The 72,089-nt window shown below is 43.0% G+C and overlaps 2 protein-coding genes across 2 annotated transcripts; both read left to right on the top strand.

Moving 5' to 3' along the window:
* The first annotated feature begins 24,703 nt into the window (after nt 1-24,703).
* cnksr3 (cnksr family member 3) lies at nt 24,704-59,220 on the top strand. Its single transcript, XM_084151346.1, has 13 exons — nt 24,704-24,904; nt 33,024-33,187; nt 44,359-44,561; nt 45,295-45,382; nt 46,373-46,414; nt 50,514-50,633; nt 53,463-53,522; nt 53,654-53,722; nt 54,584-54,730; nt 55,476-55,600; nt 56,035-56,234; nt 56,374-56,460; nt 57,069-59,220. The coding sequence occupies exons 1-13, from the start codon at nt 24,853-24,855 to the stop codon at nt 57,392-57,394; spliced, it is 1,683 nt and encodes a 560-aa protein (XP_084007472.1). The 5' UTR covers nt 24,704-24,852; the 3' UTR covers nt 57,395-59,220.
* Nucleotides 59,221-62,669: 3,449 nt separating this feature from the next.
* Nucleotides 62,670-68,559, top strand: ipcef1 (interaction protein for cytohesin exchange factors 1). Its single transcript, XM_084150763.1, has 6 exons — nt 62,670-62,895; nt 63,204-63,397; nt 64,176-64,298; nt 66,962-67,172; nt 67,387-67,556; nt 67,842-68,559. The coding sequence occupies exons 2-6, from the start codon at nt 63,239-63,241 to the stop codon at nt 68,046-68,048; spliced, it is 870 nt and encodes a 289-aa protein (XP_084006889.1). The 5' UTR covers nt 62,670-62,895; nt 63,204-63,238; the 3' UTR covers nt 68,049-68,559.
* Nucleotides 68,560-72,089: the final 3,530 nt, after the last annotated feature.

Genomic DNA, 72,089 nt, shown 5'->3' with positions numbered 1-72,089 from the left:
GAACACACAAACACACAATGCCTCAGTGATTCACAGAAGTATATCACAGATCACAGAACTATATCAGGGTGTCATTTCTCAGGCAGAAATGTAGATAAAAATAATGAAATCCTGTTCCCCAAACAAGTGCAAGAACCACAGAGTCAAGAATAGGTTAAATATACAAATAAAATAAAATCAATTAAAAACAATAGCACATCAACATAAAAACATATAAACATAAAGCTGGAGCCTGAGGACAGTGTCCAAAAGCACAACATCACTATTAATCATAAAACACCTCAAGTTATTTGAAAGTTCTGAGGACAAAGAACACACAAACACACAATGCCTCAGTGATTCACAGAAGTATATCACAGATCACAGAACTATATCAGGGTGTCATTTCTCAGGCAGAAATGTAGATAAAAATAATGAAATCCTGTTCCCCAAACAAGTGCAAGAACCACAGAGTCAAGAATAGGTTAAATATACAAATAAAATAAAAACAATTAAAAACAATAGCACATCAACATAAAAACATATAAATAATAATAATATGCCATTTAGCAGACGCTTTTATCCAAAGCGACTTACAGTCATGCGTGCATACATTATTTATTTTTTGTGTATGGGTGGTCCCGGGGATCAAACCCACTACCTTGGCGTTACAAGCGCCGTGCTCTACCAGCTGAGCTACAGAGGACCACATAAACATAAAGCTGGAGCCTGAGGACAGTGTCCAAAAGCACAACATCACTATTAATCATAAAACACCTCAAGTTATTTGACAGTTCTGAGGACAAAGAACACACAAACACACAATGCCTCAGTGATTCACAGAAGTATATCACAGATCACAGAACTATATCAGGGTGTCCTTTCTCAGGCAGAAATGTAGATAAAAATAATGAAATCCTGTTCCCCAAACAAGTGCAAGAACCACAGAGTCAAGAATAGGTTAAATATACAAATAAAATAAAATCAATTAAAAACAATAGCACATCAACATAAAAACATATAAACATAAATCTGAAAGCGTTGCTCAAACTCCCGTAACAGTCCCGTTATTTTATCTTTGAACCGCTTCATGTCTGCCACATGTTGGGTCGCGCACACATTTTTCAGACAGGGGAAGTGAGCTGCATCACCACCGGCAAGTTGCGTCTCCCACAATGACAGCTTCAACTTGAAAGAACGTATGCTGTCATAATACTGCGTGACAACTTTGTTGCGCCCTTGCAGCTGTTTGTTCAAGTTATTCAGGTGCTCTGTAACATCCACCATAAATGCAAGGTCCTGCATCCATTCTGCGGAATGAAATTCTAACACTGGTTTGCCCTTTTCTTCCATGAACTGTTCAATTTCTTCTCGTAAATCAAAGAAACGCCTCAGCACAGCACCTCGGCTTAACCATCTTACCTCAGTGTGGTATGGCAGGCCATAGAAAGTCTTTCTCTCTGAGAAGGCTGTCAAACTGACGGTGATTCAGGCTTCTGGATCGGATGAAATTAACAGTTTGGATGACCACCTTCATGACGTTATCCATCTTTAATGACTTGCAACACAAAGCCTCCTGGTGCAAAATACAGTGAAAAGTCAAAAAATCACGTCCTCCATTTGCAGATTGCACTTTCTCTCTGAACTTTGTCACAACGCCTGCTTTTTTCCCGATCATTGAGGGCGCACCATCTGTAGCCAGGCTGACAGCGCGGGACCAGTCCACTCCGACCCTGTCCAGCGCGCCGACGAGTGCGGTAAAAATATCAGCTGCTGTCGTTGTATCTGTCATCGGCACCAACTCCACGAACTCCTCGGTGACGGTCAATGTGTCATCAACTCTGCGGATGAAAATGGCCAGTTGTGCAACATCTGTAATGTCCGTGCTTTCATCAATTGCAACCGAAAACGCAATAAATGACTTTACTTTTTGCTTCAACTGGCTGTCCAAATCCACTGAAAGATCGGAAATCCTGTCTGCAACTGTGTTTCTTGTCAGGCTGATATTTGCAAAAGCCTGCCGCTTTTCAGGGCACACAATCTCCGCTGCCTTCATCATGCATGTTTTTACAAATTCACCCTCACTAAATGGTTTTGAAGCCACTGCGATTTCATTAGCAATGAGGTAGCTAGCTTTCACTGCAGCGTCACTGATGTCTCGGCTGTGAGTAAACACAGACTGCTGTTTCTTCAGACCCGCCAACAGTTCATTCACCTTCTCTCATCTCCGCTGTCCTTGAAAGTTGTCATATTTGTCGGCATGAAGACTCACATAGTGGCGACGAAGTTTATATTCTTTCAGCACTGCAACATGCTCTGAACACACCAAACATACAGCTTTCCCATTCAATTCCGTGAATAAATAGGATGACCATTTTTCTTGGAACACTCTGCACTCTGCGTCCACTTTTCTCTTTTTTGACAGAGACATATTGGGGCACTGAGGGTGCCAAAGCACATAATGTTAAAAGTAGAAGCCGTAATAAATATCGCGGGCAAAACAAAGTAGCTCATTGGCTGCACGTCCTTGACCTACTTGCTCTGCCCCGGTATAAACAGTTTGCTTGCTTAACACAATTGCTATTGCGCCATCCAGTGGACGCAATTGGAACAGCAGTTTATTTTATTGAAAAATTGCAGCACATTTTTATACTTTACAAATTTTTTTAAATATTTTTTTTATATATTTTTTTCAAAATCATCTCGCGGGCCGGATTAAACCCGTTTGCGGGCCTGATCCGGCCCGCGGGCCGGACGTTTGACACCCCTGGGTTAGACCAAGATTCATTTTCAATTCATACAAGGTGTCGGGTGCCTAGTTAAATAAAGGTTAAATAAAAATAAATAAATAACACTTGTCAAATAGATCATTCGTCCTAAAAGCAGGATCAATTTGTTCAATTGATAATACCCACCAGAGAGCGGAATATTCTTGAACATTTTTGGCAGCAATCAGGAATAAAAGATAACCTCAACATACGCTTTAAGGAGCGGTAAATCAGTGGCTGGTGATGGTTGCAATTGAGATCAGCTGTGCGGCTGATTTTTGCGCGTATTTATGTTTTTTAACCAGAGATGACCTTGAGTTAGTACGCTGGCCAATGTTCGTTGCAATAGGCTCCATATGTTTAAATTGAGGAATACAAAATAGAAAAGAGCTGATGTTGCACTATGATTCACACATAGCATACAGAATGTTACACCCCTTTTCTTTGGAAAAATCTAACACGGACAGTAAAAACATGCATCTATATTGTGCCATTGCTGTTGCGTCAGTCACCCATCATCATAACAAAATGTATTTTTTCTACCTTTACTCAATAACCATACAAGAAAAAACATGTTATACATTGCTCTGTGTATTTGTCATACAAAGAGAAACTGGGAGTGGTATATGTGATAAAGCCATATAGCTTACAAGAGCAAGTGAATATGTTGTTGAGTAATGTAGTCTACTCTGGGAAACATGTTTTCTGTGATATCCAGCCTACCACAGTATTTCAATGTTTTGCAAAGTAGGATGGAGAAACTGTCACCTCTCAGCTAAACAACCACTGGGGCATCTATTGTGTGCAAAAAACAGGTGTAACATTCATAAGCAGAAACCTAAACAGATTATTACACCTGTGAAAACTACAACTATATATCTGCCCTGTTTTGATTTGATTTCTCTCAAATGCAACCTTTTGGGTTTTTTCTCACACTGATGCCCACTTGACAATATAACGCCTCACTTCATGGTTTAATATTAATAACTACAAAAGACTGTCAAAATTTGAGTTTTCAAACTCTTAGAAACCAACAAGATCTTTAAAATGTGATGTTTAAAATATGTCATCTGTAACAGCCTAAAGAATGTATCCTACAAATAAATAAAGTGTATTACAATTTGCTATACAGACCACTAAAGGAGATTGTGTGTCATATTAAATGAATCCCAATACAATATGATGAATATAGCAAGTCACAGACAACTGTAAAATGATTTAGTGTATAGTTTTTGTTCAGGTGTTGATAAGATCTGATGTCTCCATGCATGCCCATCATGAGGACTATATGGCCAATAAATTATTTGTCTTTAGGGTTAGGGTTAGGGCCTGGGCAAAGGTTAGGGTTACTGCTGTAAGTATATTGTCATAACTAATAATTATAATATTTGTTACACTGTAATTACATTGTAGTTACACAGTAATAACCAGTTAGCCTTGAGCTAGCCTCGAGCCAGGCCCATCTCCCAGCTATCTACCTCTCTGTCAACCGGACGGGACCTCCTAGTGTCAACACGGAGCCCCGCCGATCCATCACGACTGATCTGACGACGTAATCGTCTGATGTGGTTTCAACAGGCTTCCCGTTGCGACGACCACAAAGATCCATCTGCTAGCCCCGGCCCGCTAGCACACGCAATCAACAGCCGTGCCTCCTGCTCGCCTGTGCTGTAGCAGCCTACGAACTGCTCCCGGACTTACCTATTGCTGTTCACTGGACCTTATAATCACTCAGCTACACAGCTAATGCCTGCTGGACTGTTCCTTTACACGGTACCGCATCCTGTTTATGTTTAGCCTCAGCCCAAACTCTGTCGCCATTACCAGCTGTTGTCTTAGCTCTCTCGAATAACACCTGTGATTGCTTTATGCCTCTCTCCCATGTCAATATGCCTTGCTTATTGCTGTTTCGGTTATTTCTTATTGTACTATTTCACTGTAGAGCCCCCAGTCCAGCTCAACCTGCCTTAGATAGCTCCTTTGTCCCACCCCCCATACACACGGAAACCGACTCAATTGGTGCCTCCAGTGATGCTATCTCTTTCATCGTTACCCAACGCTTAGGTTTCCATCCACTGTACTCATATCCTTCCATATCCTTGTCTGTACATAATGCCCTGAATCTATTCTACAACGCCCGGGAAATCTGCCCCTTTTTTTCTCTGTACCCAACGCACCAGAAGACCAGTTCTTAAAGCCTTTAGCTGTATCCTTATTCTACTCCTCCTCTGTTCCTCTGGTGATGTAGAGGTTAACCCAGGCCCTGTAGCCCCCAGTATCACTCCTACTCCCCAGGCGTTATCATTTGTTGACTTCTGTAACCGTAAAAGCCTTGGTTTCTTGCACGTTAACATCAGAAGCCTCCTCCCTAAGTTTGAGTTATTCACTGCGTTAGCACACTCCGCCAACCCTGATGTTCTAGCAGTGTCTGAATCCTGGCTTAGGAAGGCCACCAAAAATGCAGAAATGTCCATCCCCAACTACAACATTTTCTGTCTCGATAGAACTGCCAATGGGGGTGGGGTTGCAATCTACTGTAGAGCTCTATCATACTATCCAGGTCTGTGCCCAAACAGTTTGAGCTTCTACTTCTAAAAATCCACCTTTCCAGAAATAAGTCTCTCACTGTTGCTGCTTGCTACAGACCCCCCTCTGCCCCGAGCTGTGCCCTGGACACCATATGTGAACTGATTGCCCCCCATCTATCCTCAGAGTTCGTACTGCTTGGTGACCTAAACTGGGATATGCTTAACAACCCGGCCAACCTACAATCTAAACTAGATGCCCTCAATCTCACACAAATTATCAACGAACCTACCAGGTACAACCCTAAATCTGTAAACATGAAGGGCCAGATGTATACATGAAGGGGAGCCTGCTGGCTCCCCTTCCTCTGCGGAAGCATAGCTCCCGCTCAGCCCAGTCAAAACTGTTCGCTGCTCTGGCACCCCAATGGTGGAACAAGCTCCCTCACGACGCCAGGACAGCGGAGTCACTCACCACCTTCCGGAGACATTTGAAACCCCACCTCTTTAAGGAATACCTGGGATAGGATAAAGTATTCCTTCTAACCCCCCCCCCCCCCCCCCCAAATTGTAAAGTGGTTATCCCACTGGCTATAGGGTGAACGCACCAATTTGTGAGTCGCTCTGGCTAAGAGCGTCTGCTAAATGACGTTAATGTGCCCTTGAGCAAGGCACTTAACCCTAATTGCTCCTGTAAGTCGCTCTGGTTAAGAGCGTCTGCTAAATGACTAAAATGTAAATGTAAATGTATATCATCCTGACAAATGTACCCTCTAAATACACCTCCGCTGTCTTCAACCAGGATCTCAGCGATCACTGCCTTATTGCCTGCGTCCGTAATGGGTCCGCGGTCAAACGACCACCCCTCATCACTGTCAAATGCTCCCTAAAACACTTTAGCGAGTAGGCCTTTCTAATTGACCTGGCCCGGGTATCCTGGATGGATATTGACCTCAGTAGAGGATGCCTGGTTGTTCTTTAAAAGTGCTTTCCTCTCAATCTTAAATAAGCATGCCCCATTCAAAAAAATCAGAACTAAGAACAGATATAGCCCCTTGTTCTCCTCAGACTTGACTGCCCTTGACCAGCACATAAACATGCTGTGGCGTACTGCATTAGCATCGAAAAGCCCCCACGATATGCAACTTTTCAGGGAAGTCAGGAACCAATATACACAATCAGTTAGGAAAGCAAAGGCTAGCTTTTTCAAACAGAAATGTGCATCCTGTAGCACTAACTCCAAAAAGTTTTGGGACACTGTAAAGTCCATGGAGAATAAGAGCACCTCCTCCCAACTGCCCACTGCACTGAGGCTAGGAAACACTGTCACCACCGATAAATCTACAATAATCGAGAATTTCAACAAGCATTTTGCTACGGCTGGCCATGCTTTCCACCTGGCTACCACTACCCCGGCCACCAGCTCTGCACTCTCCGCTGCAACACCATTTTGTATACATCTGGCCCTTCATTGGACACTGTGTTAACAAACCTCCAAACAAGCTTCAACGCCATACAACACTCCTTCCGTAGCCTCCAACTGCTCTTAAACACTAGTAAAACTAAATGCATGCTCTTCAACCGAACGCTGCTTGCACCCGCCCACCCGACTAGAATCACTACTCTCGGCGGGTCTGACCTAGAGTATGTGGACAACTACGAATACCTAGGTGTCTGGTTAGACTGTAAACTCTCCTTCCAGACTCACATTAAGCATCTCCAATCAAAAGTTAGATCTAGAATCGGCTTCCTATTTCGCAAACAAAGCCTCCTTCACTCATGCTGCCAAACATGCCCTCGTAAAACTGACTATCCTACCGATCCTTGACTTCGGCGATGTCATTTACAAAATAGCTTCCAACACTCTACTCAGCAAATTGGATGTAGTCTATCACAGTGCCATCCGTTTTGTCACCAAAGCCCCATATACTACGCTCTTGTTGGCTGGCCCTCACTACATATTCGTCGCCAAACCCACTGGCTCCAGGTCATCTATAAATCACTGCTAGGCAAATCCCTGTCTTATCTTAGCTCACTGGTCACCATTGCAACACCCACCCATAGTCTGTGCTCCAGCAGGTATATCTCACTGGTCATCCCCAAAGCCAACACCTCCTTTGGCCACCATTCCTTCCAGTTCTCTGCTGCCAATGACTGGAACAAACTGCAAAAATCTCTGAAGCTGGAGACTCTTATCTCCCTCACTAACTTTAAGCATCAGTTGTCAGAGCAGCTTACCGATCACTGCACCTGTACACAGCCATTCTGAAATTAGCCCACCCAACTACCTCATCCCCATATTGTTATTTACATTGTTATTTATTTTGCTAATTTGCACCCCAGTATCTCTATTTGCACATCATATTTTGCACATCTATCATTCCAGTGTTAATACGAAATTGTAACTATTTTGCACTATGGCCTATTTATTGCCTTACCTTCCATAACTTACTACATTCGCACACACTGTATATATATTTTCTGTTGTATTTTTGACTTTATGTTTTGTTTACCCCATATGTAACTCTGTGTTGTTTTTATCGCACTGCTTTGCTTTATCTTGGCCAGGTCGCAGTTGTAAATGAGAACTTGTTCTCAACTGGCTTACCTGGTTAAATAAAGGTGAAATAAATAAATACATTTTAAAAAATAACAGCACTGTGATGTAAAGTGTTACCTTACCTTCTGGTCCACTATTGAACATACGAGCTCCTTCACCGCAGATAGCCCGGACAGATCGCTGGCGTCCAGGTTCACCGTTTCCCTGGTGAGTCCGATCTGGAGAAGAAAAGACACTCCGTGGAAAGAGCACCCGGAGTTGGTGGGGCTCGGGGCGCTGAGACTCCCATTTGACAGCCGACTGTAGAGTGTTGCCGGCGGGCTTGGAGATGGCGAAGGAGTCGGTGGGGCCACTGGATTCGGAGCCACAGAGAGGGCGCACAGTCTGGGTAAGGGTGGAGGGGAAGAACTGCTGCAGGCAGACATTGGCTGTCTTATGTCTTCTTGACGAGGTAAAGAGGCAAAGTTGACCGACATTGAACGTATTATTTCGAATAGCAGCTCTCAAGTTCTATTCAACAACATCGGGTATATTGAAGCATCTTGGTTATTTGTTTAGAATATCCAGTTGGTTGAATAAGTTATAGATCATTCGGGGAAAAAACGAATTATAGCAGCACCGTTTAGCCTACTTTTACAAATAAGACATCTTTGATGTAATACTGAACATGAACTCTATAAAAAATAAACAATTACTCTGAAGTGTAAATTGTGCCCATTCCTCTTCGACAGCTCACACGAGGTACATAACAATAAATAATGTTTCAATGAAAACCTGTTGATTCTTCCTCCATTCTCAGCTCTACACCACTCTGATGACAAAGTGCTTCTGCAAAAAGCCCCCAACCATTGGAGAATGTTAAGCCCCAGCGCAGCAAAAGCCAGTTCTTATGGTGAGTAGAAGAAACAGCCACAGCGCAGCTCTCCTCAGTTGCAACTCCATGTAGTAGAACGTTTCTCATTCCCCGTAAATCATCTGGTAACAAAAAAAACTATAGATGAGAGTAGGTAATGGAGAACATTTATGAGGGGGGAAAACACTCCTGTCGGATCAATGAGTCAGATTATTGATTGATTTGCCAACAATTACTGTAAATGAATAGGCTGGAAAACAGCTTGTATTGTATTCAATCATTTAATATAACCCTTTAACGGGGATTAATAATAACAACAATAGAATAACAGTATTATTATTATCATCACTTGTTGTGCCTTTGCATAATGAATTTCAACTTGCCTAACACATCTGAAACCAAGACACATCTGGATATGTGCTCTCATTTTAGTGGGAGAGGTCAAACATGTAGTAGGACTAGCTGTACATAGCCTATGCTTGATCTATTACACTTATAAATGCCCCCACAAAGCCTGTAGACGTGTATTTTGATAAGGACTCTTTGAAATACATTTACCTTTTTGAAAAGGGCGGTTTTCACTCTCTGGAGATGAAAAATGTGTGTGTTAATTCTAATCTTCCAAGAAGTTCGAACGCTTGAACTGTGAAATCACGATGGTCGGGTGTGAGTGTTTAGATTTGGCTCCAAACTCCCTATTTTGGCCTGAATGCAAAGCCTGAGTATTTTGCCAACTGTACTACTTTCCTTTCCAAACTTTCTTCATGTAGCCAGATAGCAACCAGTTCATCAGTATCCTATTATCGCACTGTAATATGCCGCGTTCATTTACATGTCGGAACTAGGAAACTCAGAAATGTCCGACTTCCTAACTGGTTGAACGCGGAACGTGCATATCTACAAGTCGTAAATGTCCGTGTTTACTAGTTCCGACTAGTGAGTGAGCGCCGCATTAACCCTCCCGTCCCCACTCATTCGGTAACAACACAGCACAGGGCTTTCTGGTACTGGAAGTTCTAGTCTTTGATCCGCGCGCCATCAGTTGATGGTGCGGATGGACAAGAAGAACGACATTACCCGCGAGGCTTTGGGTGTGTGACGCTCTTGAATTATAGGCTATTTTCTCAGCTATTTATCCCAGTTATTCTCAAAGCTCTATGATGGCTGTAGTATCTGCGACCTCTAACGGCGCAGATGAAAACCCCGTTGCGATAAAAGAGGACAAGAAAGGATGGTTATCCAAGCGCACTCATTTTACACACCGGTGGAGACGCGCATGGTTTCAGTTGAAAGAAAGTCTACTGTTGTATGGTGAAAATGAAGAGGTAAGAAGACAACACCTATGCAACATGTCACGCAAGCTAAGACTAAATTGTCCTTTAGGAGACAGCATTTTTGCCCCTATGTTTATGACAAAGTAGCCTATAATATAGCTATGCGACCAAGCGTTACATTGTAACTTTCAGCGCTGTCAGTGCAACATGTTCACCTACTTCCTACTGTGTTGTCCTGTTACCATAGCAGCGGGCCGTTTACTGACGTCTACAGTAGCAAAGTGGCAAGGTATCGCTTAGCTGGGTGTTTTGAACACTGTTAAAGGAATACAAAGTCAATAAAAAGTAGGGTATTGTTAATTAGTCTACATGTATCCTTGGCATGTCGAGACAGTAGGCTATATTGCATTTACTTTGGCATTTTATTACAAGGCAGCAACCTATAGGCCTAGTTCATACAGTGAGGGAAAAAAGTATTTGATCCCCTGCTGATTTTGTACATTTGCCCACTGACAAAGAAATGATCAGTCTATAATTTTAATGGTAGGTTTATTTGAACAGTGAGAGACAGAATAACAACAAAAAAATGTTATAAATTGATTTGCATTTTAATGAGGGAAATAAGTATTTGACCCCCTCTCAATCAGAAAGATTTCTGGCTCCCAGGTCTCTTTTATACAGGTAACGAGCTGAGATTAGGAGCACACTCTTAAAGGGAGTGCTCCTAATCTCAGTTTGTTACCTGTATAAAAGACACCTGTCCACAGAAGCAATCAATCAATCAGATTCCAAACTCTCCACCATGGCCAAGACCAAAGAGCTCTCCAAGGATGTCAGGGACAAGATTGTAGACCTACACAAGGCTGGAATGGGCTACAAGACCATCGCCAAGCAGCTAGGTGAGAAGGTGACAACAGTTGGTGCGATTATTCGCAAATGGAAGAAACATGAAAGACCTGTCAATCTCCCTCGGCCTGGGGCTCCATGCAAGATCTCACCTCGTGGAGTTGCAATGATCATGAGAACGGTGAGGAATCAGCCCAGAACTACACGGGAGGACCTTGTCAATAATCGCAAGGCAGCTGGGACCATAGTCACCAAGAAAACAATTGGTAACACACTACGCCGTGAAGGACTGAAATCCAGCAGCGCCCGCAAGGTCCCCCTGCTCAAGAAAGCACATATACAGGGCCGTCTGAAGTTTGCCAATGAACATCTGAATGATTCAGAGGAGAACTGGGCGAAAGTGTTGTGGTCAGATGAGACCAAAATTGAGCTCTTTGGCATCAACTCAACTCGCCGTGTTTAGAGGAGGAATACTGCCTATGACCCCAAGAACACCATCCCCACCGTCAAACATGGAGGTGGAAACATTTTGCTTTGGGGGTGTTTTTCTGCTAAGGAGACAGGAGAACTTCACCGCATCAAAGGGATGATGGACGGGGCCATGTACCGTCAAATCTTGGGTGAGAACTTCCTTCCCTCAGCCAGGGCATTGAAAATGGGTCGTGGATGGGTATTCCAGCATGACAATGACCCAAAACACACGGCCAAGGCAACAAAGGACTGGCTCATGAAGAAGCACATTAAGGTCCTGGAGTGGCCTAGCCAGTCTTCAGACCTTAATCCCATAGAAAATCTGTGGAGGGAGCTGAAGGTTCGAGTTGCCAAACGTCAGCCTCGAAACCTTAATGACTTGGAGAAGATCTGCAAAGAGGAGTGGAACAAAATCCCTCCTGAGATGTGTGCAAACCTGGTGGCCAACTACAAGAAACGTCTGACCTCTGTGATTGCCAACAAGGGTTTTTCCACCAAGTATTAAGTCATGTTTTGTAGAGGGGTCAAATACTTATTTCCCTCATTAATATGCAAATCAATTCATAACATTTTTGACATGCATCTTTTTGGATTTTGTTGTTGTTATTCTGTCTCTCACTGTTCAAATAAACCTACCATTAAAATTATAGACTGATCATGTCTTTGTCAGTGGGAAAACGTACAAAATCAGCAGGGGATCAAATACTTTTTTCTCTCACTGTATATGCGTTACAAATTGCACCCTATTCCCTTTGTAGTGTACTACTTTTGACCAGGGCCCATAGGATGTAGACTTTATTTGTATTACATTTTTATTTAACCTTTATTTAGCCAGGGAATCATGCTAAGACCAAGGTCTCTTTTGCAGATGAGCCCTGCATGAACACATCAATGAACAACAATTACACTATACACATCTATATACACATCAATTACGCTATACATACTGTATCGATATACACATAAATTACATAATACATGAAAAGCAAACACAAAACATGAAAAGCAAAACACAATCAAATGAAACATACACGTTCTTCAGTGAAAAGGCCCTCTAACATCCGCCTGAATTGCCCTAGAGGCACCAACTCCACCAACTTTAAGGACTTTTGGAGATCATTCAACATGAGAGGCGCAAAAAAACAAAAAGCAGATGTACTCGGTGGAGATTGAAGGGATCTCCAGGGTTATCCATCCCTGAGTCCGTGTCTTATAACTTATATGTCTGAAGGTTAACAATGAGGTAAGGTATGGCGGAGGTTTATGCAAGAGGGCTTTATAGACAAAAAGAGTACAATGCATCGATCTACAAGGCTTCAAAGAGAGCTAGCCTACTTCCTGATACAAAATGCAATGATGTTCACTGAACCTATCCCCCGTAATAAAGCGCAATGCGCTATGATAAACAATTGCTTCAATACAGTGTCAGCTGCATTCATATAGACAATATCGCCATAGTCAATAACCGGAATGAATGTTGACTGAATGATTTGTTTTCTGCTATTTAACGAAAGACAGGACCTGTTCCTATAGAAGAAGCCTATTTTAATTCTTAATTTCTTAACTAACTCATCAACATGCTTTTTTAAAGATAGCTTTTCGTCAATCCAGATGCCCAGATATTTATAAGCGGGGACATGGTCAATGAGGGCACCATCCAAAGTACGCATGAATAAATCATCAGATACATTTTACATGATTTGGAAAATAACATATACTTGGTTTTACCTGCATGAAGTACCATTTCAGTTCAACAAAGGCTTTCTGCAGGCCAATATAGGGAATATGGTGCCATTTGGGATGCACAATATATAGGGAATAGGGTGCCAATTGGGAAGCACAACATATCTGCCATCTAAATAAAACAACATCACTTCTCCTTCATCCAGAAGCTTCTGAAGACCATCAACCTGGTTGGGGCAGTGGTAGACGTTGTTGAAGGAGGAGACGGATCATTCGAATGGACTATTACTCCTAAGGACAGGAAGCGGACCTTCTTCCTCCGAGCTGGCACCATAGCAGAACAGCAGGGGTGGATGGAGGCTATATGTGAAGCACAGCTGAGCTCCAGGGACCATGCTACTAATGCATGTGTGGTGCAATAGATGATAACCTATTGGATTTTACATACACTGAACAAAAATATAAAAGCAACATGTAAAGTGTTGGTCCCATGTTTCATGAGCTGAAATAAAAGATCCCAGAAATGTTCCATACGCACAAAAAGCTTATTTCTCTCAAATGTTGTGCATAAATTTGTTTACATCCCTGTTAGTGAGAATGTCTCCTTTGCCAAGATAATCCATCCACCTGACAGGTGTGGCATATCAAGAAGCTGATTAAACAGCATGATCATTACACAGGTGCACCTTGTGCTGGGGACAATAAAAGGCCACTAAAATGTGCAGTTTTGTCACACAACACAATGCCACAGATGTCTGAAGTTTTTAGGGAGCGTGCAATTGGCATGCTGAATGTCCACCAGAGCTGTTGCCAGAGAATGTAATGTTAATTTCTCAACCATAAGCCATCTCCAACGTAGTTTTAGAGTATTTGGCAGTACGTCCAACTGGCCTCACAACTGCAGACCACGTGTAACCACGCCAGCCCAGGACTCCACATCCAGCTTCTTCACCTTCGGGATCGTCTGAGACCATCCACCCGGACAGCTGATGAAACTGTGGGTTTGGACAACCGAAGAATTTCTGCACAAACTGTCAGAAACCGTCTCAGGGAAGCTAATCTGCATGCTCGTCAACCTCACCAGGGTCTTGACCTGACTGCAGTTCAGCATCGTAACCGACTTCAGTGGGCAAATGCTCACCTTCGATGGCTACTGGCACGCTGGAGAAGTGTGCTCTCCACAAATGAATACCGGTTTCAACTGTACCGGGCAGATGGCAGACAGTGTGTATGGCATCGTGTGGGCGAGCGGTTTGCTGATGTCAACGTTGTGAACAGAGTGCCCCATGGTGGCACTGGGGTTATGATATGGGCAGGCATGCTGCTGACAATGAACACAATTGCATTTTATCGATGGCAATTTGAATGCACAGAGATACCATGACGAGAGTCTGAGGCCCATTGTCATGCCATTCATCCGCCGCCATCACCTCATGTTTCAGCATGATAATGCACGGCCCCATGTCGCAAGGATCTGTACACAGTTCCTGAAAGCTGAAAATGTCCCAGTTCTTCTATGGCCTGCACATTCACCAGACATGTCACCCATTGAGCATGTTTGGGATGCTCTGCATCGACATGTACGACAGTGTGTTCCAGTTCCCGCTAATATCCAGCAACTTCGCACAGCCATTGAAGAGGAGTGGGACAACATTCCACAGGCCACAATCAACAGCCTGATCAGCTCTATGCGAAGGAGATGTGTCGCGCTGAATGAGGCAAATTGTGTTTTTCCGATCCCCTCCTCTACCTTTTCTTAGGTATCTGTGACCAACAGATCCATATCTGTATCCCACTCGTGAAATCCATAGATTAGGGCCTCATGAAAACCCATTTCATGAAGCTCCCGACGAACAGTTCTTGTGTTGACGTTGCTTCCAGAGGCAGTTTGGAACTCGGTAGTGATTATTGAAACCGAGGACAGACGATTTCTAAGCGCTACACGCTTCAGCACTTGCCGATCCAGTTCTGTGAGTTTGTGTGACCTACCACTTCGCAGCTGAGCAGTTGTTGCTCCTAGACGGCAGCTCTAGCAGGGCAGAAATTTGACGAACTGACTTGTTGGAAAGGTGGCATCCTATGACGGTGCCACGTTGAAAGTCACTGAGCTCTTCACTAAGGCCATTCTACTGCCAATGTTTGTCTATGGAGATTGCATGGCTGCGTGCTCGATTTTATACACCGGTCAGCAACGGGTGTGGCTGAAATAGCCGAATCCACTCATTTGAAGGGGTGTCCACATACTTTTATATATAGTGTATTCTTGTTCAGTATAGATAGTTTTATACTTTTATATAGGCCTACTGGACTGTGGCAAGGTGTGATTTTTGTGTGTGAATGTTTTGGCAATAGGAGGCATGGCATTAATATGTTTGTTTTTTTACTTTATAGGTCATGCCCTAAGTCTTCCATATAATCAGTGCTGCTGAAATAACTTGAATTGTGTTTTTCACTATTTCACTTTTCACAATACTTCCCCCTATCAATCGTTATTTTCTTTCAGTTTAATGCTATTCTTTAGACAGCAATACTCTGCTACAAGACATTGGTAGGAAATCGACTTTTGCAGGACCTGTGCTTTTCATGCTACAAGATAAAAAAAAGTAGCCTAAGTAATTATTTGTGCTTCAACTCTGCAGTAGAACCGTAGAACTGTAGAACTGTGCTACGTGTATAATACATCATTGTTCTGACCTCCACCTCCTCTATCTTCATCTACATACAGCAGAGCCACTGGAACTGGCCACAATTTATTGTAAATATTGACAGTTAGTTGCCATGGTATAATTCCCTTTTACAGTAATCCTGATACTAAAAGATTGGCCTAATAGGTGAGTGTGACTGTGAGTGTGAGTGTGAGTGTGAGTGTGCGTGCGTGAGTTTTATGGAGTAGAAATGGAAAGACCTTTTAACAGGAAACACAGTAGTTGGAGGTTAAAGATTAAATGAAGGAAAGAGACGGCTGAGAAGTAGGTGGTACAACATAATGAAACTGGATCTGACAGCATGTAGAAAGAAAAATACAGATTGGCGCCAAACCTCAGGTTCAGTTGGAAAATGAAGGAAGGTCATCTCTACATGGATGTTCCTCTTATAGTCCAGTTCTCCTCCACCTTGGTGCCAGACACAGACCACCCTCTGAGAGGCATTCTTTGCATCCCAAATGGCACCCTATTCCTTATATAGCGGTCAAAAGTAGTGCACTATATAGGGAATAGGGTGCCATTTGGGACGTAACATTGATTGCCCAGGTTATGCACACTCATCCAAACATGCTGACAGAGAGGGAGAGGGAAAAAGAGTGTTTCAGACCTAAGTTCCATCGTCAGCAGAAAAATAAGTTGACTGTCAAGACAAATGAATGTTATGTTTAACAGCAAGTCTTGATATGCCAAAGTTTTCTAGTATGAGTCATTCACACATTTCTAAAGCAAAACACAGAGCTCTGTGTCAGACATCCAGTTCAACAAAGTATGTTGAAACTTTGGCTCCAGGCTCAGTGTGAGAGGCAGCTTCCCAAATGGCACACTATTCCCTATATAGTGCACTACTTTTGACCAGGGCCTATAGTCCACTTTCCAGGGCATAGGGTGCCATTTGGGATGTACCCAGTGTCTCAGCCAGGTTGTGTACAGTAACAAGCCTTGAAGCCAGACTCCCAAATAAAATCTCACTTTTTTCAGGTTTTACATATCTCAAAATGTATAGATGAAAGATTAATTTGCCATTTGGATCACTTCAAAATGATACAAATGAAGGTTTTACGAATTATAAGTACAGCCTTTATGTAGTGTTGTGGTGTCTCTCTTGTCGTGATGTGTGTTTTGTCCTATATATATATTTTTTAATCCCAGTCCCTGTCCCCGCAGGAGGCTTTTTGCCTTTTGGTAGGCCATCATTGTAAATAAGAATTTGTTCTTAACTGACTTGCCTAGTACAAATTGCAGGTCAGATTTCTCCAGGTAATTACGCCTATTGATAATTTATCTTGCGCACGTACTATCTGTCCCTCTGATCATTCCAGGAGTACAGCAACACATCAACAACATACACTACATTTAGATTTGTTACATTTACATTTTAGCAGACGCTCTTATCCAGAGCGACTTACAGTTAGTGAGTGCATACATTTTATTTATTTTTTCATACTGGCCCCCCGTGGGAATCGAACCCACAACCCTGGCGTTGCAAGCGCCAAAGGTATGTGGACACATGCTCGTTGAACATCGCATTCCAAAATCCTGGGCATTAATATGGAGTTGCTCCCCCCTTTGCTGCTATAACAGCCTCCACTCTTCTGGGAAGGCTTTCCACTAGATGTTGGAACATTGCTGCGGAGACTTGCTTCCATTCAGCCACAAGAGCATTAGTGAGGTCGGACACTGATGTTGGGCAATTAGGTCTGGCTTGCAGTCGGCGTTCCAATTCATCCCAAAGGTGTTCGATGGGGTTGAGGTCAGGGCTCTGTGCAGGCCAGTCAAGTTCTTCCACACGATCTCGACAAACCATATCTGTATGGACCTCGCTTTGTGCACGGGGGCATTGTCATGCTGAAACTTCCCCAAACTGTTGCCACAAAGTTGGAAGCACAGAATCGTCTAGAATGTAATTGTATACTGTAGTGTTACGATTTCCCTGAACTGGAACTAAGGGGCCTAGCCCGAACCACGAAAAACAGCCCCAGACCATTAATCCTCCTCCACCAAACTTTACAGTTGGCACTATGCATTGGGGCAGGTAGCGTTGTCCTGGCATCCGCCAAACCCAGATTTGTCTGTCTGACTGCCTGATGGTGAAACGTGATTCATCACTCCAGAGAACGCATTTCCACTGCTCCAGAGTCCAATGGCGCCGAGCTTTACACCACTCCAGCCAACGCTTGGCATTGCGCATGGTGATCTTAGGCTTGAGTGCGGCTGCTTGGCCATGGAAACCCATTTCATGAAGCTCCCAACCCACAGTTTTTGTGCTGATGTTGCTTCCAGAGGCAGTTTAGAACTTGGTAGTAAGTGTTGCAACCGAGGACAGACGATTTTTATGAGCTATGCGCTTCAGCACTCGGCAGTCCCGTTCTGTGAGCTTGTGTGGCTGAGCCCTTGTTAGTCCTAGATGTTTCCACTTCACAATAACAGCACTTATAGTTGATCGGGTCAGCTCTAGCAGGGCAGAAATTTGACAAACTGACTTGTTGAAAAGGTGGCATCCTATGATGGTGCCATGTTGAAAGTCACTCTGCTCTTCAGTACGGGCCATTCTACTGTCAATGTTTGTCTATGGAGATTGCATGGCGGTGTGCTCGATTTTATACACCTGTTAGCAACGGGTGTGGCTGAATTAGCCGAATCGACTCATTTGAAGGGTATCTAGCTATATCCCTCTCAACATAAACGAGACACATAAATGAGAGTTGAGTGATACATAATAAATGTGTAATTTTAGCTGACAAATGCATGTCGTAGCGGTTAATAATATTGGCTCCTGGCTGTCAGTACGTCTGTCTGTGCGACAGCTGACGATACACAGGAGCGCAGATTTGAAAACACTGGTGGGTGATGTGAGTCTGTCGTTACAAAGTTGCTTTGATGTTGGTAGGTTGAGCTTTGAATGAAGAATATTTTCCTAGTGCAATACTTGCTAGTTTGACCATATTTCAGAATTCTCAGCACGACCAGTGCCAGCAGCATGCTGAAAACTATGGATAATAACCACGAAAGCCAGCTCTGTCTACTGGTAAGTGAAGCTAGCTAGCTAATTTAGCTAGCTAGCAAACATATAGATCCACACACGCATTGCTTGCAAATGTGCATAGCCTACCGGTGGGTGATTAGCCTACAGCCAAATAAACATTAATGCACTTGCAAAATTTGCTGGAGTTTCTAGCTGACTAATTGTTTTCCACTTGGATGTAGAGTTTACTATTGCAACCTTTTGATGGCGAATTTATTCAACCCTATAGTTGCTGAGGGTCTACTTTTCCAGGCATGTTTGCACTGCAAGAGATCAAGCAGATAACGGCCCTACCGTTGCACCGCATTAGGCGGCCTATATTGTTGAACTTTGTAAATTATATGTAATTGAGAAATACATTTTACTGCTGTAACGTTCATAGCTGACTACATTTTAATTTTGTATTATTCTTTATGTAAATCCGCGACACTCCATTTAGTATAACATGTTACGTTTTGTATGGTATATATTAATTTGTGGAAGTCCATCATCCATTTCGTATGATATGTTACAAATTACAATTTGTATAATATGTTATCAATTAGCAAAATTTACAATATGTTACGAATTTGCAAACGTATGATATGTTACAAACTCAAATTTGTTGTGGCTAATGTTAGCTAGGTGGATAACGCTAACATTAGCTAGCTGGCTAACATTAGCTAGGCTAGGGGTTAAGTTTAAGTTTAGGAGTTAGGTTAAAGGGTTCATGTTAGGGTTAGAGTTAGGGGAAGGGTTAGCTAAAAGGGTTAAGGTTAGGGGAAGTGTTAGCTAACATGGTAAGTAGTTGCAAAGTAGCTAAAAGTAGTACGTAGTTGAAAAGCTGCTAATTAGCTAAATGCTAAAGTTGTCCCTGATGAGAGTAGAACACGCAACCTTTGGGTTGCTAGACATTCGCGTTATACACCCACCCATCCGCCCGACCAACCAACCAACCACTCTCCTTTAATTTTTGCCCTAAGTAACCTTCTGTCTTATGTAACCGTACCAAACGTAGCATAGCATAGTAATTTGAGCATCTCTGATTTACATTTACTATGTTACGTCTAGTCTATGAGACCAGGCTGGATCGAAGGGTGGCTGGCCCAGCAGCTGCTTGAGAACTCTCAGATAGAGCATGTTATGATGTCTTGCCTGGTTTTGTTTACATTATGTCTTGCCTGGGTTTGTTTACATTGTCTTGCCTGGATAATTTTAAATTATGTCTTGCCTGGGTTTGTTTTGTCGCCCCCACAGTTTGATATTTCACAATCACAAATTATCACCAATGCTCAAGGCAGAACAAGAATGCATCAGTCACACAGGAAGTCTCATCTGAACACTGGACGTCTAGAGATACACTGACACTTGAAACCCCACCTCTTTAAGGAATACCTGGGATAGGATAAAGTAATCCTTCTACCCCCAAAAAATAAATAAATAAAAAATTTGTAAAGTGGTTGTCCCACTGGCTATCATAAGGTGAATGCACCAATTTGTAAGTCGCTCTGGATAAGAGCATCTGCTAAATGACGAAAATGAAAATGTAAGCGTAAAGCGTACTGCACTGAAAGAAACAGGTGTTACAAAGGCATTGATGGAGATTGTACTGTATATTGTGGAGGCACGCCAAGTCAAGGACCAAAAAGAAAACCTTTTATGACATTGCCGGTTTATTATCTTGCACACACATATACAGTACAAAAGATTATCTTATTGTTTAGACAATAAATTGTACACACACGCATGCACGCATGCAAGCACACACACACACAAACTCTTGTTACAGATAATGTCTATTTTTCGTCTCCGTGTAGCTCTCATACACGACATGGTTTTCCACTCTCAACAACAAAACCAACTGAAGGACAAACTGCTGCATTGATGAACCTGAGCGCCGTGCCCTTGTAACACCGATACATTTTCCTGGCCCACAGTGAATTTCCTCCAAACAAATCATTATTTTGTTCTATCAGTCTTGGCCTGTGGAAAACTACAGCATAGCAATACCCTGGAACACAAGCGTGTCAAGCATAGAAAGGAAAATATTGGTCAGAACAAGTTTATATTTCGGCAGAGCAGGGCTTACTTGTCAATGTCTGAACAAATTTTACATTGCATTCATTAATGAATACCCAACTAATCCTGTATATACAGTACAAGTCTGTATAGCGAGCCTAATGTTATAGTGATGGATTAGTCTGAGCATAGCGATCCTATTATATTGTATTCTGTATGTATGTAATTACAAGCTCACCTACATAGTCACGTAAAGAAAGTGCTGTTCTGAAGGGATATGCTTGTTCTAAATAGCCAATCTAAGCAGGTTAGTTATGGAGATACTGTAGATGCTGACTATGTTTTTAGTTGGTATATTGGGGGAGTTAGTATTGACTTCCCTGTCAGTGTTCTCCAACTGCTAAAGTAAGTACAGATGTAGGATCTTAATTTGATCAACCTGATGTAGGATAACTTTTCTGCAATCCAGTACATTTAAAACATGTAGTGTATTTGAGGTTTAAAAAGTCTTCTGAAGTTTGTAATTTCCACTTTGAAATTCAAGACTTATTTTTCCCTTACGAAAAATGTATCAACCTCTACAAAAATGTCCATTAATTATAATCCACATAATATTTCACATTTCCTGTTGCTGCAGGATTATTTTCTTGCTGTAGCAAACTGGCTCAAATTAAGATCTTACATCTGTTACTACCTACTGGGCACAGACATGAATTCCAACACACTATCACAGCTTATTGTGAAATAGACACAAATTACTTATTCGAAATTCATGACAGTCCCCCCAAAAAGTCAACTTTTTCATGTTTTTTACACGATTTTCATCACAATGCATTTCGTGTGTATTACACAATTTAATTTTTTCACAACACATTTGTGTACATTACACAAATTCCAATTTGTTGTGGCTAACATTAGCTAGGCTAGCTAGGTTGCTAACGTTAGCTAAGCTAGGGGTTAGGGGATACGGTTAGGTTTAGGGGTTAAGGTTAGGGCTAGTTGACATGCTAGCTAAGTAGTTAAAGGGTTAGGTTTAGGAGTTATGTTATAGGGTTAAGGTTAGGGGAAGGGTTAGCTAACATGCTAAGTAGTTGCAAAGTAGCTAAAAAGTAGTAATAGTTGCAAAGTAGCTAAGTAGCTAAAATACTACAGTACCAGCCAAAAGTTTGGACACACCTACTCATTCCAGGGTTTTTCTTTATTTTTACTATTTTCTACATTGTAGAATAATAGTGAAGACATCAAAACTATGACATAACACATATGGAATCATATTGTAACCAAAAAAGTGTTAAACAAATCAAAATATATTTTATATTTGAGATTCTTCAAAGTAGCCACCCTTTGCCTTGATGACAGCTTTGCACACTCTTGGCATTCTCTCAACCAGCTTCATGAGGTAGTCACCTGGAATCCATTTCAATTAACTGGTGTGCCTTCTTAAAAGTTAATTTGTGGAATTAATTCCTTCTTAATGCGTTTGTAACAATGACGCTGTGAGTCGAGAAGCAGGTGCAGGTGAAACGTTTAATAAAACAACAAACATGAAACGAGACAGCGTAACAGTGGCGATAAAGCATGAACACAGGAACAATACCGACAGCGTTTGAGCCAATCAGTTGTGTTGTGACAGGGTAGGGGTGGTATACAGAAGATAGCCCTATTTGGTAAAAGACCAAGTCCATATTATGGCAAGAACAGCTCAAATAAGCAAAGAGAACCGACAGTCCATCATTACTTTAAGACATGAAGGTCAGTCAATCTGGAAAATTTCAAGAACTTTGAAAGTTTCTTCAAGTGCAGTCGCAAAAACCATCAAGCACTATGATGAAACTGTCTCTTATGAGGACCGCCACAGGAAAGGAAGACCCTGAGTTACCTCTGCTGCAGAGGATAAGTTCATTAGATTTACCAGCCTCAGAAATTGCAGCCCAAATAAATGCTTCACAGAGTTCAAGTAACAGACACATCTCAACATCAACTGTTCAGAGGAGACTGCGTGAATCAGGCCTTAATGGTCGAATTGCTGCAAAGAAACCACTACTAAAGGACACCAATAATAAGAAGAGACTTGCTTGGGCCAAAAAACACGAGCATTGGACATTAGACCGGTGGAAATCTGTCCTTTGGTCTGATGAGTCCAAATTTGAGATCTTTGGTTCCAACCGCCGTGTCTCTGTGAGACGCAGATTAGGTGTACGGATGATCTCTGCATGTGTGGTTCCCACCGTGAAGCATGAAGGAGGAGGTGTGATGGTGTGGGGGTGCTTTGCTGGTGACACTGTCTGTGATTTATTTAGAATTCAAGGTACACTTAATCAGCATGGCTACCACAGCATTCTGCAGCGATACGCCATCCCATCTGGTTTGGGCTTAGTGGGACTATAATTTGTTTTTCAACAGGACAATGACCCAAAACACAACTCCAGGCTATGTAAGGGCTATTTGACCAATAAGGAGAGTGATGTAGTGCTGCATCAGATGACCTGGCCTCCACAATCACCCGACCTCAACCCAATTGAGATAGTTTGGGATGAGTTGGACCGCAGAGTGAAGGAAAAGCAGCTAACGAGTGCTCAGCATATGTGGGAACTCCTTCAAGACTGTTGGAAAAGCATTCCAGGTGAAGCTGGTTGAAAGAATGCCAAGAGTGTGAAAAGCTGTGAAGGCAAAGGGTGGCTACTTTGAAGAATCTAAAATCTAAAATTTGTTTAACACTTTTTTGGTTACTACATGATTCCATATGTGTTATTTCATAGTTTTGATGTCTTCACTACTATTCTACAATGTAGAAAATAGTAAAAAATAAAGAAAAACCCTTGAATGAGTAGGTGTGTCCAAACCTTTGACTGGTACTGTAGTTATCCGTGATGAGATTCAAACACACAATCTTTGGCTTGCTAGATGTTCGCATTATACGCCCACCCATCCTCCTCTAGAACCTCCCTCGTTTCTGTCTTTATCTGTGATTGAAATGCACTGTATACAAAATCGTGTACTGCACACGAAAAAAAATACTTTTTCGTGTGCCTGTCACACATTTCCAACAAGCAATTAGAGTCTATTTCACAATAATCTGTGATACTGGGTTGATCAATCCAAAGTCTATTCCACGTTGGTTCAATGTAACTTCATTGAAATGAAGTGGAAACAACATTGATTCAACCCGTGTGTGCCCAGTGGGTAGGAGGAGGTTAGTCTACAGACAGTAGTAGAAGACGACCAACCTCCTGTTGTCAGAAGAGGGCAGTCTTCCCTTAAATAAAACTGTTACTTCTCAAGATGTTTTACAGGTTGTGAATTGTATTGCCAGACAAATGAATGCTACAATATCTCTACATATAATGGCAAAGCCTGTCATTTATCCAGTCTAAAACTATTTTTTCATTATGAACTTATTGATTAAATTAAACATGACACCCACCCACAATAAATGGTGTTGTTGTTCGTTTACACCCTTGTCATTATAAAATTCTTCTCATAACCCATGTAACCCAAACTCCCCATAAAACCCTTAAAAGGCCTGTCCCCTCATGTCTTGGGTGATATCACTGCCCCCACATCAATGTTGCCTGCTCTCTTCCCATGGGAAACCTTTGGGACCTAAAAAAAAGTCACATCAGGCAACACCCAACACATGAATAGATGGTTTGAGACTTAGAAAATATGAGGAGTCTAATTAGAGACCACTAGATCAAACTGTTGTGTGAGAATCTGTCCTGAGAAAGTTTGAGATAGCCTACATTATAAAATAAATTTCTAACAACACACATTTTCTTCATAATAGTAGGTTAGGTTAGTGTATTGTATTATTTTCATAGAAACCTGTTGATTAATACATTCATGAAGTTTCGCAATAAACTTCGCTATTTGCCTGCAATAGACTCTAGTAGAATTGATATATGTAACGGTTTTAGTTGAATACGGTTGATGACCTGAACTGTAATCGGATATTCCCGCCCCCTCTCATTTTAGCGTTGCTGCACCGTGCTCTGTAAATTGTTTCCCCCCCATGCGATCAGTCTGTCGTCCGGGCTGAAGCGGGATTTCGTCGTAGTGACATGTCTACTAGGCCTACTATGTGGAATTATTGATTTTTCACCAAAGCTAACTTAAAAGATAAAGAAAAAAAAGCCGATTCAATTTTAGAGAGCACAATTTCAAAGAAATGGATCCCATAACAAAGTGGACTTCTAAACAAGTTGTCGATTGGATAAGAGGTGAGTTGATTAGCCTTCCTAATTCTAACATACACTGTTGCCATCAGAGTAGCCCAATGTGTAATACATTTTTGAATAGCCTATGTTTGTTTCACTTTAGTTATATAATTTGTTGTTAGGCTATAGCATAGTTAATTGCCTGTTAATTAATTAATTGCTCAACTTTCTGGTTTAATTCTATTTTTTTTCTCTCAGCGTTGTTGGGAAGGGCCCGTAAGTAAGCATTTCACTGTTGGTCTACACCTGTTGTTTACGAAGCATGTGACAAATACGATTTGATTTTGATTGGTTTTAGTAACCAATTAAATTAAATTCAAAATTGCCCCCTCTTGAGAATGTTGACTGAGAATGAGTGAATAACAGTGCTACAAATAGCAACAAAAGTTGCATTTGACAGTCGGTATCTATTAGAAGCACCCTAGTTGTTGAATTAAAACTTTGTAACAAAGTGTTTTATTGCTTGTTTGGGCAGCAATTAAGTCTCATCTTTAAAGCCATTTTAAAATGACATTTGATGAAAGGAAATTGTGTGCCAACGGGTAGAAGGGTTTATGTTTACTTGAACGTGCAGGTGCTCACTATGTGCTGTTGACAACCAAAGCTCAACTGTCACCTTGTATGAGCCCACTGGTAGGCTACCTTAAAAGGGTCAATCTGCAGTTGCTACATAAATTTTCTGGACTAATAAATGAATGATATACACTACCCGTCAAAAGTTTTAAAACACCTACTCATTCAAGGGTTTTTCTTTAATTTTGCTATTTTCTACATTGTAGAATAATAGTGAAGACATCAAAACTATGAAATAACACATATGGAATCATGTAGTAACCAAAAAAGTGTTAAACAAATCAAAATATATTTTATATTTTAGATTCTTCAAAGTAGCCACCCTTTGCCTTGATGACAGCTTTGCCCACTCTTGGCATTCTCTCAACCAGCTTCACCTGGAATGCTTTTCCAACAGTCTTGAAGAAGTTCCCACATATGCTGAGCACTTGTTGAATGCTTTTCCTTCACTCTACGGTCCGACTCATCCCAAACCATCTCAATTTGGTTGAGGTCGGGGGATTGTGGAGGCCAGGTCATCTGATGCAGCACTACATCACTCTCCTTCTTAGTCAAATAGCCCTTACACAGCCTGGAGGTGTGTTGGGTCATTGTCTTGTTGGAAAACAAATGATAGTCCCACTAAGCCCAAACCAGATGGGATGGCGTATTGCTGCAGAATGCTTTGGTAGCCATGCTGGTTAAGTGTGCCTTGAATTCTAAATAAATCACAGACAGTGTCACCAGCAAAGCACCCCCACACCATAACACCTCCTCCTCCATGCTTTATGGTGGGAAGAACACGTGGAGATCATCCGTTCACCCACACCGCGTCTCACAAAGACACAGCGGTTGGAACCAAAAATCTCAAATTTGGACTCCAGACCAAAGGACAAATTTCCACTGGTCTAATGTCCATTGCCTGTGTTTCTTGGCCAAAGCAAGTCTCTTCTTATTGGTGTCCTTTAGTAGTGGCTTCTTTGCAGCAAATCGACCATGAAGGCCTGATTCACACAGTCTCCTCTGAATAGTTGATGTTGAGATGGGTCTGTTACTTGAACTCTGTGAAGCATTTATTTGGGCTGCAATTTCTGAGGCTGGTAACTCTAATGAATTTATCCTCTGCAGCAGAGATAACTCTGGGTCTTCCATTCCTGTGGCAGTCCTCATGAGAGCCAGTTTCATCATAGCGCTTGATGGTTTTTGCGACTGCACTTGAAGAAACTTTCAAAGTTCTTGAAATGTTCCGTATTGACTACCTTCATGTCTTAAAGTAATGATGGACTGTCATTTCTCTTTGCTTATTTGAGCTGTTCTTGCCATAATATGGACTTGGTCTTTTATCAAATAGGGCTATCTTCTGTATATCCCCCTACCTTGTCACAACACAACTGATTGGCTCAAATGCATTAAGAAGGAAATACATTCCACAAATTAACTTTTAAGAAGGCACACCTGTTAATTGTAATGCATTCCAGGTGACTACCTCATGAAGCTGGTTGAGAGAAGGCCAAGAGTGTGCAAAGCTGTCATCAAGGCAAAGGGTGGCTATTTGAAGAATCTCAAATATAAAATATATTTTGATTTGTTTAACACTTTTTTGGTTACTACATGATTCCATATGTGTTATATCATAGTTTTGATATCTTCACTATTATTCTACAATGTAGAAAATAGTAAAAATAAAGAAAAACCCTTGAATGAGTAGGTGTTCTAAAACTTTTGACCGGTAGTGTATACCCATTGATTCTTGAAGAATATCTCATAAATGCCTCATGAGCTTAGTTCAACCCTATCAGAACCCAACATATAAGCTCCAATGTTTGTAAACATTGTAAATCTAAACAAACACCTAAAACTATCATTTTGATATCATGGATGGCCAGTCCTTGCATCCATAGCTCTGTCTATGAATTTGAGAGTGGTCACGTTTCTCTAGCCCCATCCCTAAGCTTTTTACCGGAACAGGGGTCGGAACAGGGGTCGGAACAGGGGTCAGAACAGGGGTCGGAACAGGGGTCGGAACAGGGGTCGGAACAGGGGTCGGGGCTGGGAAAGATCTGTGTCCAGATTAGAAGGCTTTTCATTTGGCTGACTGTTTTCTGGAGTGTTTTCACGTGTGAAATGTACAGTGTGTTAAGGGGCTTTCACACCGAGCGGATGTGTTGATGACCTAAGAGCTGCTGCTACATGTATCCATTGAGGGAAGATTAGATTATGTTGCGGTTGTGCACATTATGTGAAAGCATGATAAACAAACTATACAATTGTACGAGTACAATTTAATTTGGCTAAGGACAGCTAGTACACAAACAATGATATTTTTGCATCACTAGACCTACTTAAATAACCTCAATTAGCTCCCTTTGTGCTTCACTCATTTCCAAAGCAGCCTATATACAGATGTAGGATCTTAATTTGATCACTGTTGCAGGACAACTTTCCTGCAATGCAGCACATTTAAAACGAGTGTATTTGAGATTTTAAAAGGCTTCTGAAGTTTGTAATTTTCACTTTGAAATTTCAGACTTGATCTTCCCTTACGATAAATGTATCAACACCTACAAAAATGTCCATAAGACTCTTTCACCTTACCACCACCTTATCAGGAGTGAACCCAACCAAGCCTCTGAGGAAACAGATCAACCTCCTCTTCCTGTTTATTTTTTAATTGTTCCTTATTATTACGGGCCCACCTACTACCACAGTCCAAAGGGTGACACGTCACATACGCTTACCTACCTGTTGCAGTTATGTGTGACCACTGGTCACTAACGACTACAAGGCCATGTTGTTTAAATTGATTACAGCTTAATGACACCACCAGAGCTTCTTCAAAGTATTTGTATTGAATAACATAAGATAGTCAGGATAGGCAGCTGCATTTACACGTAACACTGAATGAGTTATTGGCATGATGCTATACTAATGGTTAACCACATTATCACTACGCAGTTCAAACTAATGGTTGACCACATTATTAGTACGCAGTACACACTAATGGTTGACCACATTATCACTACGCAGTTCACAATAATGGTTGGCCTGAACTGACTCACTCAGAACCATACATCCTGGTTATGTGTTACCATTAGTTTCTCTGACGTACATAGGAACATAGATAGGAGAGGCTGTTATTCATTTCATATTATTATTATAACTATTTTATGTCTAATCATTTCTCAAAATAGCGGGGCATGGAAACTTTCTCTTCAGTGGCTGAGTCTCAAATGGCATTCTAAAGTGCACTAGGGCTCTGTTCCAAAGTAGTTCACTATATAGGGAATAGGATGCCATTTGGGACACAGTGTCTCCATCCAGTTTATATCAGTCAGAAGAAGTGTTTCCATGGGAACGAAAATGCCATTAATTAACCCTGCTACCTAAGGCAACCCTGTAACCTCTTCGCTACTCCCCAAACGTTGGAGAGATCTGTGAAGAGTAGGTACTGTCTGCGACTGGTTGTTTTGAACAGGATAAGCTACTATTACGCTAATTCTGGATTTTTCCCAGAACACACACACACACAATTGTTTTTTGTGGTCAAGGAAATCCTTTTTCCTCATGAATCTGTTTGCCTGAGATTGGGTGTTTCCTCTCTCGTTTCCTGTCTGAATGGGTTAGTGGAGTCTTATAAATAGTCTGAATGGGTTAGTGGAGTCTTATAAATAGTCTGAATGCTTTTGAATCACTCTCTCTTCCTTTCGATTGACGACCACCACCACCTCTGTTCTGTTGTGAGGGGTGAAGTAAATATTCCCTATGTTGTCCCCAGCTCTGCAGGTCCAAACTCCACTCATTTATTGCCTGTCAACCCCATACAGCACAACACGTGCCTTTGTGTGCTGTGATGAACTAGACAGAGGAAGTGTTCACTTCTATCAAACCTATTGAATATAGACAGGGTGCATGCTGCTAGCTTGTTAATGAACACACATATCACAGTTGGTTGGTTAAATGTTACCACTCACAACATAGTCTCGCAAACACATCAAATATGGTTTACTAGGCAAGGGAAGTGAAACACTTGATGAGGAAAGCAACCAAATTCTGGATGTGTCTGGGTTTTGTTTGTTTTTATGTTTCTGATAAATGATTAACTGGATTTTGCTGTGGAATGTGATTGCAGCCTGAGCCATGCACAATAGTTTACTGACCTCAACGATTTTCTCAGTAACCCACTTTTTCTTTGCAGAAATCTCCCTAATCAGATGAAGAGGTCAATATTCATACACTCTTAGAAAGAAATATGCTATCTAGAACCAATAAGGGTTCTTCATAGGATAACCCTTTGAAGAACCCTTTTGGTTCCTATGGGGACAGCCGAAGATCCCTTTTGGAACCCTTTTTTATAAGAGTGTAGAAACGACATGGTTCATCCTGTAAAGGGGTTATTTCCTTCATCATAAACACTTAAACACTCCTTTATAACACTGGTTTTGTGAACATGCATAGAGAAGAGATAAAACAGGATAATAGATTTGACTGGTCCACGGGGGAATTCAGTTCTAATTTATCAAGTTCTCATAGTTATCTGAAGGGCTGTCTCAAGTTGGAGCCATTTGTGGAATCTTGGGGTTCTGTCAACTGTCAATAGATCAGTGAAAACAATGAAGATGCTTCTGTCTGTTAGAGGTTGGTCAGTATAAAAGCAATAGAGTCGTACAGTGCTACTGCCTTTTGTACACAAACAACTAGCCCACTGTCAGTTCATTGGTTGTGAGGGCAGAGGGCCAGAGCTGTGAATACTTCATGGGAAGAAGGCTAGTAAAGAGACTGAGTGAATGAGAGAGAAAGAGGAGAGAGAAAGAGGAGAGAGAAAGAGGAGAGAGAAAGAGGAGAGAGAGGTGTAAAGAGAGAGGCCTTGCACCAGTCCCTCATTTGTAACAAAACCTTGAGAAACTAGGCCCCCCTAATACTCTGCTGTGTGCTTGTTAGCCACAGGATTTGGGAGATCGGGGCTGGGAATGATCTGTGTCCAGATTAGAAGGCTTTTCATTTGGTTGACTGTTTTCTAGCCCCCTCCCTAGGAACAGGGGTCGGAACAGGGGTCGGAACAGGGGTCGGAACAGGGGTCGGAACAGGGGTCGGGGCTGGGAAAGATCTGTGTCCAGATTAGAAGGCTTTTCATTTGGCTGACTGTTTTCTGGAGTGTTTTCACGTGTGAAATGTACAGTGTGTTAAGGGGCTTTCACACCGAGCGGATGTGTTGATGACCTAAGAGCTGCTGCTACATGTATCCATTGAGGGAAGATTAGATTATGTTGCGGTTGTGCACATTATGTGAAAGCATGATGTTTATGTTTAGTCATTAGGAGACGCTCTTATCCAGAGCATACATTATTCATACTGGCCCCCCTGTGGGAATCGAACCCACAACCCTGGCATTGCAAACGCCATGCTCTACGAACGGAGCTACATCCCCTGATAAACAAACTATATTCCCTATATAGTGCACTACTTTTGACCAGGCTGTACGAGTACAATTTAATTCGGCTAAGGACAGCTAGTACACAAACAATGATATTTTTGCATCACTAGGCCTACTTAAATAACCTCAATTAGCTCCCTTTGTGCTTCACTCATTTCCAAAGCAGCCTATATACAGATGTAGGATCTTAATTTGATCACTGTTGCAGGACAACTTTCCTGCAATGCAGCACATTTAAAACTAGTGTATTTGAGATTTTAAAAGGCTTCTGAAGTTTGTAATTTTCACTTAGAAATTTCAGACTTGATCTTCCCTTACGAAAAATGTATCAATCCCCTACAAAAATGTCCATTAATTATAATCAACATAAAATGCACATTTCCTTTCGCTGCTAGGATTATTTTCTTTTAGCATACTGGCTAAAATTAAGATCCTACATCTGTATCGACATCCAACTGCACCAGTTCTTTGGTGTCTTTTAGAAGGTACAGTATACTGTAACTGAGAGCAACATACTCTCCCTGGTCACAGATCTCTCAATGTAAATATTGAATGTGTGTGGGGACGTATTCGCTTGTAATCATAGTGACTGTTAAGTCATTAACGCTCAGCTGGAATGGTCAACAAGTCTTTATTTTTGAATAGCGTTCCTAAAGCAGGAAAACAGGGATGTTTTGAGATTTTTCAACAGGGTAATCCGCACTAAGCCAAAGTTTGGTTGGGCTTTGAAGTTTGTCCCAACATAGGACTGAGCCAAACCCTAAGACGGTTGAGGTTAAATCTTGTTGAAGAATGATAAAAATGTTTTATGACTGTAAATTAATTGAGAATCTTACATTACTTTTGATGGGCTCTGGTCACTGTATAGGGAATAGGGTGCCATTTGGGATTCACCTGTTGTGTGTCATCATTAACAGGTAATGGGCCGTGTAGCGTGACATTGGCTGGCCCTCACTTGCTGTTCAGAGAGATTATTGCCCTCCTCAGGTGTCTGAAACCTGATCCTGCATGCTAGTTACGTTATCCCTTCATTACAGCCTTATAGACAAGTAGCCTTGTCAGCTGGCCCGTCTATTACTCCTCGCCCACCTACATCGCCACCCAATGCCACAGGGCTCATTTCTTTTAGAATGAGCATTGAATCTAATATTTAGCAGTTCTATCCTCGTAAAAGGTCAAAACACTTAGAAACATTACTTTGGTTGTGTAAAGGTTAACCCGATGTGTCCCAAATTGCACCCTATTCCCTATGCCCCCCGGTCAAAAGTAGTGCACTACATAAGAAATAAGGTGCCATTTGGAACACAGTGTCAAAGTGAGTCATCTGTCAGTGTAGCGCGGCATTCCAAGCCAAATGGAGCAACGGTTGTCTGTGATTTTAATGGTCCCATGAGGTGGCAGTTGCTTTTTTCTTCACTATTTACAAACATGTCTGTTTTGGGGACCAGTTGCTAATGCCGTTCGGGCCAGAAGGTCTAAACAACAGATGAGATGCTGTATGTGATGGTCATAACCGCTGCTGCTATGTGCACGGTGTGGAATTCTGGGTGGCTAGATGTGTGGTCACTGGTGGTCAGAGATCAGTTTGATTCTGGGTGGCTAGATGTGTGGTCACTGGTGGTCAGAGATCAGGTTGATTCTGGGGGGCAAGATGTGGGGTCACTAGTGGTCAGAGATCAGTTTGATTCTGGTTATTGCTGGACAGTGCTATCCTGAGAAATGCCTGAGTGATAGACTGGTAAATAGCTTGTATTGACTCACTACCAGTGTTTTCTTCAACACTTGTATGGTATCATAACAGGTCTTGGACTCTGAAAGAAAGAAGCTCTTTGTCTAACATCTCTCTCTCTCTCTCTCTCTGTCTCTCTCCACCTCCTCCCTCTCTCTCTCTCTCCCTCTGCTCTCTCTCTCTCTCTCTCTCTCTCTCTCTCTCTCTCTCTCTCTCTCTCTCTCTCTCTCTCTCTCTCTCTCTCTCTCTCTCTCTCTCTCTCTCTCTCTCTCTCTCTCTCTCTCTCTCTCTCTCTCTCTCTCTCTCTCTCTCTCTCTCTCTCTCTCTCTCTCTCTCTCTCTCTCTCTCTCTCTCTCTCTCTCTCTCTCTCTATCTATCTATCTATCTATCTATCTATCTATCTTTCCCAGGCCTGGATGACAGCCTACAGCAGTATGCCCCGTACTTTGAGCATGAGAAGATTGACGGGGAGCAGCTGTTGAAGATCTCCCACCAGGACCTGCTAGAACTGGGTGTGACCAGGATTGGACACCAGGAACTGGTGCTGGAGGCAGTTGACCTGCTCTGTGCTCTGGTTAGTAGTCTAATAATCACAACACCTTCCACACACACACCGTCCTTCATATCCTATCAGAGCATAAGGTTTGGTCACACTTTATTTGGATAGTCTCCTAGGCGTATATATATGATCTACAGATGTTCAAACTATCAACAAACTTCATGTCCAATCATCCATTCAAATATCACATAACTATAGTTTGATCATGGTTTGATCACGTGTCAACTTCCCATCCCCATGTCCCAAATGGCAATGTCATTTACCCTACAGGTCACTCTAAAAGTGGGAATTAGAACAAAGGGCCACATTCCAGCATGATAACATTCATGCCGCTGTAATTTCCAATGAACCAGGTGAAGTGATAGTATATGGGGCTGAGTGAGAGTGGTGTTTCTGGTGCTAGCTTTAGTTCTGATAACTTTAGGTAAGCTGGAACAGTGAGTTGGTCAGTGCATTATGCCAGTGCCTTGGTATCAAGTGGATTTGACATTTTTATCTTAGGGGTTATCTTGAACTGCCATCTTGTTTGTTTTTGAGGGTCCTCTTGAATAAACAGTAAAAAAAGAGTAAACATCAAGACCTTGTTGTGCCTTTGGCCAGAGTGATTGTTATCTAGCCCAGAGCGAGCCCAACAGTGTCCAAGCGGCCCATGAATGGGTTAGAGTTAGGGTTGAGTGTGTCCAAGCGGCCCATGAATGGGTTAGAGTTAGGGTTGAGTGTGTCCAAGCGGCCCATGAATGGGTTAGAGTTAGGGTTGAGTGTGTCCAAGCGGCCCATGGATAGGAGAGGCTGGCATTGGTCAGGAAACAGGGATTAGGGAAGAATGTCCGGTCAGCTGCCTCTCTCTCTCTCTCTCTCTCTCTCTCTCTCTCTCTCTCTCTCTCTCTCTCTCTCACACACACACACTCTCTCTAGCTCTCTCTCTTTCTCCATCTCTCTCAGCTTAAGTGTGTCCAAGCGGCTCATTAATGGGTTAGGGTTAGGGTTGAGTGTGTCCAGGTGGCCCATGAATGTGTTAGGGTCAGGGTTAGGGTTGAGCGTGTCCATGCGGCTTTTCGATACCGTCAATACCGTTGAAACTATTTATTTGAAGTTTTTCTATATATTTTAATATTTGTAGCTACTTTTTAAGTAAGTACCAGCTGTCAGCTTGTGCAATACGTTAGGAGATAGAGCAGATCGCGTTCTTCTTTTCACCTGTCACATTACTTTACATTATGAAGCTTTCCGTAGTTCCCCAGAACAGTTGAGCCAGTCACATGTTTGTTTGTAAATAGCACAACAGGAGAAAGTGGGAGTCCAGCTGTGTATTGACAGGGGTCGCGTTTTAGAATGAAAGTAAACAGTGCTTTTTTTGCTTCAATAGACCGAAAAAAGTACTGGAGAAGATTAGCTCCACATCAGTCAGAGCGCTGTCTGCTGACAGAATGCCCTTTGGTGAATTCTCATCTGACTGGAGAAGTGCAACTGAAGCACAAAATTAGTCCGATGCCGAGCAGAAATTACAATAAGAAGCATTTTACATCTACATTTACAAAACACAGAAAGATATTTCTTATGCGTCTTATATATTTTTCCTGCGTGAAAAACACAGAATTCTGGGTTAACCCAACCCCTACATTTTACTTGCTAGTTATCTAAGTAAGTGGCTGAATTAAAAAGATGATGGGGCATCATATGGTGTTAGATTTTTACCGTGTTTGAGAAGTCAAAGCCCTTTGGATGAGTTATCTTAATTTCCTTGCGTTTTCTCTGGGACAGTGAGGCATTTTTTCTTATTTTGGCTCAATCAAACAACGACTATGAAGTTAAAGTGTAGACGGTCAGCTTTAATTTGAGGGTATTTTCATCCATATCAGGTGAACCGTTTAGAAATTACAGCACGTTTTGTACATAGTCCCCCATTTTAGAGGAGCAAAAGTATTGGGACAAATTCACTTGTATATGTATTAAAGTGGTCAAAAGTTTGTGACTCTACAAATTTGTTGGATGCATTTGCTGTTTGTTTTGGTTGTGTTTCAGATTTTTTTTTTGCCCAATAGAAATGAATGGTAAATCATATATTGTGGAGGCGAAAGAAACACAGACCTGTTTAGGCGAGGTACTGGCTAGCAGAATAGAACACTTGAAAACATTTACATTTATATCTGTAAATTAACCAATGATATCAAGCCATACCCGGCCATGATTACAGACACCTGTGTGTCCTTTGAAACTATATAAACGAGTGACCCGCAGTGTTTGTCATTATACCCTGATGAAGACAGCTTGTCTGTCGAAACGTTGGTTATTAAATTATTGCATCTGAGCTCTCTTTTTCAATTAATGTATTGTGTCATTTTTAAGTCACTTGTATTGAAAATAAGAATAGAATATGTTTCTAAACACTTCTACATGAATGTGGATGCTACCATGATTACGGATAATCCGGAATGAATCATGAATAATGAGGAGTGAGAAAGTTAGTCAAATATCAAATCAAATCAAATCTAATTGTATTTGTCACATACACGTGTTTAGCAGATGTTATAGCGGGTGTAGCGAAATGCTTGTGCTTCTAGCTCCGACAGTGCAGTAATATCTAACAATTTCACAACATATACCCAAATCACACAAAACTAGTAAGGAATGGGATTTAAGAATATATACATATATGGACAAACAATGACAGAGCGGCATGGACTAAGATACAGTAGAATATTATAGAATACAGTATATACATATGAGATGAGTAGTGCAAGATATGTAAACATTGTTAAAGTGACTAGTGTTCCATTTCTTAAAGTGGCCAGTGATTTCAATAGGCAGCAGCAGCCTAGTGATGGCTATTTAACAGTCTGATGACCTTGAGATAAAAGCTGTTTTTCATTCTCTCGGTCCCAGCTTTGATGCACCTGTACTGACCTCGACTTCTGGATGATAGCGGGGTGAACAGGCAGTGGCTCGGGTGGTTGATATCCTTGATGATCTTTTTGGCCTTCCTGTGACATCAGGTGTTGTATGTGTCTTGGAGGGCGGGTAGTTTGCCCCCGGTAATGCGTTCGGCAGACCGCACCACCCTCTGGAGAGCCCTGCGGTTATGGGCGGTGCAGTTGCCGTACCAGGCGGTGATACAGCCCGACAGGATGCTCTCAATTGTGCATCTGTAAAAGTTTGTGAGGGTTTTAGGTGCTCAGCCTCCTGAGGTTGAAGAGCCTCTGTTGCGCCTTCTTCATCACACTGTCTGCGTGGGTGGACCATTTCAGTTTGTCAGTGATGTGTACGCCAAGGAACTTGAAGCTTTCCACCTTCTCCACTGCGGTCCCGTCGATGTGGATAGGGGGGTGCACCCTCTGCTGTTTCCTGAAGTCCACGATCATCTCCTTCGTTTTGTTGATGTTGAGTGAGAGGTTATTTTCCTGGCACCACACTCCCAAAGCCCTCACCTCGTCCCTGTAGGCGGTCTCGTCATTGTTGGTAATCAAGCCTACTACTGTTGTGTCATCTGCAAACTTGATGATTGAGTTGGAGACGTGCTTGGCCACGCAGTCATGGGTGAACAGGGAGTACAGGAGGGGGCTGAGCACGCACCCTTGTGGGGCCCCAGTGTTGAGGATCAGCGAAGTGGAGATGTTGTTTCCTACCTTCACCACCTGGGGGAGGCCCGTCAGGAAGTCCAGGACCCAGTTGCACAGGGCGGGGTTCAGACCCAGGGCCTCGAGCTTAATGATGAGCTTGGAGGGTACTATGGTGTTGAATGCTGAGCTATAGTCAATGAACATTTACATTTACATTTACGTCATTTAGCAGACACTCTTATCCAGAGCGACTTACAAATTGGTGCATTCACCTTATAGCCAGTGGGATAACCACTTTACAATGTTTTTTTATGGGGGGGGTGGGGTGGGGTAAGGGGGGGTAGACGGATTACTTTATCCTATCCCAGGTATTCCTTAAAGAGGTGGGGTTTCAAGTGTCTCCGGAAGGTGGTGAGTGACTCCGCTGTCCTGGCGTCGTGAGGGAGCTTGTTCCACCATTGGGGTGCCAGAGCAGCGAACCGTTTTGAACAGCATTCTTACATAGGTATTCCTCTTGTCCAGATGGGATAGGGCAGTGTGCAGTGTGATGGCGATTGCATCGTCTGTGGATCTATTGGGGCGGTAAGCAAATTGAAGTGGGTCTAGGGTGACAGGTAAGGTAGAGGTGATATGATCCTTGACTAGTCTCTCAAAGCACTTCATGATGACAGAGGTGAGTGCTACAGGGCGATAGTCATTTAGTTCAGTTACCTTTGCTTTCTTGGGTACAGGAACAATGGTGGCCATCTTGAAGCATGTGGGAACAGCAGACTGGGAAAGGGAGAGATTGAATATGTCCATAAACACACCAGCCAGCTGGTCATACCCCCAAGACATGCTAACCTCTCACCATTACATTAACAAGGGAGGTTAATATTTTTTGGGGGGTATGATATTTGTGTGTCTGTAACTTTTCCTTCAGGATTATCTATAATCATGGTAGCATCCACATTCATGTAGAAGTGTTTAGAAACATATTCTATTCTTATTTACAATAAGTGACTCCAAAATGACCCCAAAAGGGTAATATTAGATTGTGTAGAAATGCAGGAAATTAGCTTTAGATGCCCCAACCAATTCTGAGGGAGGACCCCCAGATCCCCGCCAGGTTATGTCCCCCCCACTTCTAAAACCAAAGTTGTGCCCCTGGTTGTGTGTCCAATCGGCCTGTGTATGGGATAGGCTGGCATAGGTCAGCTGCCTCTCTGTCACTCTTTCTCCCTCTCCCCCTCTCTCTGCAAAAACTGGTTTTTAGATTTGAAACAGAAATATCACATTTACAGAAGTATTCAGACCCTTTACTCATTACTTTGTTGAAGCACCTTTGGCAGCGATTACAGCCTTGAGTCTTCTTGGGTATGACGCTTGGCACACCTGTATTTGGGGAGTTTCTCCTATTCTTCTCTGCAGATCCTCTCAAGCTCTGTCAGGTTGGATGGGAAGCGTTGCTGCACAGCTATTTTCAGGTCTCTTCAGAGATGTTAAATCGGGTTCAAGTCCGGGCTCTGGCTGGGCCACTCAAGGACATCCAGAGACTTGTCCCGAAGCCAATCCTGCGTTGTCTTGGCTGTGTACTTAGGGTCGTTGTTCTGTTGGAAGGTGAACCTTCGCCCCAGTCTGAGGTCCTGAGCGCTCTGGAGCAGGTTTTCATCAAGGATCTCTCTGTACTTTGCTCCGTTCATCTTTCCCTCAATCCTGACTAGTCTCCCAGTCCCTGCCACTAAAAAACATTCCGACAGCATGATGCTGCCACCACCATGCTTCACCGTAAGGATTCTGCCATGGTCTCTCATGGTTTTGTTTCTCATGGTCTGAGAGTCCTTTAGGTGCCTTTTGGCAAACTGTCATGTGCCTTTTACTGAGGAGTGGTATCCTTCTGGCCACTCTACCATAAGGGCCTGACTGATGGAGTGCTGCAGAGATGGTTGTCCTTCTGGAAGAATCTCCCATCACCACAGAGGAACTCTGGAGCTCTGTCAGAGTGACTATCGGGTTCTTGGTCACCTCCATGACCAATGCCCTTCTCCCCTAATTGCTCAGTTTGGCCGTGCGGCCAGCTCTAGGAAGAGTCTTGGTGGTTCCATACTTCTTCCATTTAAGAATGATGGAGGCCACTGTGTTTTTGGGGACCTTCAATGCTGCAGAAATTTTTTGGTACACTTCCACAGATCTGTGCCTCGACACAATGCTGTCTAGGAGCTCTACGGATAATTATTTTTTCGACCTCATGGCTTGGTTTTTGCTCTGACATGCACTGTCAACTGTGGGACCTTATATAGACAGGTGTGTGCCTTTACAAATCATGTCCAATCAATTGAATTTACCACAGGTGGACTCCAATTAAGTTGTAGAAACATCTCAAGGATGATCAATGGAAACAGGATACACCTGAGCTCAATTTTGAGTCTCATAGCAAAGGGTCTGGATACTTATGTAAATAAGGTATGACTGTTTTTTTTATTACTGTTCAAAAAACTTGTTTTCGCTTTGTCATTATGGGGTATTGTGTGTAGATTGATGAGGAATTTGTTTTATATAATCCATTTTAGAATAAGGATGTAACGTAACAAAATGTGGAAAAAGGGAAGGGGTTTGACTACTCCTGAATGCGCTGTAAATACTGTATATCCCTCCCCCCTCTCTCTCGCTCTCTCTCTCTTCATCCCTCTCTCTCTGGTCGTTGCCTAGGACACAGCCTCACACCAGGAAGCCTCTGTACTCCATTATAACACAGTCCTGACATGACTTAAGGTCTGGAGAGTAGGTAGGCCCCACTGTGGACATCGTTTGGGGTTTGTGGGGAAGAGAATCTTCTTTCTCTATGGATATCACATGGCCTAATAGGAGTGCTGTTCTGTCATGGTTCACATGCTAAACATTGTGCTGATGTAAGAATAATGTTCTGTGTTTGTCATTGTCATTGTCAAGAATGTCCATAGGAATTGGCTATACAGAACAAACAGATCTGGGACCAGGCTAGTGGTGCAGAAAACGGTGTATTGTATTCCAGTGCTATGTTCTCTGGACTAGCTTCAGTGTGAAGTGTGCGATACATTGAAAAGGGAACGTACAGTATACTCAGTGTTGTACTCCATTGTGAAGGCTTGGTTAATAGTGTCCACAGGCCAGAGAATGGGGCCCTGATAACCCCTAGTGTGAGGGATTACTAACAGTGGTACCCAGTAATAGGGCACAGGGTAACAGACTGGCACGGGGCAACAGACTGGCACGGGGTAACAGACTGGCACGTGGCAACAGACTGGCACGGGGTAACAGACTGGCACGGGGCAACAGATTGGCACGGGGCAACAGACTGGCACGGGGCAACAGACTGGCACGGGGCAACAGATTGGCACGGGGCAACAGACTGGCACGGGGCAACAGACTGGCACGGGGCAACAGATTGGCACGGGGCAACAGACTGGCACGGGGCAACAGACTGGCACGGGGCAAAAGACTGGCACGGGGCAACAGATTGGCACGGGGCAACAGACTGGCACGGGGCAACAGATTGGCACGGGGCAACAGATTGGCACGGGGCAACAGACTGGCACGGGGCAACAGACTGGCACGGGGCAACAGACTGGCACGGGGCAACAGGCTGGCACAGGGCAACATACTGGCATGGGGCAACAGATTGGCATGGGGCAACAGGCTGGCATGGGGCAACAGATTGGGACGGGGCAACAGGCTGGCATGGGGCAACAGATTGGGACCAGAACAGCAGAGGGATGGTGACTGTTGATTATGAACACAAAGAAAATGTGTGTCTCTCTATAACAGTGGGATTACAGACCATTTTCAGCCCTCAATTGATCAATGACCTACAGTTCAATACGTTCATGTTACTGTACATTTTTGTTTGGCCCCATCGATCCCCAAAATTCTGCAGTGTCCAATCTTCCCTTTTCCCATGGTCCACAAAATAATAATCATTTGGTGGGTGCTTATATTTGTCCTATTTTACTCATGTACAAGTGTGTATTAATACGCATGTGTGAATTGGAAATGTGTTTTTTGCATATCCCAACTCTCCCTGAGACACCCTCAGAGAGTGGGTTCACGGCCAGGGTCTGTCATTATCACCGGGGACTCTGGGGATTTTTAATCTTGTCGGCTCGGGGATTCAAACTAGTGACCTTTCGGTTCCTGGCCCACCGCTCTAACCGCTAGGCTACCTGCCGCTCTAAAGGCAATGGTAAGGTGCTTAGGTGGTAGTATGCCGGACCTTGTTATCTTTTAAGAGAGCTTTGGTGGTTGGAGGAAAGTGAACTGGGATCTTGACCATGTCCAACGTGAGAGGGAATATACATTATCTGGCCAATATAAAGTAGTGAGGAAGAGGGTTGGTTGTGGGTGACTAGTAGGGTTGCATCCCAAATGGCATCCTATTCCCTACATAGTGCACTACTCCCTATAGGCCCTGGTCAAACGTAGTGCACTGTATAGGGAATTGGGTGCCATTTGGGATGCAATCTGGGCAGAGCTTTATGTTCTCAGGGGGAAATCTCCTGGTGCTCAGGAAACAGATGTGACCCCACCCCCCACCTGTAACACACACATCCTGCTCGGGAAAAGCCATTACACCATTGTTCCTGCGGTTTCCGTCTGGTGATTGGTTCTCCCCCTGCCTCTCCTCTCTCCGACCATGTCCCATACATCAAAACTGCTGTACATCTCAGAGTCAACACTTTCTCCTTCTCCTCTCTCTGTCACATGCTCTCTTCCTCCCTTTCCCTCTCTTCAGTGCCTGAACAGGAAGAGGCATTCCATTGGCTGCAGAAGTTTCCATTGCTTCTATGCTTCAGGATAGGAACGAACGCGCTGAACAGCTGTCTAGTCGGAAGGCATGCGTGTCTGCGTGCGTATGTGTGTTCATAGTGATCAAGGTAATGATTAAAGAGATTGGAGTGTTTGATCTCAATCAGACCTTGTTGGACTTTCCCATCCCACCATCCTTTGCACTTAATTAAGGCCTTTTTTTTTTACCTCCGTCTACCATAGCTGCGCTACAGGGTCAGTGATCCACAGGTGTTACAGGGTCAGTGATCCACAGGTGTTACAGGGTCAGTGATCCACAGGTGTTACAGGGTCAGTGATCCACAGGTGTTACAGGGCCAGTGATCCACAGGTGTTACAGGGTCAGTGATCCACAGGTGTTACAGGGTCAGTGATCCACAGGTGTTACAGGGCCAGTGATCCACAGGTGTTACAGGGCCAGTGATCCACAGGTGTTAGCCTGCTATTAAACCCCTAGAGCTGTGTAGATATGAAAGGGTTGATCGTTCTCCCTAGACGTCTTCCTCCCTCCCTTCTTCACCCACTAACACTCAGCACACACACACACAGTTACACGCATGCATGCACGCAAGCAAGCACCCACACATGCACACTCTCTTTCTCTCTCTCTTTCTCTCTCGCTCACACACAGCACACGTTGTGGATTTGAGGTAATTGAGGTGGACGTGGTGGGGAATATGTTTTAGTCAGTTAATGCGCCATGCATGTTGCCATGGTGACTGGTCCTGAGTGTTGGGGGACTGCTCCTTTAGGGTGGTGATGTCCCTGACTGAGTCTGTAATACCAACATGTTTCAAGCAGACCACCATAGTCCCTGTGCCCAAGAACACTAAGGTAACCTGCCTAAATGACTACCGACCCGTAGCACTCACGTCTGTAGCTTTGAAAGGCTGGTCATGGCTTACATCCACACCATTATCCCAGAAACCCTAGACCCACTCCAATTTGCATACCGCCCCAACAGATCCACAGATGATGAAATCTCTATTGCACTCCACACTGCCCTTTCCCGCCTGGACAAAAAGAACACCTACGTGAGAATGCTATTAATTGACTACAGCTCAGCGTTCAACACCATAGTGCCCTCAAAGCTCATCACTAAGCTAAGGACCCTGGGACTAAACACCTCCCTCTGCAACTGGATCCTGGTCTTCCTGACGAGCCGCCCCCAAGGTGGTAAGGGTAGGTAACAACACATCTGCCAAGCTGATCCTCAACACGGGGGCCCCTCAGGGGTGGGTGCTCAGTCCCCTCCTATACTCCCTGTTCACCCATGACTGCATGGCCAAGCACGACTCCAACACCATCATTAAGTTTGCCGACAACACAACAGTGGTAGGCCTGATCACCGACAACGATGAGACAGCCTATAGGGAGGAGGTCAGAGACCTGGCCGTGTGGTGCCAGGATAACAACCTCTCCCTCAACGTGATCAAGACAAAGGAGATGATTGTGGACTACAGGAAAAGGAGGACAGAGCACACCCCATTCTCATCGACGGGGCTGTAGTGGAGCAGGTTGAGAGCTTCAAGTTCCTTGGTGTCCACATATCCAACAAACTATCATGGTCCAAACACACCAAGACAGTCGTGAAGAGGGCACGACAAAGCCTATTCCCCCTCAGGAGACTGAAAAGATTTGGCATGGGTCCTACAGCTGCACCATCGAGAGCATCCTGACTGGTTGCATCACCGCCTGGTATGGCAACTGCTCGGCCTCCGACCGCAAGGCACTACAGAGGGTAGTGCGTACGGCCCAGTACATCACTGGGGCCAAGCTTCTTGCCGTCCAGGACCTTTATGCCAGGCGGTGTCAGAGGAAGGCCCTCAAAATTGTCAAAGACTCCAGCCACCCTAGTCATAGAGTGTTCTCTCTGCTACCGCACGGCAAGTGGTACCGGAGCGCCAAGTCTTGGTCCAAAAGGCTTCTTAACAGCGTCTACCCCCAAACCATAAGACTCCTGAACAGCTAATCAAATGGCTACCTGGACTATTTGCATTGTTCCTCCCCCATTCCCTTTTTTTACTCTGCTGCTACTCTGTTTATTATCTATGCATAATCACTTTAATAACTCTACCTACATGTACGTATTACCTCAATTACCTCGACTAACCTGTGCCCCCACACATTGACTCTGTACCGGTACCCCCTGTATATAGCCTCGCTACTGTTATTTTACTGCTGCTCTTTAATTATTTGTTATCATTTCTTTTTTTTACTTATCTATTTTTTACTTATTTTTCTTATAACTGCATTGTTGGTTAAGGGCTTGTAAGTAAGCATTAAACTGTACGGTCTACACCTGTTGTATTCTGCGCATGTGACAAATAACATTTGATTTGATTTGATGAGAATGACCGAGTCCTTAATCCTCTGTCACTCTACATTATAACAGAAAGGCAATGGCTGCGTCTGAAATGGCACCCTTTTCACTCTATAGTGCACTACTTTTGGCCAGAGCCCATGAGGGCCCATGAGACTCTGGCCAAAAGTAGTGCACTATAGAGGGAATAGGGTGCCGTTTGGGACACAGACAATGTTTGCTGAACCCAAGCCAGGTGGTTTTGAATGTAATTGATTACAGCACACATGCTAATCAAAGATCTGATAGCTATGGTATGCGACTATAATAAACGTAGTGAGTCAGAAAACCTGAGTGTATTTCTTTCTTATTTTTGATTGTTGTGTTATGAGAATATTCCCTCTCATTACATTTTACATTTTGGTATTTTAGCAGACTTACAAGTCAGTGCATTCAACTACAGTGGGTAAAACAACCACAAATCACAGTCATTGCAAGTAAAAACGTTTATCTCGTTTGTCTTCCAGAACTATGGGGTGGAGACAGACAACCTGAAGACTCTGGTGGGTTGTATGAGAGCGGCGTCCAACAACCTCCACAACTCAGCGTCGGAGCGCAGGAAGAACCCGTCGTACGAGGGCAAGAATTCCCACAAACCCCCCAATGACTTCCTCACTGCCGTGGTGGAGCTCATCGGAGCAGCCAAGAGTCTACTGGCCTGGCTGGACAGGTAGGCTATACAAAACACACTTACACACATAGGCAGTGGCACAGACACACACCCACACACACACACAGACACACACACACACACAGACACACACAGAGACAGACACACACACACACACAGAGACACAGAGAAATACACACACTTAACATTTCACCTGGAAGGAATGCATTCTATTAGGCTCTTAACCGATGCCCATGTTAACATACATGTTATCTTGTTAAAGTGCTGACTTTGGGAAATGTTTTACTGTCTGCTAGTCAAAACAGCCAGAGTGAAGTCTTTCCAAGTGAAGTAATGCGGCCGGGTGGACGTCAGTTGTATTCCTGTGCTTGTGTCGGCTTGAGACGCATTCCAGAGGGTCTCAGCTGCGAAATTAAACATCTGTATTGACAGACCACATTAGATGCTGTCAGTAACCCCTCAAAACATGTGAGGGTGTGTACTGTAGCCTACGTACATGACGAGTCAAAACACTTCTCAAGTCAACAACAATAATTGCTAATACATTTCTCACATACCTGGGTTGTTTTTCTTTAGATGCTTTCTTCATGCATCTGTGACACAACAACACTCATAATTGCTATATTATACAGAACTGTCATCATATCCAGCTCCGTAATTGCACCTGATATTGTTATGATTGTACACACAGAGATAGATAGATTATTGCTGTGTTATTGGGGTTGTTGTAATTGGAATGACTCCTGTCCTTCCTCTGGTCTCTATATGACAGGACTTCTCTAACGGGGATCAGTGACTTCACCTCCACTAAGAACAGGATCATTCAGCTGTGTCTGGAGCTCACCACCACCGTTCAGAAGGTTTGTTCTCTAATCGTCATTATTCACTCTCATGAGGTTTCATAGGACTTTGGGATGACTTTGCCTATAAGCAAACCACTTGTGTGTGTTTGTTAAATTAGCATGATGCATTAATATTTCTTTCATGCTAGTAGTCAACACACAAATTCACATGGAGCCCCTCTCATGAACGTTCTGGGAACCAAAAATGACCGTTTTTTTAAGGCATGTAAAAAGCAAAACATCTCTGAGAAAATGTTCTGTGGTTTCAAAGGTCTTACAATAACTTCTAGGGCCACAATGTCTGTCACACGAGACCTTAAAACCCCTGCATCAGAGGCTACTTCATTTGATCTATTATACATTGAGGTGGAGTTCAAATAGGAAGTGTTAGCTGAAGGTGTGCCCCATACAGACACTCGCCACAGGATGTAATAAGAACAGTACCACTGAATGGTTAAAGCATGAAGACCTCCACCAGCAGCACGTGGGAGGATGAAAGATCAACACGTGCCTAATTCTGCTCTCTCCCACAAAACATGAAGGATACTGAGTTTGTGTCCCAAATGGCACCCTATTCCCTATGTAGTGCAATACTTTTGACCAGAGCCCAACGGGTCCTGGTCAAAATTAGTGCACTAAATAGGGAATAGGGTGCCTTTTAGGACACATAAATAGTGAAAGATACAGTGTGGAAGCAGTGTCCTCTCCACCTCACTGCTCCCTATAGTTAAGTGACGTCCCACAGAACTGTCATGCAATCATCTTGTCACACTGTTTACAGGGAGTTGTTATTTAAGTGCCCACAAGACACATCGTCCTGTATGTTTGGGAGGCTTTTTGCATTCCTGTTTGGTTTCACTCCCAAGTTTTTTATTTCCACAAATATTTGTCCGCCGTTCGCTGCTAATTTGTGTTTTCGTTCGCTCTTTCCTGCTACGCCTCAGAGGGATACAGCTTAAGTGTTTTACTGTAGCATCTTGTAAAATATACTTCTGTCCCTGATTGTAGGACTGCACAGTTTATGACATGGAGGAGAAGATTCTGGAAGTGGTAAGTGATGCTTCCTCTTTTTACCTCTGGTCTGAATGCTCTGTTCACCAGCTCAGCCCTGGAGCTTCAAAATAAACACATCGCAAACAGATATTATCACGACTCAGGATATGACCCAGATGCAGACACAGGAGGCAGATAGTACAGTTCTCAATAATAATTTATTACAACACGGGGCAGGCAAAGGGCAGGTCGAGGACAGGCAGAGGTTCGTGATCAGGTCAGAGTCAGGCAGGTACAGGACGGCAGGCAGGCTCGGGGTCAGGGCAGGCAGAGGTTCGTAATCAGGTCAGAGTCAGGCAGGTACAGGACGGCAGGCAGGCTCGGGGTCAGGGCAGGCAGAGGTTCGTAATCAGGTCAGAGTCAGGCAGGTACAGGACGGCAGGCTCGCTCGGGGTCAGGGAAGGCAGAATGGTCAGAACCGGGAAAACTAGGAAATAAACACTTGAGAAACGGGAAAGCACGCTGGTAAGACCTGACAAGGCGGAACTGGCAACAGACAAACAGAGAACACAGGTATAAATGCACAGGGGATAATGGGGAATATGGGCAACACCTGGAGGGGGGTGGAGACAAGCACAAAGACAGGTGAAACCGATCAGGGTGTGACAGTTAAACACACAGGAAGCACACACACATACACACACACAGATACACGCAGGCAATACACGTACACACGCATACACACACATACACACACACACATACACACATACACACACTTCCCTTTCCTGTAGAGACTGCCATGGTTCTTGTGATATGTGCTGTGTTCCCGTATGGGTGTAGGACTTTGTTTATACAGTTAAGAGCTGTTTTCCAAATGACACCCTATTCCCTATATAGTGTACTATTTTTGACCAGACCCCTATTGGCCTTGGTCAAAAGTCGAGCACTACATAGGGAATAGGGTGCCATTTGGGATGCATCCCAGTGCTGTGATGGTTTACAGAAGCCCTGCTTCCACATTCTGTGTTAGATAGCCCTGCCTGGGGGGCCGTTGGGCTACACAGTCAGCTGAAAATTTCATTAACTAAGTGATAATATTAGTTTGGATCAGCAGTTTCTCTCAGGAGCTGACCTACTGTATAACCTCAGCCTCCCATGCTGTGCTGTTTACAGCCAAGTTGTACAATGCTTATCTAAGTCTGTGTCAGGCTGTTACAGCTTTAAAGCTACTATCCTGCAATACTACACTACCGGTCAAAAGTTTTAGAACACCTACTCATTCAACGTTTTTTGTTTATTTTTACTATTTTCTACATTGTAGAATGATAGTGAAGACATCAAAACTATGAAATAACACACATGGAACCATGTAGTAACCAAAAAACTGTTAAACAAATCAAAATATATTTTATATTTGAGATTCTTCAAATAGCCACCCTTTGCCTTGATGACAGTTTTGCACACTCTTGGCATTCTCTCAACCAGCTTCACCTGGAACACTTTTCCAACAGTCTTGAAGGAGTTCCCACATATGCTGAGCACTTGTTGGCTGCTTTTCCTTCAGTCTGCGGTCCGACTCATCCCAAACCATCTCAATTTGGTTGAGGTCGGGGGATTGTGGAGGCCAGGTCATCTGATGCAGCATTCGATCACTCTCCTTCTTGGTAAAACAGCCCTTACACAGCCTGGAAGTGTGTTGGGTCATTGTTCTGTTGAAAAACAAATGATAGTCCTACTAAGCCCAAACCAGATGGGATGGCGTATCGCTGCAGAATGCTGTGGTAGCCATGCTGGTTAAGTGTGCCTTGAATTCTAAATAAATCACAGACAGTGTCACCAGAAAAGCACCCCCACACCATAACACCTCCTCCTCCATGCTTTACGGTGGGAAATACACATGCTGAGATCATCCGTTCACCCACACCGCGTCTCACAAAGACTTTTGAACTCCAGACCAAAGGACAAATTTCCACCGGTCTAATGTCCATTGCTCGTGTTTCTTGGCCAAAGCAAGTCTCTTCTTCTTGTTGGTGTCCTTTAGTACTGGTTTGTTTGCAGCAATTCGACCATGTAGGCCTGAATCACACAGTCTCCTTTGAACAGTTGATGTTGAGATGTGTCTGTTACTTGAACTCTGTGAAGCATTTATTTGGGCTGCAATTTCTGAGGCTGGTAATTCTAATGAACTTAACCTCTGCAGCAGAGGTAACTCTGGGTCTTCCATTCCTGTGGCGGTCCTCATGAGAGCCAGTTTCATCATAGCGCTTGATGTTTTTTGCGACTGCACTTGAAGAAACTTTCAAAATTCTTGAAATGTTCCGTATTAACTGAATTTCATAGTTTTGATGTCTTCACTATTATTCTACAATGTAGAAAATAGTAACAATAAAGAAAAACCCTTGAATGAGTAGCTGTTCTAAAACTTTTGACCGGTAGTGTACACATTTTGCCATGAGGCAGAGAGAAAACTTTGCAGTTTTAAAGCTTAAATGAAAGTGCATTTATGTACAAAAAAAATGCAGAAAGTATTGAATTGTAGATTAATAATATTAGAGTCGTTCCACCAATTCAGTGCCTTTTGAGAAGTGTAGCTTGGCCATATACCACACCCCCTCGGGCCTAATTGCTTAATTAACCAATCCAGTCATTAGCACTAACGTGTGTGACTACAGTCTGTCCCTCCCCTCTCCTGAAGTTTAGCTCCGTCATCATGACCACACACCAGAGATCCAACACACCAGAATAGCTCTTTACAACATTTACATTAACATTTACATTTACATAATTTAGCAGACGCTCTTAGAAATTGGTGCATTCAACTTATGATAGCCAGTGGGTTGTTTTTTTTAGGGGGGGGGGGGGGGGTAGAAGGATTACTTTATACGATTCCAGGTATGACTTAAAGAGGTAGGGTTTCAATTGTCTCCGGAAGGTGGTCAGTGACTCCGCTGTCCTGGCGTCGTGGGGGAGCTGGTTCCACCATTGGGGTGCCAGAGCAGCGAATAGCTTTGACTGGGCTGAGCGGGAACTGTGCTTCCGTAGAGGTAGGGGAGCTAGCAGGCCAGAGGTGGATGAACGTAGTGCCCTCGTTTGGGTGTAGGGTCTGATCAGAGCAACGACCATAACCTCATCCCCAGGCTAATTGTGCATACATTGAGAGGCAGTGTCTTGTTAACGAGATTACAATGACGATGGTTATTTCCCCAAAGCCCAGTGAAGTATACTGAACAAAAATATAAATGCAACATGCAACAATTTCAAAGGTTTTACTGAGTTTCCAAATAAGTGAATTGAAATCAATTCATTAGGCTATAATCTATGGATTTCACATACCTTTAAAAAAATGGGACTCACAATGGGCCTCAGGATCTCTTTGGGGTATTTTTGTGTATACAAATTGCCAATCGATAAAATGCAATTGTGTTCGTTGTCCGTAGCTTATGCCTGCCCATACCATAACCCCACCGCCACAGTGGTGCACTCTGTTCACAATGTTGACATCAGCAAACCGCTCGCCAACACAACGCCATACACATGGTCTGCGGTTGTGAGGCCGGTTGGACGTACTGCCAAATTCTCTAAAACAATGTTGGAGGCGGCTTATGGTAGAGAAATGAACTATCGATTCTCTGCCAACAGCTCTGGTGGACATTCCTGCAGTCAGCATGCCAATTGCACTCTCCCTCAAAACTTGAGACATCTGTGGCATTGTGTTGTGTAACAAAACTGCACATTTTAGAGTGGCCTTTTATTGTCCCCAGCACAAGGTGGGGACAACAGTATGAAAATGTATGCACTCACTAACTGTAAGTCGCTCTGGATAAGAGCGTCTGCTAAATTACTAAAATGTAAAAATGTGCACCTGTGTAATGATCATTCTGTTTAATCAGCTTCTTGATATGCCACACCTGTCAGGTGGATGGATTATCTTGGTAAAGGAGAAATGCTCACTAACAGGGATGTAAACAAATTTGTGCAAACAATTTGAGAGAAATAAGCTTTTTATGCGTATGGAAAATTTCTGGGATATTTTATTTCAGCTCATGAAACATGGGACCAACACTTTACATGTTGCTTTGATATTTTTGTTCAGTGTATATTGGTGTTCTGAGACAATGTAGCTGAGTGTATTCTGTTATATGTTCCATTCCAGTCTGTGGCTCTGAACGTGATCTGTGAGCAGACGATGAGGACGACCTCTGACCCCCAGAAGAGTCAGATGGCCTGTCTGGAGGAGGTCCACATCACCAACATCAGACCTAGGGAAGGACTGGTGAGAAGAGTTAGCTTGCATCCCAAATGGCACCCCATACCCTATACCAGGGGTGTCAAACGTCCGGCCCGCGGGCCGGATCAGGCCCGCAAACGGGTTTAATCCGGCCCGCGAGATGATTTAAAAAAAATAAAAAAATACAAAATACAAAATAAAATTGTAAAGTATAAAAATGCGCTGCAATTTTTCAATAAAATAAACTGCTGTTCCAATTGCGTCCACTGGATGGCGCAATAGCAATTGTGTTAAGCAAGCAAACTGTTTATACCGGGGCAGAGCAAGTAGGTCAAGCACGTGCAGCCAATGAGCTACTTTGTTTTGCCCGCGATATTTATTACGGCTTCTACTTTTAACATTATGTGCTTTGGCACCCTCATTGCCCCAATATGTCTCTGTCAAAAAAGAGAAAAGTGGACGCAGAGTGCAGAGTGTTCCAAGAAAAATGGTCATCCTATTTATTCACGGAATTGAATGGGAAAGCTGTATGTTTGGTGTGTTCAGAGCATGTTGCAGTGCTGAAAGAATATAACCTTCGTCGCCACTATGTGAGTCTTCATGCCGACAAATATGACAACTTTCAAGGACAGCGGAGATGAGAGAAGGTGAATGAACTGTTGGCGGGTCTGAAGAAACAGCAGTCTGTGTTTACTCACAGCCGAGACATCAGTGACGCTGCAGTGAAAGCTAGCTACCTCATTGCTAATGAAATCGCAGTGGCTTCAAAACCATTTAGTGAGGGTGAATTTGTAAAAACATGCATGATGAAGGCAGCGGAGATTGTGTGCCCTGAAAAGCGGCAGGCTTTTGCAAATATCAGCCTGACAAGAAACACAGTTGCAGACAGGATTTCCGATCTTTCAGTGGATTTGGACAGCCAGTTGAAGCAAAAAGTAAAGTCATTTATTGCGTTTTCGGTTGCAATTGATGAAAGCACGGACATTACAGATGTTGCACAACTGGCCATTTTCATCCGCGGAGTTGATGACACATTGACCGTCACCGAGGAGTTCGTGGAGTTGGTGCAGATGACAGATACAACGACAGCAGCTGATATTTTTACCGCACTCGTCGGCGCGCTGGACAGGGTCGGAGTGGACTGGTCCCGCGCTGTCAGCCTGGCTACAGATGGTGCGCCCTCAATGATCGGGAAAAAAGCAGGCGTTGTGACAAAGTTCAGAGAGAAAGTGCAATCTGCAAATGGAGGACGTGATTTTTTGACTTTTCACTGCATTTTGCACCAGGAGGCTTTGTGTTGCAAGTCATTAAAGATGGATAACGTCATGAAGGTGGTCATCCAAACTGTTATTTTCATCCGATCCAGAAGCCTGAATCACCGTCAGTTTGACAGCCTTCTCAGAGAGAAAGACCACATCTATGGCCTGCCATACCACACTGAGGTAAGATGGTTAAGCCGAGGTGCTGTGCTGAGGCGTTTCTTTGATTTACGAGAAGAAATTGAACAGTTCATGGAAGAAAAGGGCAAACCAGTGTTAGAATTTCATTCCGCAGAATGGATGCAGGACCTTGCATTTATGGTGGATGTTACAGAGCACCTGAATAACTTGAACAAACAGCTGCAAGGGCGCAACAAAGTTGTCACGCAGTATTATGACAGCATACGTTCTTTCAAGTTGAAGCTGTCATTGTGGGAGACGCAACTTGCCGGTGGTGATGCAGCTCACTTCCCCTGTCTGAAAAATGTGTGCGCGACCCAACATGTGGCAGACATGAAGCGGTTCAAAGATAAAATAACGGGACTGTTACGGGAGTTTGAGCAACGCTTTCAGATTTATGTTTATATGTTTTTATGTTGATGTGCTATTGTATTTAATTGATTTTATTTTATTTGTATATTTAACCTATTCTTGACTCTGTGGTTCTTGCACTTGTTTGGGGAACAGGATTTCATTATTTTTATCTACATTTCTGCCTGAGAAATGACACCCTGATATAGTTCTGTGATCTGTGATATACTTCTGTGAATCACTGAGGCATTGTGTGTTTGTGTGTTCTTTGTCCTCAGAACTTTCAAATAACTTGAGGTGTTTTATGATTAATAGTGATGTTGTACTTTTGGACACTGTCCTCAGGCTCCAGCTTTATGTTTATATGTTTTTATGTTGATGTGCTATTGTTTTTAATTGATTTTATTTTATTTGTATATTTAACCTATTCTTGACTCTGTGGTTCTTGCACTTGTTTGGGGAACAGGATTTCATTATTTTTATCTACATTTCTGCCTGAGAAATGACACCCTGATATAGTTCTGTGATCTGTGAAACAGGTCTGTTAATCACTGAGGCATTGTGTGTTTGTGTGTTCTTTGTCCTCAGAACTTTCAAATAACTTGAGGTGTTTTATGATTAATAGTGACGTTGTGCTTTTGGACACTGTCCTCAGGCTCCAGCTTTATGTTTATATGTTTTTATGTTGATGTGCTATTGTTTTTAATTGATTTTATTTTATTTGTATATTTAACCTATTCTTGACTCTGTGGTTCTTGCACTTGTTTGGGGAACAGGATTTCATTATTTGTATCTACATTTCTGCCTGAGAAATGACACCCTGATATAGTTCTGTGATCTGTGAAACAGGTCTGTTAATCACTGAGGCATTGTGTGTTTGTGTGTTCTTTTTCTTTAGAATTTTCAAATATACTTGACGTGTTTTATGATTAATAGTGATGTTGTGCTTGTACTATTTTGGACACACTGTCCTCAGGCTCCAGCTTTATGTTGTATGTTGATCGTATTAAAACAAAGAAAACAATCAGTCTCTCAGTCTCTGAGATTGATTGCTTCTTTCTTATGCTGTCCTGTATCATTTCAGGGGTTGTATATCAAATCCACCTACGACGGGCTTCACATCATCACTGGAACCACAGAACATGTGAGTATCCCGTCTATTCCGATAGTAGTAGTCCAAGATGGTCTGGAGTGTTCCAGTCAGAGTGAATGTACTGTACTTCTGTGATGTCTCCTTGCTCACCATCTGTCTTTCTGCTGTCCTCTGCCCTCCAGTCTCCAGCAGACAGAACACACAGGATCCACGCCGGAGACGAGGTCGTCCAGGTCAACAAGCAGACAGTGGTAGCTACCTCATACAGCTTCTCTCATCTGTCCATTGATATGAGAGTACTAACCCAGGAATGAGAGAGATCACAGATCTTTGTTAAATCAACAACAAGCTCAATAATGATTGGAGCATAGGGATAGGCAGAATATTCAGAGTACAGTGACAGAGTTGATGATGATGGGTCTGTTGATGGGAGTGATGATGATGGATGTGATGATGGATGTGATGATGTTGGGTCTGCTGATGGGAGTGATGATGATGGATGTGATGATGGATGTGATGATAATGGGTCTGTTGATGGGAGTGATGATGATGGATGTGATGATGGATGTGATGATGATGATAGATATGATGATGGATGTGATGATAATGGGTCTGTTGATGGGAGTGGTGATGATGATGGATGTGATGATGGATGTAATGATGGATGTGATGATGGATATGATGATAATGGGTCTGTTGATAGGAGTGATGATGATGATGGGTATGTTGATGGGAGTGATGATGATGGATGTGATGATGGATGTGATGATGATGGGTCTGTTGATGGGAGTGATGATGATGGATGTGATGATGATGATGGATGTGATGATGGATGTGATGATGGATGTGATGATGATGATGGATGTGATGATGATGGGTCTGTTGATGGGAGTGATGATGATGGATGTGATGATGGATGTGATGATGATGGGTCTGCTGATGGGAGTGATGATGATGGATGTGATGATGATGGGAGTGATGATGATGGATGTGATGATGGATGTGATGATGATGGGTCTGCTGATGGGAGTGATGATGATGAACCTGCTGATGGGAGTGATGCTGGATGGGTCTGACGAGGTGTCCTATCTGTCTGTCTGTGGTGCCTCCAGGTGGGCTGGCAGCTGGAGAACCTGGTGGGTAAGCTGAAAGCGGACCCAGCATGCGTTACTCTGGTGGTGAAGAAGAGGCCCTCGGGGACCTGTAGCTTCACCCCGGCCCCCCTGAAGAACATGCGCTGGAGGCCGCCTCTGGTGCAGGTAGAGCCCTAACACTCTCACACAGCTTGATTGAAGAACACCCGTAGTACATGTAGACCCAGCTCACCTTATCCCCCTTGATATCATAGTGTTGAATCAATTCTGGATTTATTTTCATCTGTCATCATAGGTGTGACATTTGTGTGTTTGTTATCCCAGAGTTGTTGGTTTTTGGTGGGGTTTGACAACAGAGGACAAGTTCCTCAGGTCTTCTGCCATCGAGGTTGCGTCTTTCAGTGGGTGGGTTGTAACTAAGGGTAAACAATGAATCCCTTCTTCCTTTTTTTCCAGTCCAAGGCTGTATTGATGTCAGACATGTTTTGAAGGTGACTCATGTTCGCAGATCATGGGTCTAGTGTGACTGAATAGGCTTGGTGTTTCGGAACCCATTTAGGATGTGTGTTTTAAATAGATTGCATAGTCCTTCAAATGTCAGTAGTGGGCTGGGTCAGTGTGCCCTGACTACACTGTAATCTCGCCAGGCATGGAGGAACCCATTGAACCAGGCTACAGTAGTCTTGGTGGATTTACCAAATGGACATTTGCTTAATTCGAAAGAACGCCATGTAACGCATTAGTATTTTGCTGATCGTTATGGTGAAGTTGTCTAATTTTAGCAGCTAAGCTACCTCAAGCCAATTATTTAACACAGATTTCTGTGGTATTAGTGTTTTTACTTGACAACATTTGGTAACATCTGGGGATCTATCTATTATAACAAGTATTTTGTTGTTTTGTGTGTTAGAACGCCCCCGGAATCCCTAAGATCCAGTCTCCAAAGCATGCCTGTGAAGCCCCTATGAAGAAAGAGAAGCCAGCCCTTCTCGACCTATTTATCCCCCCCCCCCCCACTGTACCCTATACCCCACGGTGAGTATCTGTCTGTCTGTTTGACTGTCTGTCGGTTTGACTGTCTGTCTGTCTGTCTGTCTCTCTGTCAGTCAGTCTGTCTTTGTCTGTCAGTCCGTCGGTCGGTTTGACTGTCTGTCCGTCTGTCAGTCTCTGTCTGTCTGTGTGTCTGTCTGTCTGCATGTCCGTCTGTCAGTCTGTCTGTTTGCGTGTCTGTCTGCATGTCTGTCTGCCTTTCTGTCTGTCTGTCTCTCTGTCCTCCTCAGGCTTTAGGAATGGCATAACACCGCCTCTTGTTTAGTCCATTAAGTCCCAAACAGGGACTTATAACTTCTGTTGAAATTACTGTTTGGGAGAAGAAGAAAAAAATGTGTACCCCTACAATGATGGATACTGCTCTGTTAGCTGAACTTGATGTTGTTTCTTCTTTTCCTCTCATGTACCACTCATCACAGAGATGAGAAGCCTAAAGCCAGTGTCAAACTGAGACCAAAGGGTTCTCAGTCTCCAAACTCCTTCCTGGATGAGGGCAGACGGCGCTTCACCATCGCAGACTATGACAACAAGATCAGAGTCTGCCCCCCTCCTGAGCCCAACCTCCAACCGGCCCAACCAGCCCCAGTTGCCCGCCTGAGACAACAGACATCAACACGGGGTCAGTGCCCTAACACACACAAACTTTTCCCCCAGTTAATCACGGTAGCATTCTGTTCCCATTTCACTGACTTTTATAGATTCTGTACCATTGAAAAGATTGATGACATTGAATTACAGAATATTTGAACTCTTTACAGGTAAACCGCGGCCCCTGTCCATGCCTCTAGACTCGTGTTTGGGCATGTCTGGTTCGTCCTCCAGACCCTGGCACCAAGGGAGGAAAGGTAAGCCTGCTACAGCTATAGCACAGGGTGCCAATTGCATCCCAAATGACACCCTATTCCCTATATAGTGCACTATTTTTGATTGGGGCCCCGGTCAAAAGTAGCGCACTATATAAGGAATAGGGTGCCATTTGGGACAGAACCGAACTGAGGCTAATCTACTGTTATCAGAATGGCCATTTCACAAGCTCATTTACTCTGCAGAACAAACTGAGGCAGACTCGGATTGCATGCCTTGAATTCTTAAGTCGTTGTTCATTAACTTTGGGGTAAGCCCAGCATAACCAGTGTTAACTTTGTCCACAACTCCTTAGACTCACTTATCCTTAAACAGAGAGGGTTCGGCGGGTGTTGTGAGACAAGTTTGTTCATTTGTGTATGTCTATGTGTATATCATGTGTATTCAACGAGTATGTGTACATGTACCAGTGTAAGTAGGCCCAAAGGTTTTCCTGATCAGATCACAGTCAGGAAAAACTCCTAGCTCTAGTTATGTATCTAACGTATATGCCAGCCCCATGCTAAGATTCCTGTTTTATATATGGTTCTTGCATGGTGATGATATCCTTGGATGGACAATAAAGTCCTATTCTATTCTACTCTTGCAGGAGAGGACATCCTGCACAGATACCTGAGTAACGAGCGCATCGCCACCATCTCTGAGGAGGCCTCGTGCTTCCCCCTACCCTACAGACCCCTGGAGGGGCGATCTGGCCAGCTGGTCCGTGGCGTCGACCACATCCGGGGCTCCCGGTGCTTCATCAACGCTGACCTGCACAACAGCGCCACCATCCCCTACCAGGAGGCATCGTCGAAAAAGGCCCCGGCTACGATTGTGACCCCTAGTGCTGCTGCTACTCCCAAACGCCCTCCATCGGAACCCTCTTCGATCCTGGGGGGCTGGCTAGCCCGCCTCAGGCTGTTGAGTCATTGACGAGTGCCTTGACCTTGTGGACGGTGGAACGCGTGTCCCCCCCAGTGCCTTTACCTTGCTATCATCGCACAGTGGTCTGGTTTCTCCACTCAGTATTCTGACTAACACGTACCATACCTTGAACGTTCTGTTGGAACGCTACAGCAGCCTACGGAAGCTTTGCTTCATTTCAACGCCACATAGCCTAGTGGTAGACCATTTGGTTGGCTCTCTCGCTACATTTCAACCCCTCGGCGTGACAGATTGTTAGTTTAGATTCAATATGCTGACAGATTCAGAATCTTTCGTGGAGGGGTTGGAGAAAATTACAAGTATGAGGAAGTATTATAGAAAACAGTGATGTTTCTGTTTCTGCTCATTCTCCTGATCAAGAGAAGGACTATAATTCAGGTTTAGGAAACATTAGCCTTGCTTCAGTAGGTAAACTGTCCTATGTTTAAATTGTTAAGTTATTTAGTTTGTGTCGGTCTACAGATTTATTGTAAATATGTTTAAAATAATTTTTTTAAGAAGTTGATTTGATTTTTGGACCGGTATATTTTGTATTTCATTTCGTGAGTTGATATAGATATAATTAATGCCTATAATTTTTATTTGAGATAATGTGCTTCTCTTCATAGTGTTTCATGTTACTATGCAGTGGACATACAGTTGAAGTCGGAAGTTTACATACACCTTAGCCAAATACATTTAAACTCAGTTTTTCACAATTCCTGAAATTTAATCCTAGTAAAAATTCCCTGTTTTAGGTCAGTTAGGATCACCACTTTATTTTAAGAATGTGAAATGTCAGAATAATAGTAGAGAGAATGATTTATTTCAGCTTTTATTTCTTTCATCACATTCCCAGTGGGTCAGAAGTTTACATACACTCAATTAGTATTTGGTAGAATTGTTTTTAAATTGTTTAACTTGGGTCAAACATTTTGGGTAGCCTTCCACAAGCTTCCCACAATAAGTTGGGCGAATTTTGGCCCATTCCTCCTGACAGAGCTGGTGTAACTGAGTCAGGTTTGTAGGCCTTCTTGCTCGCACATGCTTTTTCAGTTCTGCCCACACATTTTCTATAGGATTGAGGTCAGGGCTTTGTGATGGCCACTCCAATACCTTGACTTTGTTGTCCTTAAGCCATTTTGCCACAACTTTGGAAGTATGCTTGGGGTCATTGTCCATTTGGAAGACCCATTTGCGACCAAGCTTTAACTTGTCTTGAGATGTTGCTTAATATATCCACATAATTTTCCTTCCTCATGATGCCATCTATTTTGTGAAGTGCACCAGTCCCTCCTGCAGCAAAGCACCCCCACAGCATGGTCCTCTGTAGCTCAATTGGTAGAGCATGGCGCTTGTAACGCCAGGGTAGTGGGTTCGATCCCCGGGACCACCCATACGTAAAGATGTATGCACACATGACTGTAAGTTGCTTTGGATAAAAGCGTCTGCTAAATGGCATATTATATTATTATATGATGCTGCCACCCCCGTGCTTCACGGTTGGGATGGTGTTCTTCGGCTTGCAAGCGGCCCCCTTTTTCCTCCGGGGGCCAAACAGTTATATTTTTGTTTCATCAGACCAGAGGACATTTCTCCAAAAAGTACGATCTTTGTCCCCATGTGCAGTTGCAAACCGTAGTCTGTCTTGTTTATGGCGGTTTTGGAGCAGGTGGCTTCTTCCTTGCTGAGCGGCCTTTCAGGTTATGTCGATATAGGACTCGTTTTACTGTGGATATAGATAACTGTTTCCTCCAGCATCTTCACAAGGTCCTTTGCTGTTGTTCTGGGATTGATTTGCACTTTTTGCACCAAAGTACGTTCATCTCTAGGAGACAGAACGCGTCTCCTTCCTGAGCGGTATGACGGCTGCGTGGTCCCATGGTGTTTATACTTGCGTACTATTGTTTGTACAGATGAACGTGGTACCTTCAGGCGTTTGGAAATTGTTCCCAAGGATGAACCAGACTTGTGGAGGTCTACAATTTCTTTTTCTGAGGTCTTGGCTGATTTCTTTTGATTTTCCCATGATGTCAAGCAAAGAGGCACTGAGTTTGAAGGTGTATGCCTTCAAAGGTGGTCCTCTGTAGCTCAGCTGGTAGAGCACGGCGCTTGTAACGCCAAGGTAGTGGGTTCGATCCCCGGGACCACCCATAAACAAACAAAAAAATTATCCACGCATGACTGTAAGTCGCTTTGGATAAAAAGCATCTGCTAAATGGCATATTATTATTAAAATACATCCACAGGTACACCTCCAATTGACTCAAATGATGTCAATTAGCCTATCAGAAGCTTCTAAAGCCATGACATCATTTTCTGGAATTTTCCAAACTGTTTAAAGGAACAGTCAACTTAGTGTATGTAAACTTCTGACCCACTGGAATTGTGATACAGTGAATTAGAAGTGAAATAATCTGTCTGTAAACAATTGTTGGAAAAATTACTTGTGTCATGCACAAAGTAGATGTCCTAACCGACTTGCCAAAACGATAGTTTGTTAACAAGAAATGTGTGGAGTGGTTGAAAAACAAGTTTTAATGACTCCAACCTAAGTGTATGTAAACTTCTGACTTCAACTGTAACTGCCAGAGTTGGCCTTTCTTAAAGCTACTGAATGAAAACCCTTGATGTGTGTGTGTGTGTGTGTGTGTGTGTGTGTGTGTGTGTGTGTGTGTGTGTGTGTGTGTGTGTGTGTGTGTGTGTGTGTGTGTGTGCATATTTTTGTGAAGTTCAGGTAAGATTTCAAAAACGTGTATCTACTTTATCTCACTAACTGGTCTTCAATAAAACAGGTATGACTCAATTTGAAACTATAACATGATGTCATGACCAGGAAGACACTGAGACACAGATAGTGCCTTAGCAACAGTAGCCATATATACTAAACATATGCAAGAGCTGTAAAGCTTGTCTTAAAGGAGAAAATCAGTGTGTTCATTCCAATAATAGAATAGAAGAAAATCTTTATGCAGAAATGTCTAGCAGCTCACAATACTTTTCAAGTGCTTTGCAATATGACAGATCATGAGGCAAAATTTGACATAGATACCCATTGGGCACAGACGTCAATTCAACGTCTATTCCATGTTGGTTCAACGTAATTTCATTGAAATGACATGGAAACAATGTTGATTCAACCAGTGTGTGCCCAGTGAGTTAAAGCTCTGGCACTGTTTGATCACAGAAAGGACTATAGCCTCCATGATATTTCACAATCGGATTGGAATCAAGGATTTAGGCGTACTAACTCACTGGTACACACTACGCAGGTCAGCCCATGTCTGGAAAGAGATTAAGTTGTGAATTAAAGCACAAATCCCAGATAAAATATCTTATGAGAGGAATGCATGTGATGTAATGTGATCGTATGCCTGAAGAGTAAAGCCTAGGTCCTCCATACTCAACTGGCGGACCGCGGACCGGATCCGGACCCAGAACGGGGTCAATACGGACCGCAGCTAAAAAAAAATCAAAAATAATAAAACAACTTTTTTTAAATGATTATTTCTTTGTTTTTTTATATATATTTTTTTTTTACTCGGTCGGGCTTTGACCCCTGGTATCATATAAACACACATAAGACATGGAAGAATGCATAGAATTGTAGGAAATTAGCTTTAAAACAGCAAAGAATATATCTCTGCCCCATGCAAAATGTGTAGAATTGTGGGAAATTAGCTTTAAAACTGCAAAATTTTCTCTCCGCCAACAAGGGGTGTGAACAGTTTGGGGTCGCATGGGTTGCGAGGTGGGGGTTTGTTACTAACCCGAAAAATTACATTATCCATCCGGACCTTTGCCACCTAGGAAATTTGTGTGACCGTACCTTCTCAAATAGTACTTGAGTACCCCTGGCCTAGGTGTTCTGAAGGAACTATGAAGTTGTTTTCAGCCTGCATGAATTTGATTATCATGCCCTAGTAGCCTACAGTATGCAGACTTTAAGAACTACAGCGACATCCAGTGGCCGATGACAGAACACCATACATCAACATATCACGGAGGAAACGGTCGTGACTAGTTACCACAGACACAAAGTCATAAACCCCGCCCATTTCTACAATTTATCGTCTTAAAAATGTATTTTAAACCTAACCTTAACCCTAACCTTAAACCAACCACACTGCTAACCTTATGCCTAACCGTAACCTTAAATGAAGACAAAAAAAGCACATTTTTGTTTTCATATTTTCTTTTTATAAAGCCAATTTAGACTTTGTGGCTGTGGTAACTAGTGGAAACCGGTGGAAACTGATAAATTTTGAACCAAATAGAAGATTAAGAATAATATGTGATTGAATTAATAGAATTGCATTTTATACATAAGTCAAATAAAATGACTGATCAACTCCATAAGCAAAAAAGTAGCCTAGGCAGAAATAGTAGATTAGTAGGCCTATAATTAGGCTACCTACTCTGGCCTAGGTGTAGCGATAGGACTAACGTGACCGGAAATCGTTCATCATCATCATCAGCATCAGCAGCAGCAGCATCATCATCAGCAGCAGAGAACGCTTCTCGACGCCAAAATTATGTATTTTCATGCATTTGCTGTCCCTTCACGAAGAACACAATGCTTTCAAAGGATCTGGAGAGTAGCCTTCTGCGTCTGATGGGTTGGATAATGCACTCAAAAGTTTGAAAGTTTGTTACAGGTAGAAGAAGAGGCGTTGTGTAGAGGTCATTTCTCGTCTGACCTAATTAATTCAGCCAATCATTACTCAGAAGTACCGATGTTACAAAGTATCCGTGTTTTAATTACAAAGTATCCGTGTTTTAATTACAAAGTATCCGTGTTTTAATTGAACCGTTTTATGCATTACATTATTATCATCCTCAGACACTTTCTAAATGATATATATAACACACTGCCTTCATATTAAATGACCTCCTGTCACCTTTATTTAACCAGGTAAGCCAGTTGAGAACAAGTTCTCATTTACAACTGGGACCTGGCCAAGATAAAGCAAAGCAGTGCGATAAAAACAACAACAGAGTTACATATGGGAAATCTAGACTGCAAAAGGAAGGTTAATGATTGTGATTTTCTTATGAGTAAAGGGATTTTCAATCTGCTCCTCTCACTTTGATCTCTTGCATGTAGTTTGATTAAACTCCCAAAAATATTTGGGTTGATAAATGCTTAACATGTATATCATTTTGTAAACCCATGTCACTACATTTTGGACAGCGAGACCGAGACATGCTGTTGCCTTGTGAAACAGGATGCTGTTTTCTATCTGTGAGTTTAGTGGTTGGGGGTGACAGCAGCAGGAGGGGTGTATGTAAATGTTGGACTGTACAAAGCCCTACTTGTAGGCTGTTCGGTTAGGGTACGTTAGGGCTATACTCTTCATGTGCATCGTCTTGTCATTCTGAGAGTCCGTATGAGCTGTTGTGACTGATGGCTCCAGCATGCTGGTGAGAAGCTGCTGTAATAGGAGAACTCGTCTCTTCTCTCTGGATCAAACTCTCCTGGCGCCCTACCTTCAGGACAGGGGTTGGAGGTAAGATAACTAGATGTTCTAGAAAGGGTAGGATCAACACCTCTCAGCCTATTAGATTACATGTACAGATTCCATTATTTAACATGGGCTTTTCCTAGTTAGCCAAATTTGTAATAAAAAGGGCTATTTTATGGTAAAGTGTTGAAGAAAACAATACTTGCCTGCCTCACTGTCTCAACCAAAGGTCTAAAAAGACCTGCTCACAAGGTTACAAATAACAAAAATGAATATACTCAAAGGACGTAGTCTTCTGTATCTGTCTGTCTGTCTGCCTGTACTGTAGCTAATGTTGCAGTGTCTGTCTGTAGGTCCCATAGGTAGGCCTTCCGTAGGCAATTCAGTGATGAGCCATCGCAGGGTGTCTTTGAAGGAGCTGGGTCAAGTGGACTGCCAGGGCTGGCTCTACAAGAAGAAGGAGGGCAAGGGCTTCCTGGGAACCAAATGGAAGAAGTACTGGTTTGTTCTGAAGAAGACCGCCCTGTACTGGTACACTGGTCAGACGGTGCGTTCTACTGTTGTGTTGTGCTAATTTATGTCGTTGTGTTGTTGTGTTAGGTCATTGAGTTGTGCTAATCTAATCTGTGTTGTTGAGTTGTGCTAATCTGTTGTTGTTGGGTCGTTGTGTTGTTCTAATCTATGTTATTGTTGTGTTGAGTGTTGGGGCTGAGTTGGTAAACATTTTATTTGCTAAATCTCAAAATGCTTTAGTTTAGGGCAGGGATGGGCAGCTGGCGGCGTCCCCCCTTTTGTAGTAAGCATGGTTGAATAACCGAACGGGGTGGGGCCCATTGGTCATCAGTTATCATATTAAAAACTGCAAACATTTGCCTCCACCATATGGCAAAATGTGTAGAATTGCAGCAAACTTGCTTTAAGACAGCAACATGTTCTCTATGCCCCATGGCAAAATGTGAAGAATTGCAGGAAATTAACTCTTAACTTCACTGTCACGAGGGGTGCTGCTTTGCTCGCAAGGTAGGGAGGCCCCTCATGATGAGTTCCATTTTTTGGGGGGCTCCCAGCCCCATCAAAGTTGCCCATCCCTGGTTTAGGGTATACAACAAGATACGTTCGTATAGAGACAGTCATGGCAGACACCAGCAACATGTGATAAGAATGGCTGGTGTAGTAGTATCAATACTTAAAACAGTAATGTGTACTACTCTCCCGGACAATGATCCTCTAACCAACCATATTTATTAATTATTGTCTTGTCACATGAGCGTAATCAATTATGCATGTTATTTTTGTTTCTCTCTCTGTCACCTCTTGGTCTGTAGGCTGAGAAAGCAGAAGGATACATCCACCTATCAGACTTCACTGTTGACCAAGCAACAGAGTGCAAGAAGAAGCAGTTAGGTTTTTCTAATTTAAAGTTTCCATTTGGCCTGTTGGAAACCAGAGTAGTGTGGGCTAACCACAAACCTTTTGGTCTAGTTTTAGTTTACATTACTTCCCCATGTATAGTAGTCTTCTTTAGCGTTTCATTACCACTTCACCCAGTCACAGGAAATTGCAGAGCTTTTGCACGTCTAGCTCAAATGTAATATTTTGTACTGTCTGTATGATCACATGTAGCCTTGTTTCCTCTGTGTAAGTCATCAATCCTAAACCATGTTTCTCTTCATCTTTACGGTATGAATGCAGGCGTTAGATAACTGCTGGTCTGCTGTTGACCAAATTTAGTGATTTCACTTTTGATTCCTTCCTAAAATCTCTCTCCCTCATAGAAACACACAGAGCTGTGTTCAGCTCTCTCATTTAGTGTCCTATCCTGTCATAGGAATGATAATAATTGTATTTGTAGAGCACTTTTCATACACGCTCAAAACACTCAATGTAGTATTTGTTGATCTGACGGCTATTTTGTTTTGCCTGATCTCATTTCAGTGCTATAAAGGCCAGCCATCCACAGGTTGTGACACTCTACTTCGCTGCTGAGCGTCTGAGTGAGATGAACAAGTGAGTGTGTAAAAGAGGGTAATGGAGGCCGGCCTGGAGGTTGTAGCCTATTTGTGCTATGCTGAGGTCTAAGGCACACTTACTAGTAGAGGATGTGGGCTGACACTATGAAAATATAGCTTATTAATGTGAACACAACTTTTTTTTTTACTGTTTACATGGTGGGAAAGTTGAATGTTATTTTATATTATATCCGCTACACTCATGGGGCCATATTTAAATGCCATTACAGTTACCTATCATTAAGCTATTTGAGGAAGCTAGAAGCTATTTGAGGAAGCATGTCCAAAGAGGCCATTTGCCTCATAAGTGCATAAAACATTGGCCATCTCGGTCAGGGATTATTGTTTTTAAGGCATGGCTTCTCCATGTTACAGGTGGCTGTCTAAACTGTCAGCAGCAGTGGCTGCTGCACTGAAGGAGTCGTCAGAGAGGAACACTGGAGGTAATGGACTCTCAAGACATTACATGGATCTTTTTTTAAAATTCTATTTGTTGTTTGTTTTCTTGATGGAGAGAGACAGAAATAAGCTAGGGGACATTGGTGTAGTGGAGGGTATACGCCATATAGCCACTTATTTTTCAGTGGGCATTGCATATACTCACTTAATCCCCACTGAGGCGTATCAAAGTAGTGGAGTGGAAGTATAAACCATATCAGTTAATAGAGCTGATAGAACAGATCAGAATGTTTAGCTTAAAACGTTGATCAACTATTTCTTCACATTTTAGGCGCAGCAACGTACACACGGCGGTAGGCCTACGCGTGAACGTTCCGAAATACAATTGCGGAAAAAACGCCCTTCTAAAATGCACATGCGAGCGGTTTCATGGACAGAGATTGAAATATTCGTTAGAAATTTAGGAAAGGGGAGGATGATTTAAAGATGCAACAACTATCATGGGTTTCTACTGTGACTAGGATAATGCCTCTGGCTGATAGACAATGAAAGAAAGTTTAAAGAAAACCAATAGAACAGTAGAATGCATATGGGTAAGTCTTTATAAAAAATTATTGCCTCCACGTTTCTATGATTGGATGTTGGCTATAGGCTACTTTGAAGCAAGGGAAGACGACATAATATGAAGTAAAACGTCCAGGTGTCAAACAATTAAGGAACAGGGGAAATATAGCGACGCTAATGATAGGCCTAACTATATTCTGGTAGATGGAAAGGCTTTCCCAAAAACCTTCTCTATTAAATGTTAACTAGCTACAAAGTAGGCTATGCATACCTGTCAGAATATCATGATTATTTGCATCAATCCAGTGGTCATTTCTTTTGCAAACTCCATCTCATGTACAACAGAAACACTGCTAACCAAACAACAGTGCTAGGTGCCTGCACACTTGAATTAAAGGGCAACTCAAAAATCAAAATCAGTGGGGGACTAAGTCTGAAGGCCTGGGATCGCATATGTGTTGAGGGCAACGGCCTTAACCACTCGACCAACCTCAGGCATTACATGGACTTTTGTAACCAATTACTCCTCATAATTCCTGTGGTTCACTGTGTGTCTAGAGTGCTACAGTGAGGAGAGTGACCAAGAGGTTGAGTCTCTGGAGACATCTGACCCTGAGCAGCTGACCATAGACTCTGTGAGTGTGAGTGCACTTCCCCATTCAACTGCTTTGTATGTACGAAGATTGTTCAGCATTGATGCTACTTTGTGCTAGTGTTTAGACTCGGACTCAGTCTGTTGCTGTAGATTACATTTTACATTTTAGTCATTTAGCAGACACTCTTATCCAGAGCGACTTACAGTTAGTGAGTGCATACATCATTATTATTTTTAATGTTTCATACTGGCCCCCCGTGGGAATCGAACCCACAACCCTGGCGTTGCAAACGCCATGCTCTACCAACTGAGCTACATCCCTGCTGGCCATTCCCTCCCCTACCCTGGACGATGCTGGGCCAATTGTGCACCACCCCATGGGTCTCCCGGTCGCGGCCGGCTACGACAGAGCCTGGATTCGAACCAGGATCTCTAGTGGCACAGCTAGCACTGCGATGCAGAGCCTTAGACCACTGCGCCACTCAGAGCCTCATGTTAACCCAGTGTGAATGTTGTGATTTGACTCTGTTCTCTCTCTGCCCAGGGAGATGTCCCCCCATCTTGCTCCACCTCGTCCCCCTGTCACTCCACTGGCCCAGTGTCTGCCCCTGACAGCATTGTGACTTCAGAGAGCATGCAGTCCTGGCTGGATGTCCCTTCTGCAGAGAGGGCAGTGGGACAGGGTGCTCCCCTCCACCCCCTCAGACTGGATGAGGAGGATGGACCGGGGGCTGAGGCCCAGGGTGGAAAGGAGGGTAAACTTTTAGCTTCTCTGTATCGACACCACATTATCCTGGATTGACACCACATCTCATTATCCTGGATTGACACAAAAGATGGCGGAGTAGCCTAGTTAACACCCACACCTCTATACTGCCTGTTTGTTCTTATGAACTTATTTTAAATGATAACATGTGAATGATGGCATATTTGTATGCCATAATCTTGATTTATTATGATGATTTTTAGAGGGCACATCTGATGAAATGGAGGCACTGTACATCCATCTAAAGCATGCCAGACTATCTCCAACTGGAGAACTGAAGAGGGACTTCAGAGCGTCATTCATTCAACGCTGCAAAAATGACCAAGTCAATAACAAGCTGCATCTGGTTAGGACCCTCAACAGCACTTTGAAGGTGAGTCACTTCATTCTAGGTCAAAGAGCTCTCTGCTCATTAGAACAGGGTCATGTTCAGTAGGGCACACCATGAAGAAGAAAAAAAATCTAGCTCCCCCTTTCAAACCGTTTTCGCCCTACTGAACACAACCCTGATCTGTTTGTCAATCAAACCCATGAACATGGAAGGCTTAGTCTGTTAATATTCCTTGGCTACAATACCCTTAGATGTGCCTACATTAATTCCTGTTGAAAGGTGAACAGCTGTACATCAACACCGTTGTCTGATTTATATATTTAATAGGCAAAAGAAGCCGACCTGTTGGCTATAGAACACGTGCTGGCAGATCCCATTCTTACTGCACAGAGGTATCGTCAGTGGAGGGTTGGTAACGTGGCGCTACTGCAGGAGATCACTAATCGCAAAAAGGACCCACCTGGTGGCAGCAGAGAGCAGTCTTTCCCCCTCGGAGCTCCACGGACCCACTGCATCGCTGACACCAGTGCGTGACCGACACACAACAATGGTATGCATAGAGGCATCGGATACTATTCTTCACGGCCCGTATTTATAAAGCGGCTCAGTTTAGGAGTGCTGATCTAGGATCAGGCATGTCCGTATAAAAACAACAACATTCTATTCCTTATTTTATCGAGGATATTCCTGAAAATGTGCCGTGGATATTCCTATGCTTTCTTGTAGGAATGGTTATCCATGTTTCTTAAAATCTTTTGAACACATTTTATTTTATGACCTGTGCAGTATAGTGCCACTTAGGGATTTTGGGAATAAGATGATCCCTCTTTTAAGGGGAAACGTGATTAAAATGGGACATTTTGCATTTCTGATATTCCTTTACAAATGTGTTTGCTAAATCACAGGGTAATGTATCCTATCACTGGGTAAGGGTTGGGGGTTATACCATTTTTCTAGTCACCACTGTTTGTAACACTGAAATTAGGGAAGGTTGTTCTAGGTACACACCTAGTTCAATTAGTATAACATCACTGAGTCTGGCCTAAGTACAGTTTATCTAAATAACTTTTCCTATCATAAGTAAATCAGTGTTGACTGAATTATATTTTAATTTGTTTTTAATATGAATACATTTGATCATTTAAACATTGTAAATATTTTGTACATTGTATGGTTTTGTGGAACTAACTTGTACTGTTTTTTACATGTTGTATCAATTTAACAAGAATATGCTAAACAAATAAACTCAGAGCTTTTAACTAAGTCAAAACCTTTGTAATGTTGTATTGACTTATTATCGGTAGGCCACATGTTTCCAAATAGGCTACTGATGGTACCCATTGGCCCTGCTGGTATGTCTGTACAGCAGCATTCACACACTGAAATGAGTATTAAAACATGCCATCTGCAGTGACCATGAAATGGTCTCAGTATATGAATGCAGAAAAACTCGTCAAAAAGTTATGTGGATGAAGTTTACAGAAAGTAGCCCGGAAGATGCAGATGATATCTTGGCCATCTGTTGCTGGACCTTTTTGTGTTATCTCGCCACTAGAGGTCACTGTTGTGCCTGATGGATGGAGGGCCTGTCATTGACTGTTTCTGTCCCAAATGGTACACTTTTCCCAACAAAGTGCACTACTTTTGCTCAGACCTATATAGGGAATAGGGTACCATTGCAGACAGCCTTTGATTGCTGTATGCCTCCGGGTAGGTAGGGGGAACTCGCCTTGCAACGTAACTAAGGTAAACAGAACTTAAATGTGTTTACCAGGAAAACACCTATGTTCTCCATGGATGCTATCCTATATGAGGCCCCTGAGGGGATAGAGAAGACTGCAGTAGAGGGTATTGGAGGACTACCTGGTATACACTGCACTGTGGTGTTATGATGTTTGATTAAAAGGCTCTTTTCAAACTGACTATGTACTGTAAATTGGAGTGGTTACATGTGTGTGGTCTTGGTAATGTCAGTGTGTATGAGCTAGAGCTGTTAACTAAGCAGTCATTCTGAACACACAAGTTATCTAAATGTAGAAGACGGAGGAGTATGAGACGTCGAGGCAAAATGTCAAATGATTAGATTGAATTTCAGAGTGCAGGTGTTTTACAACAAACGGGTCAGAAAATAACAGACTCTCTGTGTGTAGACACAAAGCAAGCTATTGTTGGGGCCAGAGGTGTGGAATTAAGGCTTATCTAGGCCTACTCATATGCAACTATGGCTCGGCTGCTTACAAACAGTAAAATTGTCTAAAGATGATTTAATCATGAGAGGGTTTGGCTGCATGGCTGCCTGTTTCCCCCCCCAAAAAATCAGCATGAACATATTTTTGCAATTAACAGGAGATCCCTGGGTTATATGCATATCTATTAGTCTCTGACGTTCTCCACTCAAGTGTACCGAGAGCAATGTCAACAGCAACTTTAATGTTATCCCATTCATGAACTGATCTGAACTGCTCACACACACACACACACACACACACACACACACACACACACACACACAGGTGATTGGGTATACATCATACACTGACTCATTAGTATATTATGGATTAACGACGTGTGGTTTAACAATCCACACAGAAATGATTTTATATCATGGCTGACTAAATCGAGGGGGGTAATATTGCCTTTCCTAGAGTTCTCATGTCAATACTATTTTCCTCTTTCGAAAGAGTATGAAAACCGCCTTGAACAATAAATGTTATGAAAATGAAATTGTACACTGAGTGAGAGAGATGTGGTCTTGAGTAATCTGCAAAGACATGATAATGTGAGGGAAACATCAGCTATTTCTATTGGCATATACTGTATGTCCATCCCTAAGAATGTCATAGGCCAACATGAAGTTGGTTCAAGAAGGGCTATTTCTCGGTAGGTTATGTTCATGTGCATATTTAACAAACTGATTTGATCTATGTGTCCTCAATCCCATCCATGTGAACTTGAGCTCATGTAATAGAGGCTGCATCCCAAATTGCAACCTATTCCCTTTATAGTGCACTACTAGAGTAGAGCTTTCATCAAAAGTAGTGCACTATAAAGAGAATAGGGTGCCATTTGGGAGGTAAATAAGGACCCCAGTGAGTCGTTAGTCATCTTTGGACTGATTCAGAAACAGCCTTGGTGTTGCTCAGATGACAATGCCACACATTCCTAAGCAGTGTCTGTTGTGTAGGCTGCCACCAATGTTGGGTCAGACCAGCTAAAGTATGCTGCCCACTTTAATCTACAGCAAAGGAGCAACACAATGACTGTTCTTATGCTCTAGACACATTGTTTACTACTTTGAACAAACAACAATAACATTCTAGACATAATTTTGTCCCATCTAAAAAATAAAAAGTCACAGAAACTGTGATTTTCCTGGAAGACTATTTTGGAAGATGATTTGTCAGGCAGTGTTATGTAAGTTGACTTACCACGCAGATACAGTATGTTCATCACATAATAAGAAAGTCAACAATGACTTTAAAACAGTCTGGACGTGCTCATCCCAAAGCCCACACCCTCTCACTCTCCTGCAGCTCAATCAAGCATTCATCACTGCAGATGCAGACCATCACACATGCAAACCTATTTTTTTTAAAACATCCCTGAGAAAAAGCACTTCCCTGGATCTCCTTAGCCTCCTTGGTTACAGTTAGTCTGTTCCTCAATCTGCCCTCATCCTCTCAGTCAATATCAGCAGTGATAATGTTTCTGCATCACTGGACATGCAAGCGTCCCAAATAACACCCTAATCCCTATACAGTGCACTAATTTTGACCAAAGCCCTACCCTACATAGTGAATAGGGTGCTATTTAGGACGCAAACACAGGACTATTAATGCTGATTGTTGCTATGTGCTGACAGTGCTGCCGATGGGCAGTCCAGATCCCCTGTGAGTCTCCTCTCTCACCGCTTCTATATATTTTATCTTTACATGATTACATTTTCTCACCCTTTTTGGGGCCTTCCGTAATGCCCTGTGGCAATGATTACATGGTGTGAGTGTTCATCATGCCATTAAAACAAGGTTATGGTGTTAGACAGTCAGAGGCTGTGCTGCATGGGCTACAGACAATAAAAACAGACAAAGCCAGCACCAATATTGGCTAGACTGTTACAGGCCCCGTGGCTTGCTTGGAAACTATCTACTGAAATGATACATGTGGCTGTGTGTGGATTTGACAGCCAGGGCCGAGGGGTTTTTCTTTATTTTTACTATTTTCTACATTGTAGAATAATAGTGAAGACATCAAATCTATGAAATAACACATATAGAATCATGTAGTAACCCAAAAAAATTTACAAATCAAAATATATTTTAGATTTTAGATTCTTCAAAGTAGCCACCCTTTGCCGTGATGACAGCTTTGCACACTCTTGGCATTCTCTCAACCAGCTTCATGAGGAATGCTTTTCCAACAGTCTTGAAGGAGTTCCCACATATGCTGAGCTCTTGTTGGCTGATTTTCCTTCACTCTGCAGTCCAACTCATCCCAAACCATCTCAATTGGGTTGAGGTCAGGTGATTGTGGAGGCCAGGTCATCTGATGCAGCACTCCATCACTCTCCTTCTTCGT

The sequence above is a fragment of the Coregonus lavaretus genome, assembly GCF_964263955.1.
Source record: "Coregonus lavaretus genome assembly, chromosome: 33".
NCBI classification, from domain to species: Eukaryota; Metazoa; Chordata; class Actinopteri; order Salmoniformes; family Salmonidae; genus Coregonus; species Coregonus lavaretus.
This window is presented reverse-complemented; position numbering and strand designations above follow the sequence as displayed.

Bases quoted from the DNA above. Each gene is read 5' to 3' on its own strand.
- cnksr3 (XM_084151346.1), top strand. From the start codon at position 24,853: ATGGATCCCATAACAAAGTGGACTTCTAAACAAGTTGTCGATTGGATA. The intron at 45,383-46,372 runs GTTTGTTCTCTA...CCCTGATTGTAG, and splicing joins TCACCACCACCGTTCAGAAG to GACTGCACAGTTTATGACAT. The intron at 54,731-55,475 runs GTAGAGCCCTAA...TTTGTGTGTTAG, and splicing joins GGAGGCCGCCTCTGGTGCAG to AACGCCCCCGGAATCCCTAA.
- ipcef1 (XM_084150763.1), top strand. From the start codon at position 63,239: ATGAGCCATCGCAGGGTGTCTTTGAAGGAGCTGGGTCAAGTGGACTGC. The intron at 63,398-64,175 runs GTGCGTTCTACT...CTTGGTCTGTAG, and splicing joins ACTGGTACACTGGTCAGACG to GCTGAGAAAGCAGAAGGATA. The intron at 64,299-66,961 runs GTAGTGTGGGCT...CTCTCTGCCCAG, and splicing joins TTGGCCTGTTGGAAACCAGA to GGAGATGTCCCCCCATCTTG.